The sequence below is a fragment of the Erythrolamprus reginae genome, chromosome 2, assembly GCF_031021105.1.
Source record: "Erythrolamprus reginae isolate rEryReg1 chromosome 2, rEryReg1.hap1, whole genome shotgun sequence".
In the NCBI taxonomy this organism is placed as follows: Eukaryota; Metazoa; Chordata; class Lepidosauria; order Squamata; family Dipsadidae; genus Erythrolamprus; species Erythrolamprus reginae.
The window spans coordinates 7,620,198-7,672,523 of NC_091951.1; the positions used below are offsets into that span (position 1 = coordinate 7,620,198).

The 52,326-nt window shown below is 41.2% G+C and overlaps 2 protein-coding genes across 2 annotated transcripts; both read right to left on the bottom strand.

The window, feature by feature from the left end:
• Positions 1–1,329: 1,329 nt before the first annotated feature.
• LOC139159083 (vomeronasal type-2 receptor 26-like) lies at positions 1,330–22,276 on the bottom strand. Its single transcript, XM_070736447.1, has 7 exons — positions 22,272–22,276; positions 19,030–19,321; positions 12,387–13,190; positions 8,716–8,922; positions 8,458–8,484; positions 4,854–4,980; positions 1,330–2,231 (listed from the first exon to the last, which is right to left on the bottom strand). The coding sequence occupies exons 1-7, from the start codon at positions 22,274–22,276 to the stop codon at positions 1,330–1,332; spliced, it is 2,364 nt and encodes a 787-aa protein (XP_070592548.1).
• A 4,253-nt stretch (positions 22,277–26,529) lies between these two features.
• LOC139159084 (vomeronasal type-2 receptor 26-like) lies at positions 26,530–43,625 on the bottom strand. The gene is made up of 5 exons (XM_070736448.1): positions 43,308–43,625; positions 38,494–39,297; positions 31,270–31,500; positions 30,375–30,501; positions 26,530–27,431 (listed from the first exon to the last, which is right to left on the bottom strand). The coding sequence occupies exons 1-5, from the start codon at positions 43,623–43,625 to the stop codon at positions 26,530–26,532; spliced, it is 2,382 nt and encodes a 793-aa protein (XP_070592549.1).
• Positions 43,626–52,326: the final 8,701 nt, after the last annotated feature.

Genomic DNA, 52,326 nt, shown 5'->3' on the forward strand with positions numbered 1-52,326 from the left:
CTTGCAGACACATCATGTACAGCCCACAACCCATTAGATGTCAAAGTCCTCCTCAAACACAATAGACAAACATCATCAGACTACCCATGCTGAGTTCCTGCAACTGTTCATCATATGTTTAAGTCCATGTCTGGAATATCATCAAGGTGCCCACTTTAAAAATATTTCTGACCTTTCTATAGAGATATATCATGGGTTTTACTTTTGTCATAGGTCTCATCAAATAAAAGAACATATTAAGTGCCTTTGAAGCATCCAAAAAGTCTGGTCCACAATTATCTATTAAGATATCTCTACATTAAAAATTGTAAAGACAAAATTCAATTTGAATAGGATAGTCGTTACTTAATAACTGATAATTTAATCACATCTTCCAATCAAACATTGAACATCAAATACTCTTGTCATTCTGATACCAATCAGGTTTTGATAATTGGGGGGGGGGGGGGGGTTGCTCATTGTTTTCTAGAGATATGGACAACTGAACATATAGTCCTTGTGGAAAAGTTAATGGGAATTAGTCAGGAAGGAAGCAGTTTTTGCTATTCAATCAAGCAGAGAACTTCTTTGAAAAAAATATTGAAGTAAATATTTTAGTTCCTAGATTTAGCTTAATTAACACAGCAAAGTAAAAATGTAAAACACAGTGTAAACTATATTCATTTTATTTTCTTTCATTAGTTTCATTTAATTTTAATTATCAGAAAAAAGTTGTTCAGATATAATTATGCATGCTTCTGTTTTTGTACGACTGTATCCTGAAGTTGTAGGGTGGATATTACAGTAGTACCTCTAGATACGAGCTGCTGCACATGCGAGTATTCCAAGTTACAAGCCACGACGTGATCGAAATTTCTGTTCGACACCCAAGCTCAAATTCAGGATATGAGCCGAGCTTCCACTAGGTGGCGGAAGAATCCTTGCTTCTGGTTATCTCGGTGAGAAAAACAAAGTCTAAAGGCATTCGTTGGAGATGCAAGTTGATCGACTTACGAGCTGGAACGAATTAAACTCGTATGTCGAGGTACCACTGTATTAAACTGTAAATAAACTACAAGGAAAACATTAAACAAAAGTAAGCCTGATTCTTGGGAATGAGAAACCAAAACAAAACAACTTTACAATATATATGATACAAGTGGGGCTTTAAATTTGTTTAAAAAAATAATTTGGAAGGAAATTTTTCAGTCTCTATTTTGTTTCGATCACCATCCCAAAAATCTAAAGGTGGCAGGTTGAGTTTTTCAAAATGGAAAGCAAAAACAAAATCATGAAGAATCACAAATTATTATCTAAAAATACAAAAAAACAAAAGTAACCCCTATGTTCTTACTTTACTTTTAATATAAGCTGCTCTTTTGTGTTGAGATCTGGCCTCAGGATAATAATATAGCACTTGGGGATGAAGATGCAACCCAGCAACCCAGCACTGGAGGCCAAGATGGAGAAAATCTGAACAGCCACCATGTATTTCCCCTTGGTGCTCAGATAGGTGGGCACAAAGGAGACCCAGACACTGCAGAAGACAAGCATGCTGAAAGTGATCAGCTTGGCTTCATTGAAGGCTCCAGGCAAATTCCTGGCCAGGAAAGCCACTGTGAAACTAATGATAGCCAAGAAGCCCATGTAGCCCAGGGCTCCATAAAACATGGCTACAGATCCTTCGTTGCATTGCAAGACAATCTCTCCAGATTGGGAGTGGAGGTTTGACTCAGGAAAGGGAGGGGAGACTCCTAACCAGATGGAACAAATGAGAATTTGAATTCCAGAACAAGAAAGAACCAGGGAGTTGGCCAGAGACTTCCCCAACCATCTCCTCATGGTGTTGCCTGGTTTTGTGGCCAAAAAGGCCAACACTACTGTGATGGTCTTGGCTAAGACTAAGGAGACAGCAGTTGAGAAGACAATGCTGAAAAAGGTTTGTCGGAGAAGACAAGTGACTTTCCTTGGCTGACCAATGTAGAGGAAGGAGGTCAGGAAGGAGAACAATAGAGAGATAAGAAGGATGTAAGAGAGGTCACGATTGTTGGCTTTGACAATTGGAGTTTCTAAGTGTTTAATAAAGATTGCTAACACAAGCACTGTGGCTAAAGACAAGATCAGAGCAATGGAAATCAGTATATTCCCGAGAGGTTCTCTATAGGATAGGAAAATTATGATCTTGGGGATGCACTGATCTCGTTTTTCATTTGGATGCTGATCCTCTGGACATTTGGTGCATCTTTTTGCATCTGCAAATAAGTGAGATAAAAGAAACATCATTATCTACCACCATTATCTACCTTTTCTCCTTCTGTCTACATTGTCCACTTTTATCATCTTTTCCATGAATGCATCATCTGAGATTGGACAAGTCCATCTCTGGCGGGCCCAGGATCTCTGGTGGGCCTGGGACAGGGGTTTATCCTCTGTCCTGGTGCTTCTTGACCTCTCAGCGGCTTTCGATACCATCGACCATGGTATCCTTCTGCACCAGCTGGAGGGATTGGGAGTGGGAGGCACTGTTCTTCAATGGTTCTCCTCCTACCTCTCCAGTCAGTCGCAGTCAGTGTTAGTGGGGGGTCAGAGGTCAACCTCAAGGTTACTCCCTTGTGGGGTGCCTCAGGGGTCGGTCCTCTCCCCCTGCTATTCAGTATCTACATGAAACCGCTGGGTGAGATCATCCAGAGGCATGGGGTGAGGTATCATCAGTACGCAGATGATACCCAGTTGTACATCTCCACCCCATGTCCAGTCAATGAAGCCAGTGCCTGGAGGCTGTTGGGGTCTGGATGGGTGTCAACAGACTCAAACTCAACTCGGATAAGACAGAGTGGCTGTGGGTTCTGCCTCCCAAGGACAATTCCATCTGTCCATCCATAACCCTGGGGAGGGAATTATTGACCCCCTCAGAGAAGGTACGCAACTTGGGCAACCTCCTCGATCCACAGCTCACATTAGAGAACCATCTTTCAGCTGTGGCGAGGGGAACGTTTGCACCAGTTGTGGCCCTATCTGGATCGGGACTCACTGCTCACAGTCACTCATGCCCTCATCACCTCAAGATTCGACTACTGTAATGCTCTCTACATGGGGCTACCTTTGAAAAGTGTTCGGAAACTTCAGATCGTGCAGAATGCAGCTGCGAGAGCAATCATGGGCTTTCCAAGGTATGCCCATGTTACACCAACACTTCACAGTCTGCATTGGTTGCCAATCAATTTCCACTCACAATTCACAGTGTTGATTATGACCTATAAAGCCTTTCATGGCATCAGACCAGAAAATCTCTGGGACCGCCTTCTGCCGCACGAATCCCAGTGACCAATTAGGTCCCACAGAGTTGGTCTTCTCCAGGTCTAAACAATGTCGTTTGGCGAGTCCCAGGGAAAGAGCCTTCTCTGTGGCGGCCACAACCCTCTGGAACCAGCTCCCCCCTGAGATTAGAACTGCCCCCACCCACCTTGCCTTTCGCAAACTCCTTAAAACCCACCTCTGCCGTCAGGCATCGGGGAACTGAGATAACTTCCCCAAGCCTATATTTTTCATGTATGGTATGTTGTGTGCATGTTTTTAAATTATGGGTTTTTAGTTTTAATTATTAGATTTGTATTGTACATTGCTTTTCTATTACTGCTGTGAACCGCCCCGAGTCTACAGAGAGGGGTGGCATACCAATTTAATAAATAAATAAATAAATAATAAAATCTATTCTTTATTGCTGTTGTAGTTTATATTTTCCTAGCAATCAATTTCATTCATATTTGCTTTTACCCGAGAGTCTTACATATTTTAAAATATTCTTTTCCTTGTAACTCTACAGGATCTTTCTCTTAACATATCCTTTTCAACTTGTCAGCAACTTGCTAAAATAAAGTCAGCATGGGGAATTTTGAAAGATAAATCCTTTTTCCTATAACGGTCCTCTTTACTCACCAGAAAAATTCTGCAGAGATGATCAAAGGAAAAAGGGGGCCTAGCTCATGTTCTGCCGGGCTCTCTGGTAGAGGCCTCCCAAAAATTCAAGGGTACAAATTTCAGACACACACATGTTTGAAAATTCAAAACAATGTTCTTTATCCCAAAATTCAAAATAAACTAAGCATTCTTTTTGTATTGCAAAGAGCACTCTTCCCAAAACAACCAGGTAGTCTGTACAATTAACCTTAAGCAGTCATTAAGTACTTAGCTAGCAGCTGTGAAGAAACTTCACACCTCTTTTTCTTCCAACGAAGTGACACACACACACACACACACACACACACACGTTGCTCTGCTTTGTTTTCAAAGGCGTGAAATTCAACAAGCAAAGTCCAGCAACCAGCAACCCAGGATTCCTGACGAACTGCGATCAGATACTCTTTCACAATGGCCAAACCCGCTGCAATTTATAGCAGCAGCCCTAATTACTGGAGCCCCATCCAAACACAGGTGGCCTCATTTTTTCTTGTAATAATCCTTTAATTGTTGTCTCCTATGCATCACTCTCCGCATGCGTGGATGTGTCATTAATTCTTGTTCAGAATCCAAAGATGATACAGATGATTGATCTCCTCCTGGGCTGTCTGCCAAACTGCGCTCTTCCCTGTCACTCATGCTGCCTTGGTCAGAGGAGGCTTCATCGGCAGATTCCATCGGGAGCAAAACAGGCCTGCGGCATGTGGGTGTCTCTCCCACATCCACCTGCACATTCCTTGGGGCAGGAGCTGGGCCAGAGCTAACCACAACAGCTCAATTGCATAGTTTTTCTCCCTTTCTTACAACTCCCCTCATGAAAATCTTTCTCAAGGCAAGGCAACCAAAAAAAGAAAGACCCCAATTGAGAAATTAGACTCTCTGATTGCTCTTACTGAGGGAACGTTAGAGCCACCAACCTTCCTGGGTGGAAATGGTTCCTTCTGCACATGGAGCACAATCATAGCAGCAAGGGGGCTTCCCTTCCCGAGGCACCTTGACAAACCCTGGACGGCAGCTTTCCCCGCACTTGGACTCAGGGAGGGACTAAACAAAAATAGAAGGAACATCAAAGGCAATATATAGGAAATAGGATTTTGTCCTTATTGCTCCTGGTGATAGACACTTTGTGGCTCTGCCTAAGGCAGTTATTTATTTATTATTTATTTATTTATTTTGTCCAATACACAATGAGGGTTTTAGTGGGTATACACATAGTAAAATACATGATGAAGGTTATTGAGGAGATACTCATAGTAAAATATATCTAAGAAAGAATAGAAAAGAAGATATAGGAATAGAACCTATCAATGAAAGAATAGAAGAAGAGATGTAGGAATAGAAGAAAGGAATAGAAGATATAGGAGAGCAATAGGACAGGGGACGGAAGGCACTCCAGTGTACTTGTACTCGCCCCTTACTGACCTCTTAGGAATCTGGAGAGGTCAACCGTAGATAATCTAAGGGTAAAGTGTTGGGGGTTTGGGGATGACACTATGGAGTCCGGTAATGAGTTCCACGCTTCGACAACTCGGTTACTGAAGTCATATTTTTAACAGTCAAGTTTGGAGCGGTTAATATTAAGTTTAAATCTGTTGTGTGCTCTTGTGTTGTTGTGGTTGAAGCTAAAGTAGTCGCCGACAGGCAGGACGTTGCAGCATATGATCTTGTGGGCAATACTTAGATCTTGTTTAAGGCGTCTTAGTTCTAAACTTTCTAGGCCCGGGATTGAAAGTCTAGTCTCATAGGGTATTCTATTTCAAGTGGAGGAGTGAAGGGCTCTTCTGGTGAAGTATCTTTGGACATTTTCAAGGGTGTTAATGTGTGAGATGCGATATGGGTTCCAAACAGATGAGCTGTATTCGAGGATGGGTCTGGAAAGAGTTTTGTAAGTTCTGGTAAGTAGTGTGAGATTGCCAGAACAGAAGCTACATAGGATCAGGTTTACAACTTTTGAAGCCTTCTTGGCTATGTTATTGCAGTGAGCTTTGGCACTTAAATCTTTTGTTTTGTTTTGTTTTGTTTTGTTTTTTTATTTATTTTGTCCAATACACAATGAGGGTTTTAGTGGGTATGTATCAATATACACATAGTAAAATACATGATGAAGGTTATAGAGGAGATACTCATAGTAAAATATATCTAAGAAATAATAGAAAAGAAGATATAGGAATAGATATGGTTTTTTAAAAATATTTTAAACTATAATTTAGATTTGTCATGAATTGTTGCATTCTGTTGTGAGCCGCCACGAGTCTCCGGAGAGGGGCGGCATACAAATCTAAATAATAAAATATATCAATGAAAGAATAGAAGAAGAGATATAGGAATAGAGGAAAGGTATAGGAGATATAGGAGAGCAATAGGACAGGGGACGGAAGGCACTCTAGTGCACTTGTATTCGCCCCTTATTGATCTCTTAGGAATCTGGATAGTCAACCGAAGATAATCTAAGGGTAAAGTGTTGGGGGTTTGGGGATGACACTATGGAGTCCGGTAATGAGTTCCACGCTTCGACAACTCGGTTACTGAAGTCATATTTTTTACATTCAAGTTTGGAGCGGTTAATATTAAGTTTAAATCTGTTTTGTGCTCTTGTGTTGTTGTGGTTGTGCTTGAAGCGGAAGTATAAATAAATAAATTAATTAATTAATTAATTAATTAATTAATAAAACATGCTGTATACAGGTCCTCAATGGAAGGCACATGTGTGTGTGTGTGTATATGTAGATACACCCTCATTGTGTATTGGACAAAATAAATAAATAAATCAATGAATGAATGAATGAATAAATAAATAAATAAATAAAACATGCTGTATACGGTCCTCAATGGAAGGCACATTGGTAGCAATTCTTTTTTTTGCAATTCTAATTACCAAATTTTTGTACTAGAAGATTCACTTGCCCCCCCCCCAAAAAAATGGGTCAAAATATCTGTCTGTCTGATAGAGCAAATGTTGCCAAAGCCCTAACCACCCAGCAGCTCCCACCCAGCAGCTTCAATTTTCCTCAATGTAGCAAAAAGCCTGGTCAGCTTCAGCACAGCCTGATTCAGCGCAAGCAGCTGATTGGTGGCTGGATCGACCTCCCAGAAGACTGCTGATCAGCTGTTCCAGGCTGTGGGGATTACCACCACCTCCATGCGCCCCATTTTCAGTCTCCATGCATCCCATTTTTGACCTGAACGGACATCGATGACAGATTCAATAATTCCTCTATAGAAACATAGAAACATAGAAGTCTGACGGCAGAAAAGGAACTCATGGTCCATCTAGTCTGCCCTTATACTATTTCTGTATTTTATCTTAGGATGGATATATGTTTATCCCCAGCATGTTTAAATTCAGTTACTGTGGATTTATCTACCATGTCTGCTGGAAGTTTGTTCCAAGGATCTACTACCCTTTCAGTAAAATAATATTTTCCCACGTTGCTTTTGATCTTTCCCCCAACTAACTTCAGATTGTGTCCCCTTCTTCTTGTGTTCACTTTCCTATTAAAAACACTTCCCTCCTGATCCTTATTTAACCCTTTAACATATTTAAATGTTTCGATCATGTCCCCCCTTTTCCTTCTGTCCTCCAGACTATACAGATTGAGTTCATGAAGTCTTTCCTGATACGTTTTATGCTTAAGACCTTCTACCATTCTTGTAGCCTGTCTTTGGACCCGTTCAATTTTGTCAATCTCTTTTTGTAGGTGAGGTCTCCAGAACTGAACACAGTATTCCAAATGTGGTCTCACCAGCGCTCTATATAAGGGGATCACAATCTCCCTCTTCCTGCTTGTTATACCTCTAGCTATGCAGCCAAGTATCCTATTTGCTTTTCCTACCACCCGACCACACTGCTCACCCATTTTGAGACTGTCAGAAATCACTACCCCTAAATCCTTCTCTTCTGAAGTTTTTGCTAATACAGAACTGCCAATACAATACTCAGATTGAGGATTCCTTTTTCCCCAAGTGCATTATTTTACATTTGGAAAATTAAACTGCAGTTTCCATTGCTTTGACCATTTATCTAGTAAAGCTAAATCATTTATCATATTACAGACCCCTCCAGGAATATCAACCCTATTGCACACTTTAGAGTCATTGGCAAATAGGCAAACCTTCCCTACAAACCTTCCCCTATGTCACTCACAAACAAAAATAATAGGACCCAGAACAGACCCTTGTGGCACACCGCTTGTAACCTGTCTCTGCTCAGAATACTCGCCATTAACAATAACTCTCTGATGTCTATGCTTCAGCCGGCTTGAAATCTACTGAACTATCCAGGGATTAAGTCCAATCTTCACTTTGCTGAAGTCCAGATAGGCAAAATCCACAGCACCACCTTGATCCAACACCTTTGTGACATAGTCAAAGAAATCAATGAGATTAGTCTGACATGATTTGCCTTCAGTAAAGCCATGCTGATTTGGGTCCAATAAGTTATTGTTTTTTAGGTGCTGATTTATCCTCTTTTTGAGTAGAGTCTCCATCAGAGAACATTTCACCAAGGCTGCCATTGCCAACGCTATCTTGAATTATGTTCAACTTTACCTGGACATTGACACTTCTCAATGCACCTTGAAGAGGAAATCCCTGAGAATGGTGCGGAAGGAGCTGGTACATTCCAATGTCTCTCTGCCTAATTAATTTTCTATAACTGATGAAGTTGTTTGGAAGAGCGGTGAAATGTCTCAACTAAAAAGAAAAATATGAAGGTTGCCATGACTTCAGACAACTGGGGAAGAAATATGTTTTTACCTGGTTGTGCCATCTGGGGGACACTCTTGTATCCTGGTCAATAGTAAGCAGGGCTTCTCCTGATTGCTGCTTTGTTAAGCTTCCAAATTTTGACCGGACAACAGACATATTGGGAAACTGGAATGAACTCATGATATCGAGATCAGCAGCCAGCTCTCCATTTTCATCCAGATATAATCCATCCAAAGAGTTATTGTAAAGCTGGAAAACATTTTGCAGGAAATGATGAAGCTAAAATAATAGAGAAGAGGGAAAGAAAAAGAATGAAAGGGATTCTACGTCACTCTGCACTTCCAGAAACCCACATCTATGCTTACCCATAGAGCTGATAGTTTCTCTATATATCATGGGTGCAATTTATTTATTTGACTTCTATGCCACCCAATCCCGAAGGACTCAGGGCAGTTTACAATAATAATATAAATATAAATACAAATAGATACAGAACAATAAAAAGAAGTCGAATATAATCTAAAAGTATAAAACCCCGTATTAAAAGAAACCTACCATTCATACATTGGGGCCTTAATAAGCTAGAGAAGACTTAACCTTATTTAAACCTTATTTAAAATTGAGTCTGCCTTTTCTAGATTATTTAAAATTGTTGCCTGAAAATTCAATTGAACACAGCCCAGATAAACAGTGGCCAGTATTTGTAAGACCATCTGGTTTTCATCATGGCATTGCCTGAACATCTATTTGGGGTTGGGGGGTTGGTCAAGCATGGCTCTTCCAGGAGAGTCCTTGAATACAGTTCATCTGTCTGGAACCCATACCACATCTCGGACATTAACACCCTTGAAAATGTCCAAAGATACTTCACCAGAAGAGCCCTTCACTCCTCCACTCGAAACAGAATACCCTACGAGACTGGACTTTCAATCCTGGGCCTAGAAAGCTTAGAACTAAGACGCCTTAAACAAGATCTAAGTATTGCCCACAAGATCATATGCTGCAACGTTCTACCTGTCAATGACTATTTCAGCTTCAATCGCAACAACACAAGAGCACGCAACAGATTCAAACTTAATATTAACCGCTCCAAACTTGACTGTAAAAAATATGACTTCAGCAACCGAATTGTCGAAACTTGGAACTCATTACCCGACTCTGTAGTGTCAACCCCTAACCCCAAACATTTTCCCTTAGACTATCCACGATTGACCTCTCCAGGTTCCTTAGAGGTCAGTAAGGGGTGTGGATAAGTGCACCAGTGTGCCTTCCGTCCCCTGTCCAATTGTCTCTCCTTATCTCATTTATCTTTTCTTCCTTTCAAATATGTTCACCTATACTTTTATATCTTATCTTCTATTCTTTTCTTTACTTATATTATTACATATCTTTCTCTTCTATGTGTATTATGTATTGGACAAAAAAATAAAATAAAATAAAATAAAATTAAATTAAATTAAATAAAAAAAATAAAAAATAAATAAAAAATAAAAATAAATAAATAAATAAATAAATAAATAAATAAATAAGGGTCACAGAAATATTGGGGGAAATGACTGTATTTTAGAGTTCTTAATTTTAGGTACTAACCATAGGTGGGTTCCTCCTAGTTTGGATCAGTTAACCGGAGCTGATAGCGACTCACTGGTGATGTCATGATGACATCACCAAACCAGATCAGTTGGTGCAGAAGCTGAGCCCCGTCACTGTGCATGCGGGGTTTTTTTTGGCTTTTTAAAACATTTTTGTTAATGTGCATGGACTCCCACAAAATTAAGCCATGTTCACAAAATAAAGCCATGCCCACAGAGTGGTAGTAAAAAAAAAATTGGAACCCATCCCTGATACTAGCAGGTACTAATCTTGGAGTTCAAAATAGCAAATTCTAATGAAGTCCATAGAACTGGAAAGAATGCTTATTAGGAAAAAAAACCCTTTATATTATAACGCAAACAAATCTAATAAATAAATAATAAATTACTATGGATAAAGGGGTACAGCTCTAAAACTAAATCACTAAATAATAATAATAATAATAATAATAATAATAATAATAATAATAATAATAATAATAATAATTATTTAGATTTCTCTGCCACCCCTTTCGGAAAACTCGGGGCGGTTCACAACAATAATAAACAATGTACAAATCCAATATTTAAAAGCACAATTTAAAAACCCTTATAATAAAATAATCACACAACCCAATCAGGCCATGCATAAACCAAAATAGTTAGGGGAGATGTCAATTTCCCCATGCCTGGCGGCAAAGATGAGTTTTTAACAACTTACAAAAGGCGAGGAGGGTGGGGGCAGTTCTGATCTCGGGGGGGAGTTGGTTCCAGAGGGCTGGGGCCACCACAGAGAAGGTTCTTCCCATGGGCCCCGCCAGATGACACTGCTTAGTCAAGGGGACCCAGAGAAGGCCCAATCTGTGAGACCTAATCAGCCGCTGGGATTTCTGCGGCCGAAGACAGGCCTAGAGGTATTCTGATCCAATGCCATGTAGGGCTTTATAGGTAATAACCAACACTTTGAATTGTGACTGGAAACTGATTGGCAGCCAGTGCAGGCTGCGAAGGGTTGATGAGACATGGGCATATCTAGGAAGACCCATGGTTGCTCTCGCAGCTGCATTCTGCATGATCTGAAGTTTCCAAACACTTTTCCAAGGTAGCCCCACGTAGAGAGCATTGCAGCAGTCAAACCTCGAGGTGATGAGGGCATGAGTGACTGGGAGCAGAGACTCCCTGTCCAAATAGGGCTGCAACTGCTGCACCAGGCGAACCTGGGCAAACGCCCTCCTCGCTACAGCTGAAAGATGGTGCTCTAATGTTAGCTGTAGATCAAGGAGGATGCCCAAGTTGCAGACCCTCTCTGATGGGGTCAATAATACTCCACCCCCAGGGTAATTTATTTATTTGTTTGTTTGTTTGTTTGTTTGTTTGTTTGTTTGTTTGTTTATTTATTTATTTGTATGCCGCCCCTCTCCATAGACTCAGGACGGCTAACAACAGTAATAAACAGCATGTAACAAATCTAATGTTTAAAATAATTTAAAAACCCTTATTAAAACCAAACATACACACAAACATACCATGCATAAATTGTATGGGCCTAGGGGGAAAAGGGTAGTTCAGTTCCCCCATGCCTGACGACAGAGGTGGGTTTTGAGGAGCTTACAAAAGGCAAGGAGGGTGGGGACAATTCTGATCTCCAGGGGGAGCTGGTTCCAGAGGGTCAGGGCCACCACAGAGAAGGCTTTTCTCCTGGGTCCTGCCAGATGACATTGTTTAGTTGATGGGACCCGAAGAAGACCGACTCTGTGAGACCTAACCAGTCGCTGGGATTTATGCGGCCGAAGGCGGTCCCGGATGTATTCTGGTCCGATGCCATGAAGGGCTTTAGAGGTCATAACCAACACTTTGAATTGTGACCGGAAACTGATCGGCAACCAATGCAGACTGCAGAGTGTTGGTGTAACATGGGCATATTTAGGAAAGCCCATGATTGCTCTCGCAGCTGCATTCTGCATGATCTGAAGTTTCTGAACACTTTCCAAAGGTAGCCCCATGTAGAGATCATTACAGTAGTCGAGCCTCGAGCTGATGAGGGCATGAGTGACTGTGAGCAGTGGATGGACAGATGAAATTGTCCTTGGGAGGCAGAACCCACAGCCACTCCGTCTTGTCAGGGGGGGGGGTAGGCGGAATGGCAAAAGTGGACAAATATCAAGAGAATACCTGCCATGGTTGCAACTGCTGAATAGTCAATGGATCTGTTATTTTCCTCTTGGATCTGGATGAATACGCAGCATTTAAGGCCCTGGCCACAGTCCAGATAGAACGATGAATGATGTAGCTATCGAGAGACAGGATTTCTTCAATCGTCTCTTGAGATACTGCTTCTGGATTCTCTTTCTCTGGGCATCTTATCCAGCCTTTCATGGACAAGTCATGCTTAGAATATGAACAATGAAATACTGTGTTTATAAAGTTTAGAGTAAAATAATAAATAGATTTAAAATCATCGGATTTGGCATTTCTGCCAGTCTGGGTCACAAAAGAGATGTAGCCATAGACCGCAGGAATAATCTCCGAACTAAACTGTAAGTCCAATGTAAAATCCCACAAAGCTGTAGTGATCCAGACCTTTCCAATTTTGTCTTTTAGGTAGTTTGCAATTATGTTTTGGGTAATGCCTATTCCCATCAGGAAGAAATCAAACTCAGCAGAGTAAACAAAGACATTGACTTGTGTCCACTCAGAGAATTGAGAAATATCCATCATTCCAGGATGGTTAGTCACCGGAAAGATATGGTATAAAACAATGCAAATGCCATTCCTGACAAGCAGAGGAGACAAATTTCTCACAAAGCTCTCTCCACCATCCGTGTTTGGTGCCACCAAACCAATCAATGTCCACCTGAAATGCTTGAGCAGTTTAATAATTGTGGAGTACTGAACACCTTCTTTGGGGACCACTTGATAGAAAAAAGGAGAGCTGGATTTCTCAATCAGAGCCACAGAAACAGAAATATAACTGATCTGAAAATGAAACGAAAGATGGTTATATGTCGTGTAAAATCCAGTTCAGGATATTAGCAGTTGAAATGTAGAAACATAGAAGAATGGTGGCAGAAAAAGACCTCATGGTCTATCTAGTCTGCCCTTATACTATTTTTTGTATTTTATCTTAGGATGGATCTATGTTTATCCCAGGCATGTTTAAATTTAGTTACTGTGGATTTACCAACCACGTCTGCTGGAAATTTGTTCCAAGGATCTACTACTCTTTCAGTAAAATAATATTTTCTCATGTTGCTTTTGATCTTTCCCCCAACTAACGTCAGATTGTGTCTCCTTGTTCTTGTGTTCACTTTCCTATTAAAAACACTTCCCTCCTAAACCTTATTTAACCCTTTGACATATTTGAATGTTTCAATCATATCCCCCCTTTTCCTTCTGTCCTCCAGACTATACAGATTGAGTTCATTATTGTTATACCTCTAGCTATGCAGCCAAGCATCCTACTTGCTTTTCCTACCGCCCGTCCACACTGCTCACCCATTTTGAGACTGTCAGAAATCACTACTCCTAAATCCTAACACAGAACTGCCAATGCAATACTCAAATTGAGGATTCCTTTTCCCCAAGTGCATTATTTTATAGTTGGAAACATTAAACTGCAGTTTCCATTGCTTTGACCATTTATCTAGTAAAGCTAAATCATTTACCATATTACAGACGCCTCCAGGAATATCAACCCTATTACACACTTTAGAGTCATCGGCAAATAGGCAAATCTTCCCTACCAAACCTTCCCCTATGTCACTCACAAACGTATTAAAAAGAATAGGACCCAGAACAGACCCTTGTGGCACACCGCTTGTAACCCATCTCTGCTCAGAATACTCGCCATTAACAACAAGTCTCTGATGTCTATGCTTCAGCCAGCTGCAAATCCACTGAACTATCCAGGGATTAAGTCCAATTTACACTTTTTGCCTCCACCAGTTGGATGAAGCTCTTTCCTCCGCAGCAGCTGATCGGCCACTGCCTTTACTCCCAAAAGCCCCTAGCTCTTGGCCCCAGCCCTTTGGCCACAAAAATCCAAATTCAGCCACAGCCATTTGGCCACATGGGACACTTCGCAACCATCCAATCAGAACGGTTGTTACAAAATGCTACTTTTGGAAGGAAAGAATGGGACAGTTTGCTCTTTCATATATAAACACACACATTGAATGATAAAGATGGAAGGGACCTCGGTGGTCATCTAGTCTAACCCCCTTCTCATTCAGGAGTCTTACAGAATGATAGAGAGAGAAGGGACCTCGATGGCCATCTAGTCTGACCCCCCTTTTCATTCAGGAGACTTACAGAATGATAGAGAAGGAAGGGACCTTGGTGGCCATCTAGTCTGACCCCTCTTCTCATTCAGGAGACTCGAAGAATGATAGAGAGGGAAGGGGCCTCGGTGCCCATCTAGTCTGACACCTCTTCTCATTCAGGAGACTCGCAGAATGATAGAGAGGAAAGGGAACTCAGTGGCCATCTAATCTAACCCCACATTCTCATTCAGGAGACTTACAGAATGATAGAGGGGAAAGGGACCTCACTGGCAATCTAGTTTGACCCCCTTCTCATTCAGGAGTCTTACAGAGTGACAGAGAGGGAAGGGAACTCGGTGGCCATCTAGTCTGACCCCCTTTCTCATTCGGGAGACTTACAGAGTGATAGAGAAGGAAGGGACCTCGGTGGCCATCTAGTCTGACCCCCTTCTCGTTCAGGAGACTTACAGAGTGATAGAGAGGAAAGGGGCCTCAGTGGCCATCTAGTCTGACCCCCCTTCTCATTACAGAATGATAGAGAGGGAAGGGACCTTGGTGGCCATCTAATCTGACCCCCTTCTCGGCTAATGATCTCTCCCTGTTTGCAGAGAGAGAGAGGTCCGTTCATGCTGTGGGCATCTAGACAATCCCATGCCCTTTTCACCCCCTCCTCTGTCCATGTGGAAAGTCCACAAAGTGTGTGTGCATGTGGCAAAGAGTTGGAGGGCTAATGATCCCTCCCTGTTTGCAGAGAGAGAGAGAGATGTCCGTTCATGCTGTGAGCATCTAGACCAGTGATTTTCAACCTTTTTTGAGCCGCGGCACACTTTTTACATTTACAAAATCCTGGGGCACACCACCAACCAAAATGACACAAAAAGACAGTAAATATTATTTATTTATTTATTTATTCAATTTTTATGCCCCCTTCTCCTTAGACTCAGGGCGGCTTACAACATGTTAGCAATAGCATTTTTTAACAGAGCCAGTATATTGCCCCCACAATCTGGGTCCTCATTTTACCCACCTCGGAAGGATGGAAGGCTGAGTCAACCTGGAGCTGGGGATGAGATTTTAACTGCTGACCTTCAGATTTACAGTATTTCTACATGTATTTATACATAGAACATACAATCCCATGTAACATCCCCTTATAAATACAGTCAATCATCAATCATCCCTCCTCAAATTTATACTACTGTCTCATTTCTGTCTCTCCCCCCGCCCCTTATATGTCTGTGTACTCAAACCATTTCCAAAACCAGGTGAGGGCTGGGGTTTTATTCTCTTTTATTCTTTTCAAAAACAGGTGAGGGCTGGGGGTTTTTTCTTATTATTTGGGTGCTTTTTACCATATGCTTCAAGAATCATCTCTCTCTCTCTTTTGTTTCTCCTCTCATTCTCTGCCTCAATCATTTTCTCATTTCTCCTCCCCTTTTTGTTCTCATTTCTCTCTCTCTCTCCTTTCCTCTTCCTATCTGTCTCTCTTGCTTTCTTTTTTTCTCTCTCTCTCTCTTTCTTGCTTTCTTTCAGTATCTCTTGCTATCTCTCTTTTTCTCTCTTGCTTTTCTTCTCTCGTGCTTTTTCTTGTTCTTTCTCTCTCTCTGTTGCTCTCTCTCATTCTCTTATTTTCTCTCTCTCTCTTTTCTTTCTCCCTCTCTGTTGCTCTCTCTCATTCTCTTATTTTCTCTCTCTCTCTCTTTTCTTTCTCTCTCTCTTAGTCTCTCTCTCTCTTGTTCTCTCTTATTTTCTTTCTCTCTCTTGTTCTTTCTCTCTCTGTCATGCTTTCTCTCTCTTGTTCTTCCTCACTCTCTCTCTCTCTGTTGCTATTAGCACTCTGGATCGGGCAGGCAGAGACATAGACGAGAAGCCATGGGCGCGAGGGGGCTCCAGAGAAGGAAGGATCGGGCGGGGGGGGCTCCTGCAAGTGGAAGCCTCAGCCCTGGAGCCCCCTCGTGCCCATGGCTTCTCGTCGATGTCTCTGCCTGCCCGATCCGTGGGAGTGCTAATAGCGGCGGCGGGCAGAGACATCGACGAGAAGCCATGGGCGCAAGGGGGCTCCAGGGCTGAGGCTTCCACTTGCAGGAGCCCCCCTCCCCCCCGCTATTCCCGCCGCCGCCGCCGCTATTAGCACTTCCACAGATCGGGCAGGCAGAGACATCGACGAGAAGCCATGGGCGCGAGGGGGCTCCAGAGAAGGAAGGATCGGGCGGGGGGGCTCCTGCAAGTGGAAGCCTCAGCCCTGGAGCCCCCTCGCACCCATGGCTTCTCGTCGATGTCTCTGCCTGCCCGATCCGCGGGAGTGCTAATAGCGGCGGCGGGCAGTAGGCCCCCCCCCCGCTATTCCCGCCGCCGCCGCTATTAGCACTCCCGCGGATCGGGCAGGCAGAGACATCGACGAAAAGCCATGGGCTCCAGGGGGCTCCAGGGCTGAGGCTTCCACTTGCAGGAGCCCCCCCCCCCCTATTCCCGCCGCCGTCGCCGCCGCTATTAGCACTCTCACGGGCGAGGGGGCTCCAGGGCTGAGGCTTCCACTTGCAGGAGCCCCCCCCCGCTATTTCCGCCGCCGCCTCTATTACCACTCCCGATGCCACAAGTGAAAGCCTCAGCCGCTACTATTGCCATCCCGCCAAGTTCCAAGCTCACCTGCTGCAAAGAAGGAAGGCACGAAGAAGAAAGGCGCGAAAATGAAGGTGTGAAGAAGCAAGCCGGGACACTCAACTTCCGGTTTGGAAGCGGAACTTTGCGGCACACCTGACCTTGTCTCGCGGCACACTACTGTGCCGCGGCACAGCAGTTGGGAAACGCTGATCTAGACGATCCCATGCCCTTTTCACCCCCTCCTCTGTCCATGTGGAAAGTCCACAAAGTGTGTGTGCATGTGGCAAAGAGTTGGAGGGCTAATGATCCCTCCCTGTTTGCAGAGAGAGAGAGAGATGTCCGTTCATGCTGTGAGCATCTAGACGATCCCATGCCCTTTTCACCCCCTCCTCTGTCCATGTGGACAGTCCACAAAGTGTGGGGGGGGAAGAGTGTTGGAAGGGACCCTGAAGAAAAAGAGAGAGAGAGAGAAATGCAAAGGGAGTTTTAAAGAGGAGCATGTAGCAGTGTGTTCCCCCAGCCAATGTTCCTTTCACATCAGCCTCGAGGCATCGTAAAAATTCCACAGATAATCATGACAAGCAGGTCATAAAGGGGCCCCAGACAGCAACCAGCCTTCACTTCTGTCGTTTGCTAATAGAATCCTACCTATTTCTCTCTACCACCCGCCCGTCTTTTGTGAGGACCAATCTGATTGGCTTCCCAAATTAGCTTGTTGTGAGGCAGGGAGTTCCACCAGCCAATTTAGCACCCCAGAAATTTGACCGGGAGGCCAATTCTCCTGCTTGTGAAGAGGGCTGGACTAGATGGCCTCTGAGGTACAATCCATCTCTATGACTCTGTGTCTGTTTCCTGCTTGAGGAGGGCTCCTGAGTAGAATTGGTATGTGTGGGTGGGTGTTTGTGGGTGTGAAAGAGCTCCCCCTCCCCCCTCCCCATCCCACTTCTGGGGACCCTCAAGACAAAAGAAGGAGGGGTAAAAAGAGGCATGGGTCCCCAAAGTGGGGGGGCAGGGGGGGGGAAATTGGGAAGGCTAATGATCCTTACCTAGTTTAAATGCCTGTCCAAAAAAGTTCTGAACTCCTCACCGAGCACCTGGGTACCTCTGTATGATGGATGCAAACCATCCCTCTCAAACAACTCCCTATTCGACCACCTACTGACATCATGACTTACATAGCCCAAACCTTCAGCTTTACACCACTGCCTTAACCACACATTAAACTCTCTGATACAAGTTGTTTTGTCGTCTTGGCCACAAACCGGTAACACCTCTCAGAAAGTCACTGAATCAGTTATTTTGCCCAGCTCCACGCTTAGACATTGGAAATCTCTTTTTACTACATTAACATTTCTCTGGGACAAATCATTTGTGCCAAGATGCACCACCACATCAACGTTATTACCTTTACTCACAGCCTTGACAATGTTTGTAATCCACCTCCTGTCCCTGCTGGCAGTGGCCCCTGGGAGACACCTCATCAGCTTCACCACATCCTTACTCTGTCCGAAATCAACACCTCTAACAGTCCAGTCACCCACATGAAAATGTGTCCTCTTTTTATTTCTATTAACTGCACTTGAAGGTTTGGTGACACTATGCACCTCACTTACAACAACTTCCCCTTGTATGTTTAAAATCCTCATCCTTATAGGGTAGAGAAAGACACTTCAACGTATTGTTGAAGATTATATTTGTATGACAGTTTTCCTAATTAGTATGTTCATAGTTGCATCCTGTTCCTGTAAAGCTTAAGAATAAGATATTTATTTTATAATAAACTCAGATTTACCCAGGCATTAGAGATCTGGATGTTTTAGGTATTTGACCTCTGTGTAAATTTAAGCCCACTCCAATTGCATGAGGCCAACAGTTACAATGATAAAAGGTTGCCCTTTATTTTTATTAAAAAATCAAAGTAGGAGTTGGGTCCCCCAATTACATGCACACACCTGTGGAATTTTATAAATGCCCAACATGTTTGAAGTCTGGATGGAGATATCATCATTGGACCCATCAAAAACTACCAAGGGCCCTTTATGGTTTCCACACCTGTAGTTTGGAATATTTGCCACTCCGGTGGAAAGCAAATCCAGCAAAGCATCTAAAGACAGGATTGTGTTGAATTGGTTGTCATGGAGGTTGTAGCCCAAGGATATGTTAGGTAGGAGATGGAGATCTTGGTTGATCTTCTGGATTGCAAAAGGAAAGGAGAGAATTTTCCAAGTCAACGGGGATCCTTTCCTGAAAATATATACATTTCAAACCATCATTAAGGAAAGTAATTCATTTTTATATAACTTCACAATGGATTCTGTTTAAATCTAAAATGAATTACCAGTCAATGTATTAAATAATAATAATAATAATAATAATAATAATAATAATAATAATAATAATAATAATTTATTAGATTTGTATGCCGCCCCTCTCCGAAGACTCTGCATGCAGTAAATGCTCAATGTTACTGTTTAATGTCATTATCATCATCATTTACCCAGTAATCTTTTGGAATAGTGCAATGGAGAGGAAATTTGAAGTTTTGTAAACTTGTGAAAACAAGGACAAAAATTTAGATGCATTGGTATGCATTATAAAATTGGAGGGGGGCTTCCAAATTGCACTATAAAAATATTCTTTAAATCAGCAAAGTTATCTAAAAGCAATGCTTGGAATGCCATTTTATCACAGTATTTTTATTAGGAATTCTCCTTTATGGACCTCTTAGGAATGGGGTGAGGTCCACAGTAGACAGTTTGAGGTTGAAGCTGTTAGGGTTTGAGGATGTAACAACGGAGTCAAGTAGAGAATTCCAGGCATTGATTATTTTGTTGCTGAAGTCATATTTTCTGCAATCGAGTGTGGAATGGTTTGCCTTGGGTTTGTATTTGTTGATAGAAAGCAGAAAGAGTATGGATCCTCAGACACTACATTGGCAGAGAACTGCTATTAACTGGTACTGGATTTGATAGGGCTCTCCCTATTTTGACCATTTTTTGCCTGTTTGACAGGAACGAGACTATCCACTTGTCTATGTAAATCATTTCTATTGTTGCAGGATGTGTGATACAAATGTTTCTGCACTGTAGGAATGGCAGATTATAGGTTAGATACTTTTGTTTGAAAGCAGATTGTTTATTTCTAAGTGGAGGGAGATAGATTGCTTTATAATTGATTCCATGATTTTACACGTCATATAAATTACTGTATTTTTCAGAGTATAAAACACAGCTTCTTCTCCCCTAAAAGAGCCTGAAAATTTGGTTGCATCTTACACTACAAATGTAGCTTTTTCAAAGCTTTCTTTTTCAGCCCTAACAAGGTGCTAACAATCTTCCCAGATCTTACCACTTTGCAGGCTTTTTTAACGCAAATCGCTCCAAATAATGTTTTTTCAGTCCAAAATCTTTGCAGGCTCTTTTTTCATTGCTTCTCACCCTGAAAAAATGGGTTTTTTAAGCCTTAACCAGGGGATAAAATAATGTGCTGAAGCTGACCATACTAAGGACATGAGCCAAATATGGTTATGCCAACAAGATCCCTCTCGGATCTGATTGGGGTTTTTTATATTAAGGGTTTTGTATGGATGTTTTTCTTTTATATTAAGGGTTTTTAATTGTTTTAACCATTGGATTTGTACTGTTTTGTTGTTGTGAGCAGCTCTGAGTCTCAGGAGAGGGGCGGCATACAAATCTAATAAATAATAATAATAATAATAATAATAATAATTCACTGCTACATCACGCAGTCCTAGGTGCTTGGGAAGTGCCTGACTGGTGATGAAATACGAAATCCAGTATAGTGATCTTGTTTGCTGTGTCGTACTGACATAATAATAATAATAATAATAATAATAATAATAATAATAATAATAATAATCTTCATCATCATCATCATCATCATCTTATGTTGACCCTCCTTTTGTTCAGCCCTTGAAATCTCCTTCAATTATCCTTGTAATTGGCCCAGAAATTCTAAAACCCAATTCATATAAAATGTTTGATTTTACATGAATTTGGTTATAGGAGATTGGTTGAATGGGAAGTTTAATATTTAAGCTTTACCATGTTTAATACAAGGTAGAAAAAAACAACCTTTTACCAGTGACCATCCATACTTTACTGAGATGCTTATAGGGAGAGAAGTCACCACCTCGTATATTTCCAAAGCTAGCCCATCAAGCATATCTCCTGTTTCCTTGAAATGTCCATCCCTTGCTGCTAGTCTTTAAAAAATGGTTTATTTTCATATCGCCACTGTCAAACTATTCACTAAGGCTGCATAGGAACATAGAAACATAGAAGTCTGATGGCAGAAAAAGACCTCATGGTCCACCTAGTCTGCCCTTATACTATTTTCTGTATTTTATCTTAGGATGGATCTATGTTTATCCCAGGTGTGTTTAAATTCAGTTACTGTGGATTTATCTACCACGTCTGCTGGAAGTTTGTTCCAAGGATCTACTACTCTTTCAGTAAAATAATATTTTCTCACGTTGCTTTTGATCTTTCCCCCAACTAACTTCAGATTGTGTCCCCTTGTTCTTGTGTTCACTTTCCTATTAAAAACACTTCCCTCCTGGACCTTATTTAACCCTTTCACATATTTAAATGTTTCGATCATATCCCCCTTTTTCCTTCTGTCCTCCAGACTATACAGATTGAGTTCATTAAGTCTTTCCTGATACGTTTTATGCTTAAGACCTTCCACCAATCTTGTAGCCCTTCTTTGGACCCGTTCAATTTTGTCAATATCTTTTTGTAGTTGAGGTCTCCAGAACTGAACACAGTATTCCAAATGGGGTCTCACCAGCGCTCTATACAGCGGGATCAAAATCTCCCTCTTCCTGCTTGTTATACCTCTAGCTATGCAGCCAAGCCCCGAGTCTGCGGAGAGGGGCGGCATACAAATCTAAATAAATAAATAAATAAATAAAATAAATCCTACTTGCTTTCCCTACTGCCTGACTGCACTGTTCACCCATTTTGAGACTGTCATTGCTACTACTATTAGTCTTAATAATTTAGTAATAATAATTTATTAGATTTGTATGCCACCCCTCTCCGAGGACTTCTTCTCATTGTTCCTATCACCCATCTCCTCACACTTACAACTGTATGACTGTAACTTGTTGCTTGTGTCCTTATGATTTATATTGACTGTTTTCTAGTATGATTTGTTCGTTTATTTGTACCCCATGACTATCATTGTGTTGTACCTTGATGTTGTTGTATCTTTTCTTTTATGCACACTGAGAGCATGTGCACCAAAGACAAATTCGTTGTGTGTCCAATCATACTTGGCCAATAAAATTCTATTCTATTCTATTCTATCCTATTCTATTCTATTCTATGCATGGGGAGGAAAGACGTGCTATAGCAGTTAAGATATCTATGCCCAGATGTTTAACAAGAAAATGTTCATTAATTTATTTTTTATTGAATTTGTTTGCTTGTTTGTTTACTTATTTCTATGCCGCCTTTCTCAAAGCAACTCAGGGCAGCATACAAATCATACTTTTCGGAGAGGGGCGGCATATAAATCCAATAAATTGAATTGAATTGAATTGAATTATGGAATAGAGAAGTGATTTTACATTTGAGAAAATATGCTGGGAATGCAGAAAGTTGTTTGGGGGGGGCTGATATCTTTGCACTGGAGCACTGCAAAGAGAGACCAAATGGGGAAAAAAATATCTAAAGAGCAGTCATGATATTGGACATTGGATATGGGAACCCCCCATCTTTCTCTAACACAAGAAGACAGCAATAGATGAAAGATGGCAGTGAAATAGTTGCAGTCACATACCTAGCAGTCTGGAAATTAGCAATGAGCAGCAAAGAAGTAGTTTCATTGTACCTACCCATATACCTTTACAGAGGGGCTCCTGCTGAAATCGTATGGGAGGAAGGATGTTCTGGTTGCACCAATGACCCCACCCAGAAGGAGGACTCCTGGCTTGTAATAATTTAGGGGGTCAGCTTCACTCCTCTTCAAGTTCAGAGGGCATTTCAAACCAAGCTTCCCATCAGCTGTATGAGGAAGCATCATGAGAAAGAAAAACAGGGAAGCCATTTATCTGCCTGAGCCAGTCTCCTGCCTTGTAGCTTCTCTTATTCTCAGATACAATTTGAAGGAGGAAATAAAGATTCCTTGAAATGCATTACATTAAAAGTGGACATAGGGAATTTCTTAGCACTATTCCAGATATTTGCTTAGATTATAGATCTTGAGCTCATCAGCATTTGTCATATAAGAGGTCATTTCATGTTGTTGCTTTTCTGGAGGCTGATATGCAAAATTCACTTTGGAAACTATCCCTAGAGAAGTGACATGAGGGAATGAGCAAATCACTGTGATTTTGTTGATGGGAAAAACAGAGCATCACCTTGAACTCTGTAAGGCTCCATCTGGTTTTGGAAATCCCACATAGGGCTTCAAAGTTTAAGTGAATGAGATAGGGGGATGTGGCCATTCCATAGAATTACAGAATGAATTGATCAGAAGGGATCTTGTATGGCATGTAGGCTGACTGTTCAGGTCTCATTGGGAAAACTCCCCTTCCTATTATTGTCCTAGGCAGAAACTTTTACTGTTAAGAAATTAGATTAGATTAGATTATTAGAGTTGGAAGGGACCTTGTAGATCATCTAGTTCAACCCTCCACTCCAGCAGGAGTCCCTACACCATGTTGAACAAATACCAGTCCAATCTCCCTTTGAAAGTCTCAAATGTTGGAGCTCTCACAACCTCTGCAGGCAAATTGTTCCACTGGTTGATCACTCCCACTGTCAGAAAGCTCCTCCTTATTATTTCCAGAATCTCTCTTTGGTCAGCTTCCATCCATTATTCCTTGTCTGGCCTTCTGATGCTTTGGAAAACAGCCTGACTCTCTTCTCTCTGTAGTAGCCCCTCAAGTATTGGAACCTGTTATTGAGGAAGCCAGGCTAAGGCCTGGTATATACATTTTTACTTACCATTGCAATACCTGCCTGAACTATGCTCTTTTAATACTTGACCTCTCCCTTAGATATATCTGATACAAACTTGACATTTTAAAAGTACATTTTTATGCTGACTGTAATAACTGTCAAAGCAAGGTTGAATCAAGCAAGGTTTATTTTACTAACAGGACAAGGAAGTCAATTCAGTCAAGAAGCAATGGAGTATTGAGGGCACTATACAATGACAGTTCTCCTATTTATACGATCTAGCCCAGCAACAGGGCAGTTTTACAAATATACATTTTAAGCACCAAAGGAGGCAACCAATCAACATGCAATAAACAAATCTGAACTTTTGACTTTTACCCTGTCTGGGTAGGTCACCCAGGCAAATATCTAACACTGACAATCTCTGCTCACACAGTGCCTCGCTTCCTCTGAAAGACAGCTGTGGTACAGCTGGTGTGTTAAAAACGCAACAAAGACATGTACTCAGGAAAGGAACATATTTTTGATGGTGTAAGATAAGTTGTCACCTGCTCTCTAGGCATATAGACTGGCATATAGCTTGACACGAATATAACCACATATTAACCCCAAGTTCTTCTTTATCCCCACCACATGTACTTTTATTTATTTATTTATTTATTTATTGTTAGAGTTGAAAGGGACCACGCAGGTCATCGAGTCCAACCCCCTGCCTGATCAGGCATCTTAAAGCACCCCAGCCAAGTGACAGTCCAATCTCCTCCTGAAAGTGTCCAGAGTTGGGGAGTTCACAACCTCCACAGGCAGGTTGTTCCATTGGTTGATCGCTATGACCGTCAGGAAGTTCTTCCTTACTACTAGGTTGAATCTCTCCTTGGTCAGCTTCCAGCCATTGTTCCTCGTCCGGCCCTGGTGCTCTGGAGAATAGAGTGGCCCCCTCCTCTCTGTGGCAACCCCTCATATACCTGTATTTATTTATTTATTTATTTATCTATCTATCTATCTATCTATTTATTTATTTATTTATTTATTTATTTATTTATTTATTTATTTATTTATTTATTTATTTATTGGATTTGTATGCCGCCCCTCTCCGTAGACTCGGGGTGGCTAACAACAATGATAAAAACAGCATGTAACAATCCAATCCAATACTAAAATAACTAAAAAAACTCTTATTATAAAAACCAAACATACATACAGACATACCATGCGTAAATTGTAAAGGCCTAGGGGGAAGGAATATCTCAGTTCCCCCATGCCTGATGGCAGAGGTTTGTTTTAAGAAGTTTACGAAAGGCGAGGAGGGTGGGGGCAATTCTAATCTCTGGGGGGAGTTGGTTCCAAAGGGCCGGGGCCACCACAGACAAGGCTCTTCCCCTGGGTGCCGCCAAATGCCATTGTTTAGTTGACGGGACCGGGAGAAGGCCCACTCTGTGGGACCTAACTGGTCGCTGGGATTCGTGCAGCAGAAGGTGGTCCCTGAGATAATCTGGTCTGGTGCCATGAAGGGCTTTATAGGTCATAACCAACACTTTGAATTGTGACCGGAAACTGACATGGACTTAATATACAAGGTGCCCACTTTAAAAATATTTTTGAGCTTCCGATAGAAATATATCATGGGTTTTACTTTTGTCATAGGTTCCATCAAATAATAGACCAACTCAAGTGCCTTTGAAGCATCCAAAGAGTCTGGTCCACAATGATCTATTAAGATATCCCTACATTAAAGATTGTAAAGACCAAATTCAATTTGAGGTCAGGAGAAATCCATAGGATAGTCATTACTTAAAAGCTAATGGAAAATCATAATCACATCTTCCAACCAAACATTCAACATCAAATACTCTTGTCATTCAGATACCAATCAGGTTTTGAGAATGGTGGTGGGGGATCTTGATCATTGTTTTCAAACGATAATGAAAACTGAACATATTACGTTAATGGGAATCAGTCAAGTAGAAGGTAGTTTTTGCTATTCAATCAATCAGAGAATTTCTTTGAACAAATCATTAAAGCAAATATTTTAGTTCCTAATTATTTTAGCTTAATTAACACAGCAAACCAAAAATGTAAAACATAGTGTAAACTATATTCATTTTATTTTTTTTCATTAGTTTCATTTAGTTGTACTTATCAGAAAAAAGTTGTTCAGATATATTCATGCATTCTTTCTTTTCTGTGACTCTATCCTGAAGCTGTAGGGTGGATATTATTGAACTGTAAATAAACTGCAAGGAAAGTATTAAACAAAAGTAGGCATAATTCTTGGAAATGAGAAAACAAAAACAAAAAACTTTACAATATAGGTGATACATTTGGGGCTCTAATTTTGTTTAAAAATAATAATTTGGAAGATAATTTTTCAGTCTCTAATTTGTTTTCATTACCTTCCCAAAAATCTAGATGGCAGGTTGAGTTTTTCAAAATGGAAAGCAAAGAATAAAATTGTTTTTTTCTCATGAAGAATCTCAAATTATCTTAAAATACAAAAAACCAAAAGCAACCCCTATCTTCTTACTTTACTTTTAATGTAAGCTGCTCTTTTGTGTTGAGATCTGGCCTCAGGATAATAATATAGCACTTGGGGATGAAGATGCAACCCAGCAACCCAGCACTGGAGGCCAAGATGGAGAAAACCTGAACAGCCACCATGTATTTCCCCTTGGTGCTCAGGTAGGTGGGCACAAAGGAGACCCAGACACTGCAGAAGACAAGCATGCTGAAAGTGATCAGCTTGGCTTCATTGAAGGCTCCAGGCAGATTCCTGGCCAGGAAAGCCACTGTGAAACTAATGATAGCCAAGAAGCCCATGTAGCCCAAGGCTCCATAAAACATGGCAACAGACCCTTCGTTGCATTGTAAGACAATCTGTCCAGCCTGTGAGTGAAGGTCTGACTCAGGAAAGGGAGGGGAGACTCCTAACCAGATGGAACAAATGAGAATTTGAATTCCAGAACAAGAAAGAACCAGGGAGTTGGCCAGAGACTTCCCCAACCATCTCCTCACGTTGTTGCCTGGTTTTGTGGCCAAAAAGGCCAACACTACTGTGATTGTCTTGGCTAAGACTGAGGAGACAGCAGTTGAGAAGACAATGCTGAAAATGGTTTGACGGAGAAGACAAGTGACTTTCCTTGGCTGACCAATGTAGAGGAAGGAGGTCAGGAAGGAGAACAATAGAGAGATAAGAAGGATGTAAGAGAGGTCACGGTTGTTAGCTTTGACAATTGGTGTTTCCAAGTGTTTAATAAAGATTGCTAACACAAGCACTGTGACTAAAGACAAGATCACAGTAATGGAAACCAGTATATTCCCAAGAGGTCCTCTATAGGATAAGAAAGTTATGATCTTGGGGATACACTGAACTCGTATCTCATTTGGATGCTGATCCTTTGGACATTTGGTGCATCTTTTTGCATCTGCAAATAAGAGAGATAAAAGAAACATCATTATCTACCTCCAGCAGCCTTTTCTCCTTCTGTCTACCTTGTCCACTTTTATAATCTCTTCCATGAATGTGTCATTTGGGATTGGACAATTTCATTTATTTTGGGTGCTGTTGTAGTTTACCTTTTTCCAGCAATCAATTTTATTCACATTTGACTTTACCCAGTGGAAGGCTGCGAAAAAGTTTTACTACCACGCTGTAGGTGTGGGTTGATGGTCATGTGACCAGGTAGGAGTGGCTTGATAATCATGTGACCAGGAGTGGCTTAAAGGTCATGTGACTGGGTGGGAGTGGCTTGCCGACCAAGATAAGTTTTCAAATAGGTGCTTGGACTCTTTATTATTTGGATAGCCAAAATATGGACAAATGATAGACAGCATTATTTGTTGAGAAGCACAGTAACATTTTAAGGTTTGTCCTGATCCCACAGGGTTCAGTATGATAACAGATTAGGCAAGAAGCTCAATTTTCTTTATTTGCTCTAAAAGTTCAGTCCTAGATAATGATTAAAATGATTAAAGCAAATATGGGTAAAATATACTATTTAATTATTTCCTATTTTAAAAGTAACTAAGGCTCATACTAGAAGGGAGGACAATTAAAAAAACTATTAAGTATTCAATAAATAGTGCATAAACTTACTACCCTTCCTGCAAACTCCCCTGTGGGAGCAGCAGGCCATTGCTGCTTTTATCTGAGAGTCTTACATATTTTAAAATATTCTTTTTCTTGTAACTCTACAGGACTTTTCCCTTAACGTGTCCTTTTCAACTTGTGAACAAGTTGCTAAAATAAAGTCAGTGTGGGGAATTTTGAAAGATAAATCCCTAATGTTGGCTTGTCTCGGTTAGCTAAGCTATGAAACCTTCGACAATACTGAGCAGAGAATTTTAACAGAGTGTGGATGTGTGATAAAGCCAAGACACAGACTTAGTTAAATAAGTATTATTTACATATAAACAAAGTATAAACAATCCAGAATAAGCATGAAGCAAATACCGAATAATATGCACTGAGCAATTACAAGATTAGCACAAAGCAAAACACAATATAGATAACAAGCATGATACTTAAACACAATATAGATAAAGCACGAAGCTAAAATACAATATAGATAACAAGCACGAAGCTTAAAAACAATATAGATAAAGCACAAAGCTAATACAATATAGATAAAAGCACAAATCTTATACAAGCACGAAGCTTAAACACAATATTGATAAAGCACGAAGCTAAAATACAATATAGATAAAAGCACAAAGCTTATACAAGCACGAAGCTTAAACACAATATAGATAAAGCACGAAGCTAATACAATATAGATAAAAGCACAAAGCTTATACAAGCTGTTCTGTCTGGGTGCCCCCAGACTTCAACACCAACTGAAAAAAGCAGCCAGACACGCTGGTAAAAAGCAAAGTCACTTTATATCTTTGAAAACAAACACAGAGAACAAAAACTGTTCTTACAAACTGGAATGCTATGAGGCTTCACAGAAGAGTCACGATGGCCAGACAATACAACAGGCTTCTTGCTGGCACACACACCACTGTAGATAATAAAACCCATGCCTCCCCCAAGTTTTCAGCCTTCGAGGCCACAAACCAGAATCAGAGACGCCAAGGACCGAAGCAAGGTCACAGAACTCCCAAAAGATAACTCTCCACAATACAGGAAGGGCGGGCCTGCCTTTTCAACCTTTCTGAGGAGAACCACACCCAAACCCAGCTGTTGCCTATTAGGGATGGAAATACCTGGCTAATTGTCCCCTTCATTGGGAGGCCCTTCTCTGCCTCATATTGATGATGGCTTGTGCGTTCTCATCTAAGGATTCCAGGCTACTCGCTGGGGAGAGCTTCCCCCCGGGGGTCTCAGGCTGTTCTCCCTCCTCTTCGTCTTGGCATTCTTCTTCCCCGTCTGCCTGGTCCTCCTCCTCCTCCTGTTCCTCGTCCTCCCCCTCTGAGCATGGAGCTGGCAGATTTCCAGCCATTCCCTGAGGAGCCTCAGACTGAATCACAACACAAGCATGATGCTTAAACACAATATAGATAAAGCGTGAAGCTAATACAATATAGATAAAGCACAAAGCTAATACAATATAAAAGCACAAAGCTAATACAATATAGATAAAAGCACAAAGCTTATACAAGCATGAAGCTTAAACACAATATAGATAAAGCACGAAGCTAAAATACAATATAGATAAAAGCACAAAGCTTATACAAGCACGAAGCTTAAAAACAATATAGATAAAGCACGAAGCTAATACAATATAGATAAAAGCACAAAGCTTATACAAGCACAAAGCTTAAACACAATATAGATAAAAGCACAAAGCTTATACAAGCACGAAGCTTAAACACAATATAGATAAAGCATGAAGCTAATACAATACAGATAAAAGCACAAAGCTTATATAAGCACGAAGCTTAAACACAATATAGATAAAGCACAAAGCTAATACAATATAGATAAAAGCACAAAGCTTATACAAGCACGAAGCTTGGACACAACTCCCCTGTCTCAGGCAAAAGTAAAGTAAAGGAAATGACTGAGCAAAATGATGAGCTTTACGGCCTTGAATATTAATTCTTTAAGTACAAGTTAACCCTTTAAGTACAAGTTTGGTACAGTTTACAATATGCAGTTTACAATGGCAATACCTAACAATCATGTACCCTGTACTAACACCTTTTCCTATAACAGTCCTCTTTACTCACCAGAAAAATTCTGCAGAGATGATCAAAGGAAAAAGGGGGCCTAGCTCAATTGCATTGTCTTTCTCCCAGATGATTTCTTACAACTCCCCTCATGAAAATCTTTCTCAAGGCAAGGCAACCAAAAAAAGAAACACTCTAACTGAGAAATTAGACTTTTTGATTTCTTTCACTGAGGGAACGTTAGAGCCACCGACCTTCCTGGGTGGAAATGGTTCCTTCTGCACAGGGAGCACAATCATAGCAGCAAGGGGGCTTCCCTTCCCGAGGCACCTTGACAAATCCGGGAAGGCAGCTTTCTCCGCACTTGGATTCAGGGAGGGACTAAACAAAAATAGAAGGAATATCAAAGGCAATATATAGAAAATAGGAATTAAAGCCCTACATGGCTTAGGACAAAGTTACTTAGGGGACCATCTCCTCCTTCATGCATCCCAGCTACCAGTGAGGTCCCACAGAGTTGGCCTTCTCCAGGTCCCGTCAGCTAGTTGATGCTGCCTGGGGGGGGGTCTACTAGTAGAGCCTTCTCTGTGGCAACCCCGGCTCTTTGAAATCAACTCCCTCCAGAGATTCAGACCACCCCCACCCTGCTGGCCTTTCATAACGCTTTAAAAACCAATCTCTGCTGGCAGGCTCGGGGCCACTGAGCATTGGTATTCTGCTCCAGACATATACATATTATTATTATTATTATTATTATTATTATTATTATTATTATTATTTATTAGATTTGTATGCCGCCCCTCTCCGCGGACTGAATGAATGAATGTGAATGTTTGTTTCTTAATAATTGGGGTTTTAGACTAATTTTAGATTGTTTTAAATTTGACTTTCTTACATGTCCTTTTTTGTATTGTTCCCATTTTGTAAGCCACCCTGAGTCTACGGACATTGATACTTCACAATGCACTTTGAAGAGGAAATCCCTGAGATTGATGCAGGAGTTGGTACATTCCAATGACTCTCTGCCTAATTAATTTTCTATAACAGAAGTTGTTTGGAAGAGCGGTGAAATGTCTCAACTAACAAGAAAAATAGGAAGGTTGCCATGATGCAACCTTCAGACAACTGGGGAAGAAAGATGTTCTTCACCTGGTTGAGCCATCTGGGGGACACTATTGCAGCCTGGTCAATAGTAAGCAGGGCATCTCCTGATTGCTGCTTCGTTAAGCTTCCAAAATTTGACTGGACAACTGACTTATTGGGAAACTGGAATGAAATCATGATATCAAGATCAGCAGCCAGCTCTCCATTTTTATCCAGATATAATCCATCCAAAGAGTTATTGTGAAGCTGGAAAACATTTTGCAGGAAATGATGAAACTAAAATAATAGACAGGAGGGAAAGAAAAAGAATGGTGGGTATTCTCATAGTACAATTCTACACCATTCTGCACTTCCAAAATTCCACATTTATGCCTATTTATTGTTAGAGTTGAAAGGGACCATGCAGGTCATCAAGTCCAACCCCCTGCCTGAGCAGGAATCCTAAAGCACCCTAGCCAAGTGGCAGTCCAATCTCCTCTTGAAAGTGTCCAGAGTTGGGGAGTTCACAACCTCCACAGGCAGGACCTCCGCAGGCAGGTTGTTCCAATGGTTGATTGCTCTGACCATCAGGAAGTTGTTCCTTACTTCTAGGTTGAATCTCTCCTTGGTCAGCTTCCAGCTGTTGTTCCTCATCCGGCCCTCTGGTGCTCTGGAGAATAGAGTGACCCCCCTCCTCTCTATGGCAACCCCTAACATACCTGTATACAGCTATCATGTCCCCTCTGGTCCTCCTTTTCTCTAGGCTATCCATGCCCAGTTCCTGCAATCTCTCTTCATAAGACTTGTTTTAAGTCCTCTAGCCTACTGATAGAGCGTATCATTTCTCATGTATCATTGGTGCAATTAACCCATTAAGCCTTCTCTAGTTTATTTAAAGTTGTTATCTGTAAGTATTTGAGTGTATAAAGAGAAGCAGGTGGGGGGCCGACTTGAACCCATGGCTTGGTATGGATTTTATGTTGGGCCTGCTGGGGACTAGGGAAGCCGGTGGGGGAGGAGATCCCTGGGGGGCAGTAGGAGATCTGGAGCCTTACGATAATGACTGGGAGAGGCAGATATGGCTGGAGCCTAGGCATAGGCCACTCACAGGGAATCAGGACTATTTGGTGCTATTTGAGAGCAATTACTTGTTCCTGTAATGGAAATTGAAGTCTGTTAGGACCTTAACTCTGGAGGTCGATGGATAGAAGCCTTAATCATTTTTTATAACAAGATATTTATTTAAAAACAGAGATAAAACAAATAAAAGACTGTCTCGAGGGACAGAAGAACATATAAATCTTACATCATGGAGGTTAAGAAGGAAGAAGAAGGAGGAAAAGGAAGTGACACCAGAGGAGGAGCTAATAATGCACACTAGTTAACTGTTTCATTACTAAATGTCTCTGAGGGGCTGTCAATATACAGCGTAACAGTTCCGCCCCCCGATTCTGGTTCATCAGGCTCAGCCTGTATACCTGGTGACAGGGGAAGTCAGGCCCTTGTCTCAGGCGTTTGCTGCTGAATGCCAGGTTGGTTATCAACAAAGCCACCCGGTCTGAGACTTTGCTCTTGGAGGAGGTGGTGGATCTGGCATGCATAACCAAGACCTGATTGGGCCATGAGAGGGTGTTCCCCTCTCAGAGATGTACCCAGATGGGTTTCAGGTCCTGCATCAGCCATAACACCAGAGAAGGGGTGGGGAAGTGGCAATTACGCCCTGGTCTGACCACACCTGGAGTATTGTATTCAGTTCTGGTCACCACACTTCAAAAGAGACATTGAAACTCTGGAGAAGGTGCAAAAAAGAGTAACCAAGGTGATTAAGGGATTGGAAACCAAGACTTACGAAGAGAGACTAAGGGAACTGGGCATGGATAGCCTAGAGAAAAGGAGGGCCAGAGCGGACATGATAGCAGTCTACAGGTATATGAGGGGTTGCCATAGAGAGGAGGGGATCACTTTATTCTCCAGGGCACCAGAGGGCCGGACGAGGAACAACGGCTGGAAGCTGACCAAGGAGAGATTCAACATGGAGACAAGGAGGAACTTCCTGATGGTCAGAGGGATCAACCAATGGAACAACCTACCAGCGGATGTTGTGAACTCCAACACTCTGGACATTTTTAAGAGAAGATTGAACTGCCACTTGACTGGTGTACTATAGGTTTCCTGCTTGGGCAGGGGGTTGAACCCGATGCCTTCATGGTCCCTTTCAACTCTAACAATAAATAAATAAATAAAGTGATTCTGTCCCAGATACCTAATGGACATGCAAGAGTTCCAGAGGGAGCTTGGGAAAATACCTGACTCTCTTGCCCACAAAATGGCGGAGTCCCTAGTGATGGTCTGGAATAAGCTTCATCGGGGGTACTAGATCAGATTGTGCCTTTGCAACCTCTCCGTGGCAGCAGATCCAGTGGAGCTCTTTGGTTCACAGAGGAACTCTGGGAGATCAAATGCCAGAAGAAACATCTGGAGTGGTGCTGGAGGATCTCAAAATCTGCATCTGACCGAATACTGTTAAGAGACTTTATTTGGACTTATCTAGTGGCGATACAGGTGGCAAAATTTTTCTGCATTTATTACATCCACAGAACCATGCCCACTTGCCTTTTTCAGGGTGACCCATTCCCTTCTTAATGCGGACAGAGTGGAAAAGCCCTTACAGGGTAAAGCTGAAAAATTTGTTCACTTTTTGCGGAAAAAGTCACTCAGATTCGGATAGACTCTGAACTCTGATTAGGCAATCACAACCGAGATGACAGGGGCAAGTCTTAGTCCTAATGTGTGGTACGAGTTTGATCCTGTGACACCTGATGACATGGACAAGGCCATAGGAGTGATGACCGCCTCCACTTGTTTCCTGGACCTGTGTTCCTCCTGGCTTATTTCAGCCAGTAGGAGGTGGCACAAGGCTGATTCCAGGATTTGATCAACATGTCCTTGAGTGACTGGTCTTTCCTGCAACTATTAAAGGAAGCAGTGGTGAGGCCCCTCCACAAGAAACCTTCCCTGGATCCAGCTGACCTTAAAAACTATTGTCCAGTCTCCAACCTACCTTTTGATTTGATTTGATTTATTGGATTTGTATGCCGCCCCTCTCCGGGGCGGCTTTTATGGGAAAGGTTGTTGAAAAAGTGGTTAGCAGCATTCCAAGTAACATCAAAGAAATAAATCAGAGTCCAAACCTTGTCCTTCTTCCAAGTTCCAATTTATTGACAGAATCATTTATGTATTTATTTGTTTGTTTGTTTGTTTGTTTGTTTATTAGAGTTAAAAGGGACCTTGCCGGTCATCAAGTCCAACCCCCTGCTTATGAGGAAATCCTACAGCACCCCAGCCAAATGACAGTCCAATCTCCTCTTGAAAATGTCCAAAGTTGGGGAGTCACAACCTCCGCTGGCAGGCCATTCCACTGGTTGATCACTCTGACCATCAGGAAGTTCTTCCTTATTTCTAGGTTGAATCTCTCTTTGGTCAGCTTCCAACCATTGTTCCTCGTCTGGCCCTCTGGTGCCCTGGAAAACAGTGTGACTCCCCCTCTCTCTGTGGCAACCCCTCAAGTACCTGTAGACTACTATCATGTCCCCTCGGCCCTTCTTTTCTCTAGGCTATCCATGCCCAGTTCTAGCAATCTCTCTTCATAAGTCTTGGTTTCTAGACTTATGTTGGTTCTAGTATTATGTTGATCATGTTGGTTACGAACTGTAGTCAAACCGATACTAACTTTTCCCCACCCAGGTTAAAGTTCATCCCTCATCCCCACACCCAAAAGTTCATCACATGGACCAGTTCAGTTGTCTGCATGTCCACAGACCTCCTCTATACTTCCATTGGTGCTGAACAAAGGATGACCTTGAATCTTCAAGAAAGAATTTGTTGTGGCTAATATCTTTCCCCCTCATGCAATCACCCCTCCCAATTCCCACGGTACTACTATAATTGTGGCAGGCCAAAGTCTCTAACTCAAACAATGGCTTTGGCCTGACGGTATTGGTGCTCCAGCTCCTAAGGTCATTGGGTGAAACCGATTATCTAGACCCTTACCAGTCAAGTTTCAGACCCAACTATAGCACAGAAACTGATGGATGACCTCTGGTGAACCCGGGATAGTGGTCATTCCTCTAACTTGGTGCTCCTTGACCTCTCAGTGGTTTTTGATACCTTTCACCATGGTATCCTTCTGCGACGATTAGGGAAGTTGGGGGAGGAAGGCACCATGTTGCAGTAGTTCTCCTCTTATCTCTCCAGTCAATCACAGTCCGTGTTGGTGGTGGGACAGAGATTGACCCCAAGGCCCCTCCTTTGTGGATTGCCACAGGGCTCAATTCTCTCCCCTCTCCTATTTAACATCTACATGAAACCACTGGATGAGATCACCCAATGGCACGGAATGAGGTATCAGTAATATGCTGATGATGCCCCACTTTACATTTCCATCCCAGGTCAGTTCAATGAAGCAGTAGATATGATGTGCTGTTGCCTGGAGGCTGTGAGGGTCTGGGTGGGAGTTAACAGGCTCAAGATCAACCCCAACCAGTGTTCCCTCTATTATTTTTTTCGGGTGGGCAGAAAAGTATAGTGTCTGAGCAGCAGTCCCTTCGGGACTGGGCAGCACAGAAATAATAAATAAATAAATAAATAAACACACAAACAAACAAACAAATAAATAAATAAAAAACCCACCCTGTTTTGCCTCAGAGAATTTCAAAATAAAATACTGTACTGTATGTCTATAACAGTGAGCTCATAATAGGGCAACTCTATCAATATCAAAATGCCACTTAAATAGTTGAGCTAGTTTCAAACTAGATTTTGATTTTCTTTCTCTCTTCCTTACTCCCATTCTTTTTCTTTTTCTTTTCCTTCCTCTCTTTTTTCTATCTGTTTCTCTCTCTTCCTCTCTTCCTCTCTCTCTCCTTCCCTCTCACTCTTTCCCACTCGGCTTCTGGGCAGGTTTGAAAAACTCTGAGTTGATTATGATTTTTAAGTGAGCCATGGCTCACTGCTCAGCTTAGAGGGAACTATGACAACAAGACTGAATAGCTATGGGTAGTGCCTCTGAAGGACTGTACCATCTATCCATCCTTGGTTGGGAGGGGGATATTAACCCCATCAGAAGGAGTTCTCAATTTGGGTGTCCTCCTAGATCCTCAGCTGAGACTAGAACAACACCTCTCAGCTGTAGGGGACCTTTTCACCCAGTGTACCAGTTGCAACCCTATCTGGATCAGGAGTCTCTTCTCCTGGTCAGTCATGTCCTTATCACCTCGATTATTGTAACACACTCTACATGGGGCTACTCTTGAAAAGCATTTGGAGACTACAATTGACCCATCATAATCATAATCATAATCATAATCATAATCATAATCATAATCATAATCACAATCACAATCACAATCACAATCACAATCACAATCACAATCACAATCACAATCATAATCATAATAATTTATTAGATTTGCATGCTGCCCCTCTCCGAAGACTCGGGGCGGCTAACAACAGTAATAAAAACAGTATAACAATGGGACAAATCTAATAAAGATATATATATAAAAACCCCAATAATTAAAAACCATACAGCACATACACACCAAACATGAAATATAAAAAGCCTGGGGGGGATGTCTTAGTTCCCCCATGCCTGGCGATATAGGCGGGTCTTGAGTAACTTGCAAAAGACAAGGAGGGTGGGGGCCGTTCTAATCTCCAGGGGGAGTTGATTCCAGGGGGCCGGGGCCGCCACAGAGAAGGCTCTTCCCCTGAGGCCTGCCAAATGACATTGCTTGGTCAACGGGACCCGGAGAAGGCCAACTCTGTGGGACCTTATTGGCCGCTGGGATTCGTGCGGTAGAAGGCGGTTCCGGAGGTATTCTGGTCCAATGCCATGTAGGGCTTTAAAGGTCATTACCAACACTTTGAATTGTGACCGGAAACTGATCGGCAGCCACATGAGCTGTTTTGGTGCACTGAGGTATACCCTCATCAAATCAACATTATGTGAACTGCATTGGCACCCAATAGGTCTCCGGATGCAATTCAAGATGTTGGTTATCACCTATAAAGCCCTACATGGCTTAAGACCAGTGTTCCCTCTAATTTTTTTTTTTGGGGGGGGGGAAGTATAGTGTCTGAGCAGCAGTCCCTTTGGGACTGGGCGGCACAGAAATAATAAATAAATAAATAAATAAGTAAATAAATAAATAAACAAACAAACAAACAAACAAACAAATAAAAATCCCACCCTGTTTTGCCTCAGAGAATTTCAAAATAAAATACTGTACTGTGTGTCTATAACAGTGAGCTCATAATAGGGCAACTCTATCAATATCAAAATGCCACTTAAATAGTTGAGCTAGTTTCAAACTAGATTTTGATTTTCTTTCTCTCTTCCTTACTCCCATTCTTTTTCTTTTTCTTTTCCTTCCTCTCTTTTTTCTATCTGTTTCTCTCTCTTCCTCTTTCTCTCCTTCCCTCTCACTCTTTCCCTCTCGGCTTCTGGGCAGGTTTGGAAAACTCTGAGTTGATGATGATTTTTAAGTGAGCGATTGCTCACTGCTCAGCTTAGAGGGAACTATGCTTAAGACTAGACTATATTTGGGACTGCCTCCTGCCACATAGTTCCCAGTGACCGACAAGGGCCCAGAGGGTTGGCCTCCTCCAAATCCTGTTGGCTAGATAATATCATTTGGCAGGGCCAAGGGGGATGGCCTTTGCCCTGCCAAACAAACAAACAAACAAATAAATAAATAAATAAATAAATAAATAGCTTTGCCAGCAGGCCTGGGGTTATTTATCAATTTAATACCACCTTCATCCTGCCACGAAAGGATATGAATGGTTTTTTAATGAGTTTTTTATATTGTTTTACATGTTGTATGCCGCCCAGAGTCCAGGAGTTGGGCAGCCTATAAGTTAAACAAATTGCTATTAAAAGAAAATCACATATAACTCCCCATTTAAAAAACCATTCATATCCTTTAGTGGCAGGATGAAGGTGGTATTAAATAAATAAATAATAAAGTCCAATAAGGCAAGGAATAGAGGAGGACAGAAGACACTAAATTTCTATATTAAAACTTTAATGAAGATCTGAAAAATAAAAAGGGATGGAAAATAAATAGTACATGGAATGAGATATACATTACTATGGATAAAGGGATACAGTTAGCTGTAAAACTAAATCGCTGAATAAAATAATGAATTTCATAGATAAGTCTACCGTTTAAAAATACCAGGAAGGGTAGGGGGAATAGCAAAAATGGAGTTATATCAAGAGAATACCTGCCATGGTTGCAACTGCTGAATAGTCAATGGATCTGTCATTTTCCTGTTGGATCTGGATGAATACGCAGCATTTAAGGCCCTGGCCACAGTCCAGATAGAACGATGAATGATGTAGCTATCGAGAGACAGGATTTCTTCAATCTTCTCTTGGGATACAGCTTCTGGATTCTCTTTCTCTGAGCATCTTATCCAGCCTTTCATGGACATGTCATGCTTAGAATATGCACAATTAAATTCTTTGTTTATAAAGTTTAGAGTAAAATAATAAATAGATTTAAAATCATCAGATTTGGCATTTCTGCCAGTCTGAATCAAAAAAGAAATGTAGCCATAGACCAATGGAATATTCTGTGAATTATACTTTAAATCCAAAGTAAAATCCCACAAAGCTGTAGTGATCCAGACCTTTCCAATTCTGGATTTTACGTAATTTGCCACTATGTTTTGTGTAATGCTTATTCCCACCAGGAAGGAATTGAAGTCAACAAAGTAAATGAAGACATTGACTTGTGTCCACTTAGAGAATTGAAAAATATCAGTCACTATACGATAGGTAGTCACAGGGAAGATTTGGGATAAAACAACACAAATGCCATTCCTGACAAACAGAGGAGTCAAATTTCTCATAAAGCTCTCTCCACCATCTGTGTCTGTCACCATCAGACCGACCAACGTCCACTTGAAATGCTGAAGCAGTTTAATAATTGTGGGGTACTGAACGCCTTCTTTTGGGACCACTTGGTAGAAAAAAGGAGAGCTGGATTTCTCATTCAGAGCCTGTGAAACAGAAATATAACTGATCTAGAAATGAAAAGAAGGGTAGGTTTTATGTCATGTCAAATCCAACTCAGGAGATTGTTATTTTTTATTTATTTGTTTGCTTGTTTTCTCAAGTATGTATTGATGGTATCAAAGAGTTTGTTTGTTTGTTTGTTTGTTTGTTCGTTCGTTCGTTTGTTTGTTTGTTTAGTGGATTAGTATGCCACCCCTCTCCGAGGGCTTGGGACCATAGTTCCCTCTAAGCTGAGCAGTGAGCAATTGCTCACTTAAAAATCATCATCAACTCAGAGTTTTTCAAACCTGCCCAGAAGCCGAGAGGGAAAGAGTGAGAGGGAAGGAGAGAGAGAGGAAGAGAGAGAAACAGATAGAAAAAAGAGAGGAAGGAAAAGAGAAAGAAAAAGAATGGGAGTAAGGAAGAGAGAAAGAAAATCAAAATCTAGTTTGAAACTAGTACAACTATTTAAGTGGCATTTTGATATTGATAGAGTTACCCTATTATGAGCTCACTGTTATAGACACACAGTACGGTATTTTATTTTGAAATTCTCTGAGGCAAAACAGGGTGGGTTTTTTATTTGTTTGTTTGTTTATTTATTTAATATTTCTGTGCCGCCCAGTCCCAAAGGGACTGCCGCTCAGACACTATATTTTTCCGCCCACCCCCCAAAAAAATTAGAGGGAACACTGCTTGGGACAGTACACAATATAATAAAAAACAGTATACAATATCAACTCTAAAATCCAATTAATATAATTATTTATTTGTTTGTTTGTTTGTTTATTTATTTATTTATTAGATTTGTATGCCGCCCCTCTCCAAAAACTCGGGGCAGCTAACACAGAACCCACAGGAGTATCCGGGTTGAGTTTGAGTCTGTTGACACCCATCCAGACCCCAACAGCCTCCAGGCACCGGCACATCACTTCCATGGCTTCATTGACTGGACATGGGGTGGAGATGTATAACTGGGTATCATCTGCATACTGATGATACCTCACCCCATGCCCCTGGATGATCTCACCCAGCGGTTTCATGTAGATATTGAACAGCAGGGGGGAGAGGACTGACCCCTGAGGCACCCCACAAGGGAGTAACCTCGAGGTTGACCTCTGACCCCTCACTAACACCGACTGCGACCGACCGGATAGGTAGGAGAAGAACCACTGGAGAACAGTGCCTCCCTCTCCCAACCCCTCCAGCCGGCGCAGAAGGATACCATGGCTGATGGTATCGAAAGCCGCTGAGAGGTCAAGAAGCACCAGGACAGAGGACAAACCCCTGTCCCGGGCCCACCAGAGATCATCCATCAACGTGACCAAAGCAGTTTCCGTGCTGTAGCCGGGCCTGAATTAATTAATTCAGTAATTTTAATTACTCTAAAAACCCTGGAACATTAACAATCATTCATTCACTTTCAACAACAAGCATACTTCGCACTCGTTGGCCAGAAGCTAGGGCCTAATGACCCCAGGCCTGGCGGTTTTCAAGTTCTTACAGACAGGTGGGAGAGTACAAATCTCTGGGGAGAGCTAATTCCAGAAGGCTGGGCCCCCCACAGAGAAGGCTTTTCCCCAAGCCCCGCCAAGCAACATTGTCTAGTTGACAGGACCTGGAGAAGGCTGACCTAACCGGTTGCTGGGACTCATGCAGCAGAAGGTGGTCCTGCAAATAATCTGGTCCGATGCCATGTAGGTCTTTATAGGTCATAACTGTTGTGGTTGGCTCTGGCCCAGCTCCTTCCCCAAGGAATGTGGAGGTGGATGTGGGGGAAACATCCACATGCCACAGGTCTGTTTTGCTCCCGATAGAATCTCCCAACGAAGGCTGCTCTGACAAAGGAAGCATGGGTAGCAGGGAAGGGGGGAGTTTGGCAGACAGCCCAGGAGGAGATCAATCATCATTATCATCCCTGGATTCTGAACATGAACTTATGACAGATCCACGCATGCATAGAGTGATGCATAGGAGAGAACAACTGAAGGATTATTACAGGAGATAAGTGAGACCACCTGTGGTTGGTTGGGGCTGCTGTAATTAGTGCTACAGATAAAAAGAACAGCGTGCTGGTTTAGCCTTGTGGAAATTTATCTGATTCATAGTTCGTCAAGATCGTGGTTTTGCTGTTTCCCTGTTCAAGACTGTGTGTGGACTTTCTGGACTTTGGAATTTGGACTCAATTTCCCAGTTACTGGGTGAGAAATTGGATTGCATTTAACCTGTGCCTTGTGTGTACCAGAAAATGCCTTTGACATTTACAAAGGGAGTTTTTTCTGCTTTTCTGTTGATAAAGACTTTTTGTTTTCGTTCTATCATGTGGTGTGTGTCTTTCTGGATTAATTACCCTGTAATAACGGGCGGTTGGGACACACCAGCAGAACAATAACCGACACTTTGAATTGCATCCAGAACCAATTGGCAGCCAATGCAGTCTGCGGAGTGCTGGGGAAACATTAGCATGTCTTGGGAAGCCCATGACTGCTTGAGTGGCCACATTCTGCACGATCTGAAGTTTCCAAACAATCTTCAAAGGTAGCCCCATGTAGAGAGCATTATAGTAGTTGAACCTCATGGTGATAAGGGCTTGAGTGACTGTGAGTAGAGACTCTCTGTCCAAATAGGGTCGCAACTGGTGTACCAGACGAACCTGGGCAAACGCCCCCCCTCACCACAGCTCAAAGATGTTGTTCCAAGATCAGCTGTGGATTGAGGAGGATGCCCAAGTTGTAGACCCTCTCTGAGGGGGTCAAAAGCTCCTGCCCCCAGAGTGATGGACAGACAGATGGGAGTGTCCTTGGGAGGCAGACCCCACAGTCACTCCATCTTTTCGGGGTTGAGTTTGAGCCTGTTAGCACCCATCCAGACCCTAACACCCTCCAGAACCAGCACATTATTTCCACTGCTTCACTGAGTGGACATGAGGTGGAGATGTATAGCTGAGTGTCATCAGCATACTGATGGTAACTCACCCTGTGCCCTTGAATGAGCTTTATAATATTTATATACAGTGTTCCCTCGATTTTCGCGGGTTCGAACTTCACGGAAAGTCTATACCACGGTTTTTCAAAAATATTAATTAAAAAATACTTTGCGGGTTTTTCCCCTATACCATGGTTTTTCCCACCCGATGACGTCATATGTCATCGCCAAACTTTCGTCTGCCTTTAATAAATATTTTTTAAAATAAACTTTAATAAATAAACTTGGTGAGTAATAATCTGAATGATTGCTAAGGGAATGGGAAATTGCAATTTAGGGGTTTAAAGTGTTAAGGGAAGGTTTGTGATACTGTTCATAGCCAAAAATAGTGTATTTTCTTCCGCATCTCTACTTTGCGGAAATTCGACTTTCACGGGTGGTCTCAGAACGCATCCCCCACGAAAAGCAAGGGAACACTGTACATGATATTAGTAAAAGAGAAACATTAGGACAGGTGATGGAAGGCACTCTGGTGCACTTATGCATGCTTCTTACTGACCTCTTAGGAATTGAGAGAGATCAACAGGAGATAGTCTAAGGGTAAAGTTTTGGGGGTTAGGTAATGATGCTACAGAGTCTGGTAGTGAGTTCCATGTATCAACTACTTGGTTACTAAAATTGTATTTCCTGCAGTTGAATTTAGAGCAGTTTACATTAAGTTTGTATCTGTTGGGTGCTTTTGTGTTGTTGTAGTTGAAGCTGAAATAGTCACTGACAAGAAAGACATTATTTAAAATGATTTTATGGGCTATGTTTAGGTCGTGTTTAAGGCAATTAAAAATCCTCATCCTTGTGATGTAGAGGAAGACACTTTAACGTATTGTTGAGGACTATATTTGTATGGCAGTTTTCCTAATTTGTATGTTCATCCTGTTCCTCTAAGCCTTGAGTATAAGATATTTCTTTTATCAATAAACTCAGATTTACCCAGGCATTAGAGATCTGGATGATTTTGGTATTTGACCTCTGTGTCAGTTACAATGATAAAAAGCTTCCCTTTATTTTTACTAAAAAATCAAAGTAGAAGTTGGGTCCCTCAATTATATGCACACACCTGTGGAATTTTATAAATGCCCAACATGTTTGAAGTCTGGATGGAGATTTCCTCATTGGACCCATCAAAAACTACCAAGGGCCCATTATGGCTTCCACACCTGTAGTTTGGGATATTTGCCACTCCAGTGGAAAGCAAACCCAGCAAAGCATCCAAAGTCAGGATTGTGTTGAAATGGTTGTCATAGAGGGTGTAGCCCAGGGAGATGTTAGGTAGGAGATGGAGATCTTGGTTAATCTTCTGGATTGCGAAAGGAAAAGAGAGAATTTTCCAGGACAACAGGGATCCTTTCCTGAAAATATATACATTTGAAGCCATCATTAATGAAAGTAATTCATTTTTATATAACTTCACTTCTGTTTAAATCTAAAATGAATTACCAGTCAAAAGATGTATGTAGTAAATGCTCAGTGTTACTTTTCAATGTCATTATTATCATCATTTACCCTACAACCTTTTTGGAATAACGCAATGGAGAGGAGATTTGAAGTTATGTAAAATAGTGAAAACAAGGCCAAAAGTTTAGTTGCATTATTCAATTCAATTTCAATTTATTAGATTTGTATGCCGCCCCTCTCCGAAGACTCGGGGCGGCTCACAACAATAATAAAAACAATACTCCAGTGAAAACAAATCTAATATTAAAAAGCACATAAAACCCTATCATATTTAAAAAAGCAAACAACATATACATACCCAAACATAAATATAAAAAAGCCTGGGGGAAAGGTGTCTCAACTCCCCCATGCTTGGCAGTATAGATGGGTCTTGAGTAATTTACAGAGAGGGGCAACATACAAATCTAATAAACTATAACTATAACTAAACTATATCAAGCCAGGCCGATACCCACTCCTGTTTGCACACTCAGCAATGAGACACCGGCCTTCTCCCCCAGCTTCCACATTCTTCAATTTACTTTTCCATACAATCACTCCCCTCCCTACAGTAAAAATAGTAATAAAAACAAATAAAAACATCAATAGAAGATATAGAAGAACATACAACCGAAAATATTGATTTCCATACACTGTCTGGGTTTAATCCTACTGATACTCATTTGTAAACACTAACAACCTAACTTCGACTCATCTCTATCTCATACAACCACCACACATCACAAACAACAAGTCGTCAAAACACCAACGCCTGCTAATCTGCAGGTACTACCCCCCCCATCACCTATCCTTCCCTCCCCCTACCCAAATCTCATCTCTTCACATATCTATTAATTACGATAGTAGTCTACTAATTCCACCTTCAAATTAATATATGTATCAGATAAAAATATATACAGTTTAAACTTTGAATGTAATACGGCTATGTATAGTTCATTACTTTGAATTGACAAACATTAGGTAATATATGCTATTGATTTTATTTGGATACGTGTCTTTTTCCATTTCAAATGTAAATCTTGAATGCAATAGGATTATGTTTAGTCAAATATCTCGAACTGATATACATTAACCCATATATACTATAGATGCTAATTGGATATGCGTATTCTGTTCTTTTTCTTCTACCCCTCTTATTTTCTGTACTTCCTGTTCCCCATTCCCTTTTCAATAAATCAATAAATTATATATTTTTTAAAAAAACATCAATATATGCAATACAGTTAATATAAACAGCTACCACCACCCTCAAAGTAGTGCAATCATACATTGGAGAACCTATAGTCATTACCCACCGCTCTCATACAGTTTTATTTATTTTTTATTTATTTATTAATTTGACTTCTATGCAGCCCAATCCCTTGAGAATCTGTGCCAGCTGTTACCCAGTCTGCGGAGAGGGGCGGCATACAAATCTAAATAATAATAAATAAATAAATGGTACTGTCTTCAGCACTGACTGTTCTCACTGGTCAATTACTGCGACAATTACTCTAACCAGTCACCTCTTCTGAAGCTGCTCCCTTTGCACCAACCAGTGACACTTGCCAATCTCCTGGACGTTATTGTTGCTACCACCATCACTGTCACCTGCATCACTATCTGACTCCAGTAAGGGAGCCTAACATCTGGTTGTCGTCCTTCTTTAACAGGCCCTTTGCTTACCAAAAAATAGAACATTTCCTTCGTTTCTTTGCTTGCCATTGTTAATCTCTATGCATGGCTGCCATCTTAGCTCCAATGCATCCCTTAGGTTTTTCAGCATATTCTGTGGCTCTCACGGTACTAGACGCAACTCCCAGTAGATAGATACCTGACTCAGTCTTAAATAAATATCTAAATAAAAAGTTGAAAACTTGCCAAGTCTGTAAGCAGTGTTAGCTGAATTAGGTAGAATTTTTACCGTAGTAACTGGTGGCGGACCTCTCTCCTCTTGCCAATTCTTAAATACAGCTCACCTGTCTGGAACCTGCACTGCATATCAGATATCAATACAACCGAGAGTCCAAAAATTTTCACAAGAAGAGTTCTCCATTCCTCTGCTTGCAACAGAATATCTTATTTACCAAACTTGACATTTTGGGCTTAGACAGCCTAGAACTTTGTCGCCTTCGATCTGATCTAAATGTAGTTCATAAAATCATTTACCACAATGTCATACCTGTCAATGATTTATTCAACTTCAACTGCACCAATACATAAACACCCAACCGATTCAAACTTACTGTAAACTGCTCCAAACTCAACTTCAGAAAATACAACTTCAGCAACAGAGAAATCAATGCCTGGAATGCACTACCTGACTCTGTGGTTTCTTCCCCAAACCACAAAAACTTTAACCTTAGACTGTCTACAGTCGACCTCACCCCGTTCCTAAGAGGACTTTAAGGGGCATGCATAAGCCCACCATTGTGCCTACCATCCCTGTCCTACTGTCCTATTGCCTAATTTACCTGTACCTATCTTGGTAATATTTATGTTTATACCAAATACCTACTACCTTGTATATGCTTGACAAACAAACAAACAAACAAATAAAAGACTTCCAAGAAAAGATGGAAAAAAGCAACCTTCAATACTTTACTGACATGCTTCTAGGGAGAGAGGACACCACCTACTGTGTTTCCAAAGCTAAACCAGCAGCTATACCTCCTGCTCCCTTGAAATATCCACCCCTTGCTCATAGTCTTGAAAAACTGGTTCTCAGATATTAGGAAGTAGCTATATCCCATGCATCTCCACCATCTTCTCTTTCCCAATGCAAAGGGAACACTTTCAAGAATTTAATTTTCATATTAACAGTTGCCATTAAATCAATAATCAACCAGTCTACGGAGAGGGGCGGCATACAAATCTAAATAATAATAATAATAATAATAATAATAATAATAATAATAATAATAATGAATTCAGGGGGATGGAAGACATGCTATCTCAGTTAAGATCTCTAGGTCCAGATGTTTCAAAAGAAAATGCTCATGGAATTTATTTTTATGGAATTTATGCTTTATTGAATGGAGAGATGACTTTACTTTGGGAAGATGCCCTGGGAAGGTGGTGTTTAGGGGCTGATATCTTTGCACTGGTGCACTGCAAAAAGAGACCAAATGGGAAAAAACATATCTAAAGAGCAGTCCTGACATTGGACGCAAGAGATGTTGCCTTTGCACCTTTTTTGCCCCCTAAATTGCTGCGAGGAGAAATTACCTGGCTGCATATTTATCACTGCTCCATCCAAAGGAGTGTTACAACTATGCCTTGTGAATTTATTTATTTTATTTATTTATTTTGTCCAATATACAATGAGGGTTTTAGTGGGTATATATCTATATACAGATAGTAAAATACATGATGAAGGTTATAGAGGAGATACTCATAGTAAAATATATCTAAGAAATAATAGAAAAGAAGATAAAGTAATAGAACATATCAATGAAAGAATAGAAGAAGAGATATAGGAATAGAAGAAAGGTATAGGAGATATAGGAGAGCGATAGGACAGGGGACGGAAGGCACTCTAGTGCACTTGTACTCGCCCCTTACTGACCTCTCAGGAATCTGGATAGGTCAACTGTAGATAATCTAAGGGTAAAGTGTTGGGGGTTTGGGGATGACACTATGAAGTCCGGTAATGAGTTCCACGCTTCGACAACTCGGTTACTGAAGTCATATTTTTTACAGTCAAGTTTGGAGCGGTTAATATTAAGTTTAAATCTGTTGTGTGCTCTTGTGTTGTTGCGGTTGAAGCTGAAATTGTCGCTGAGAGGCAGGACATTGCAGCATATGATCTTGTGGGCAATACTTAGATCTTGTTTAAGGCGTCTTAGTTCTAAACTTTCTAGGCCCAGGATTGAAAGTCTAGTCTCATAGGGTATTCTATTTCGAGTGGAGGAGTGAAGGGCTCTTCTGGTGAAGTATCTTTGGACATTTTCAAGGGTGTTAATGTCTGAGATGCGATATGGGTTCCAAACAGATGAGCTGTATTCGAGGATGGGTCTCACAAAAGTTTTGTAAGCTCTGGTAAGCAGTGTGAGATTGCCAGAGCAGAAGCTTATAATAAAAGACTTCCAAGAAAAGATGGAAAAAAGCAACCTTCAATACTTTACTGACATGCTTCTAGGGAGAGAAGTCACTACCTACTCTGTTTCCAAAGTTAGACCAGCAGCTATACCTCCTGCTCCCTTGAAATATCCATCCCTTGCTCCTAGTCTTGAAAAACTGGTTCTCAGATATTAGGAAGCAGCTATATACCATGCATCTCCACCATCTTCTCTTTCCCAATGCAAAGGGAACACTTTCAAGAATTTTATTTTCATATTAACAGTTGCCATTAAATAATCAACCATAATCAATAATCAACCAGTCTACGGAGAGGGGTGGCATACAAATCTAATTAATAATAACAATAATAATAATAATAATAATAATAATAATAATAACAACAACAACAACAATAATAATAATAATAATAATAATAATAATAATAATAAAGAATTCAGGGGGATGGAAGACATGCTATCTCAGCTAAGATCTCTATGTCCAGATGTTTCAAAAGAAAATGCTCATAGAATTTATTTTTATGGAATTTATACTTTATTGAATGGAGAGATGACTTTACTTTGGGAAGATGCCCTGGGAAGGCGGTGTTTAGGGGCTGATATCTTTGCACTGGTGCACTGCAAAAAGAGACCAAATGGGAAAAACCTTATCTAAAGAGCAGTCCTGACATTGGATGCAAGAGATGTTGCCTTTACACTTTTTTTGCCCCCTAAATTGCTGTCAGGAGGAATTACCTGGCTGCATATTTATCACTGCTCCATCTAAAGGAGTGTTACAACTATGCCTTGTGAATTTATTTATTTTATTTATTTATTTTGTCCAATACACAATGAGGGTTTTAGTGGGTATATATCTATATACAGATAGTAAAATACGTGATGAAGGTTATAGAGGAGATACTCATAGTAAAATATATCTAAGAAATAATAGAAAAGAAGGTATAGTAATAGAACATATCAATGAAAGAATAGAAGAAGAGATATAGGAATAGAAGAAAGGTATAGGAGATATAGGAGAGCAATAGGACAGGGGACGGAAAGCACTCTAGTGCACTTGTACTCGCCCCTTACTGACCTCTTAGGAATCTGGATAGGTCAACCGTAGATAATCTAAGGGTAAAGTGTTGGGGGTTTGGGGATGACACTATGGAGTCCGGTAATGAGTTCCATGCTTCGACAACTCGGTTACTGAAGTCATATTTTTTACAGTCAAGTTTGGAGCGGTTAATATTAAGTTTAAATCTGTTGTGTTGTTGTGGTTGAAGCTGAAGTAGTCGCCGACAGGCAGGACGTTGCAGCATATGATCTTGTGGGCAATACTTAGATCTTGTTTAAGGCGTATTACTTCTAAACTTTCTAGGCCCAGGATTGAAAGTCTAGTCTCATAGGTTATTCTGTTTCGAGTGGAGGAGTGAAGGGCTCTTCTGGTGAAGTATCTTTGGACATTTTCAAGGGTGTTGATGTCTGAGATGCGATATGGGTCCCAAACAGATGAGCTGTATTCGAGGATGGGTCTGGCAAAAGTTTTGTAAGCTCTGGTAAATAGTGTGAGATTGCCAGAGCAGAAGCTACGTAGGATTAGGTTTACAACTCTTGAAGCCTTCTTGGCTATATTGTTGCAGTGGGCTTTGGCACTTAAATCTTTTGTTATTAGTATACTGAGGTCTTTAACCGAGTGGGGATTATCTGTGATAATTTGATTATTCAGTTCGTATTTGGATTTCAGATTCTTCTTCCCAATCTGTAGGACAGAGCATTTAAAGGAGTATAGCAACTATGCCTTGTGAATTCTACACCTACTCATCTTTCCCCAATACAAGAAGACAGCAATAGATGAAATATGGCACTGAAATAATGCAGTCATATACCTAGAGATCTAGAAATTAGAAATGACCAGCGGAAAAGCAGTTTCATTGTACCTACCCATACACCTTTGCAGAGGGGCTGCTGCTGAAATCGTATGGGAGGAAGGATGTTCTGGTTGCACCAATGACCCCACCCAGAAGAAGGTCTCCTGGCTTGTAATAATTTAGTGGGTCAGCTTCACTCCTCTTCAGGTTCAGAGGACATTTCAAACCAAGCTTCCCATCAGCTGCGTGAGGAAGCAGCAGGAGAAGGAAAAGTAGGGAAACCATTTATCTGCCTGATCCAGTCTCCTGCCTTGTAGCTTCTCTTCTTCTCAGATACAATCTGAAGGAGGAAACAAAGATTCCCCGAAATGCATTACATTAAAAGGGACATAGAGAATTATTTAGCACTAGCCCAGATGTTCCTTGCGATTGTAGATCTTGAGCATTTGTCATATAATAGGTCACTTTATGCTGTTGTGTTTTCCTGGAGGCTGATATGCAAACTTCACTTTGGAAACCCTCCCTGGAGAAGTGACATAAGGGAATGAGCAAATCACTGTGATTTTGTTGATGTGAAGAACAGAGCATCGCCTTGAGCTTCGTAGGGCTCTATCTGGTTTTGGAAATCCCACATGGAGTTTTCAAAGTTTAAGTGAATGAGATAGGAGGATGTGCCCAATCCATAGAATTACAGAATGGATTAATCAGAAAGAATCTTTATTTATTTATTTATTTTATTTATTGTTAGAGTTGGAAGGGACCATGCGAGTCATCGTCCAACCCCCTGCCTAAGCAGGAACCCTATAGCATCCCAGCCAAATGGCAGTTCAATTTCCTCTTTAAAATGTCCATAGTATTGGAGTTCACAACGTCCGCTGGTAGGTTGTTCCACTGGTTGATCGTTCTGACCGTCAGGAAGTTCTTCCTTATTTCCAGGTTGAATCTCTCCTTGGTCAGCTTCCAGCCGTTGTTCCTCGTCCGGCCCTCCGGTGCCCTGGAGAATAAAGTGATCCCCTCCTCTCTATGGCAACCCCTCATATACCTGTAGACTGCTATCATATCCGCTCTGGCCCTCCTTTTCTATAGGCTATCCATGCCCAGTTCCCGCAGTCTCTCTTCGTAAGTCTTGGCTTCTAAACCCCTGATCATTTTGGTTGCTCTTTTCTGCACCTTCTCCAGAGTTTCAATGTCTTTTTTGAAGTGTGGTGACCAGAACTGAACACAGTACTCCAGGTGTGGTCTGACCAGGGTGTAGTAGAGTGGTATTAAGACTTCCCTGGTCTTGGAGTGTATTCCCCTGTTGGTGCAGCTTAGGATTGTATTGGCTTTTTTGGCCACTGCTGCACATTGTTGGCTCGTGTTTAGTTGATTATCCACCAAGACTCTGAGATCTCTTCCGCAGCCGCTACTGCTAAGAGGGGTTTCTCCCAGGCTGTATGTGTGTCCAGGTTTTTTTTTACCTAGATGAAGGACTTTGCTCTTGTCGATGTTGAACATCATTTTGTTGGTGTGGGCCCACTGTGTTAGTCTGTCCAGGTCTTTCTGTGATTTGAGCCTGTCTTCAAGGGTATTGGCTACCCCCGCCAGCTTGGTGTCATCTGCAAATTTGATTAGTTGCCCTTTTATTCCCTCGTGGAGGGCATCTTGTAGGGCATGTAGTCTGACTGTTCAGGCCTCATTGGGAAAACTCCCCTTCCTATCATTATCCTACACAGAGAGTTCTATGGTTAAGAAATCTTTCAGTCAGGAAACATTTAGCATGAATCTCCTTCATTTTAATTTCATCCTCTTGGTCTTAGTTTTGCTCTGGGAGCCCTTAATGTTTTCCTTTCATTTTAGTGTGAACATAAATATATTATTGCTTTTGAGATTGTTCGACAACCTGTTTCTCTGGGTTATAGCCCACATGAAAAATAACCCCACTTCCCATGAAAGAATCCTTATGAAAGAGAAACCAGATCAATGCATGGAGTGTGGGAAGAACTTCAATAGACGTTTTCCATAAAAAAGTCCACCCAGAGAAGAATCATTGTTGTTTGATAAGTTTAAAAGAAATTTCTTCTCTTCTTCTTAAAGGATCCATTCAGGAAAACTACTACTACTACTACTACTACTACTACCACTAATAATAATAATAATAATAATAATAATAACAACAACAACAACAGCAGCAACAAACGAACTATTAAAAACCTGGAGGTCTTCTAGTCCAACCCCCTGCTTAGGCAGGAAACCCTGCACCACATCAAACAAATGGTTATCCAATATCTGATATGGTGATGATATGAACATCTGATATGATAGATGATGTGAGTGATACCCACCTCATCTGCACTTTTCACTAATAAAGAACTATGATCTTCTTTAATATCAATCAATGTGAAATACCGTAATTCAGGCAGAGGCCAATAACTATACATGGACTTTTTTTTAAGAAGTATTTTTATTGAATTTTTTTTAAATGACAAACAAAGACACACAACATTGAACACTCAAGAAGCTGCCATTGCTCCGCTTATCTTAGAAGTCTAACTACTACTACAAAAAAAACCCTAACTATAGTCAGATCAATAAAACAATAACATACATTTATATTAGATATTTATTAAATTTGACTCTATATGTTAATTAATTACTTTGTCTGTAAAACACTTATTCAAAAACATATAATATAGTAAATAGCATATCTAAATTTATTCTACTGTAAACCTTT

What these genes read in the sequence shown, in the direction of transcription:
- LOC139159083 (XM_070736447.1), bottom strand. An exon ending in TGAACATAATTCAAGATAGC is followed by an intron (nt 4,981 to 8,457) that starts GTTGGCAATGGC and finishes ATTTTTGTTTAG; the next exon opens with TCCCTCCCTGAGTCCAAGTG. An exon ending in AACCATTTCCACCCAGGAAG is followed by an intron (nt 2,232 to 4,853) that starts GTTGGTGGCTCT and finishes ACTTATTTGCAG; the next exon opens with ATGCAAAAAGATGCACCAAA.
- LOC139159084 (XM_070736448.1), bottom strand. Translation starts at nt 43,625, where the DNA reads ATGGCTTCAAATGTATATATTTTCAGGAAAGGATCCCTGTTGTCCTGG. An exon ending in GCATTTATAAAATTCCACAG is followed by an intron (nt 39,298 to 43,307) that starts GTGTGTGCATAT and finishes TTTCATTTCTAG; the next exon opens with ATCAGTTATATTTCTGTTTC. An exon ending in CCCCCAGATGGCTCAACCAG is followed by an intron (nt 30,502 to 31,269) that starts GTGAAGAACATC and finishes ATTTTTGTTTAG; the next exon opens with TCCCTCCCTGAATCCAAGTG.